Source organism: Nerophis lumbriciformis, linkage group LG34 (assembly GCF_033978685.3).
Source record: "Nerophis lumbriciformis linkage group LG34, RoL_Nlum_v2.1, whole genome shotgun sequence".
NCBI classification, from domain to species: Eukaryota; Metazoa; Chordata; class Actinopteri; order Syngnathiformes; family Syngnathidae; genus Nerophis; species Nerophis lumbriciformis.
In genome coordinates, this window is record NC_084581.2 from 21,648,175 (window position 1) to 21,720,263 (window position 72,089).

The following is a 72,089-nucleotide window of genomic DNA, read 5'->3' on the forward strand; positions in this document are numbered from 1 at the left end:
GGATGTCGAGTGGGTCTGACATAATATTGTGAGAGTCCAGTCCATAGTGGATCCAACATAATAGTAAAAGTCCAGTCCATAGTGGGGCCAGCAGGACACCATCCCGAGCGGAGACGGGTCAGCAGCGCAGAGATGTTCCCTGCCGATGCACAGGCGAGCGGTCCACCCCGGGTCCCGACTCTGGACAGCCAGCACTTCATCCATGGCCACCGGACCTGTGCACCCCCGCCCCTCAAGGAAAAGGGGAGCAGAGGAGAAAAGAAAAGAAACGGCAGATCAACTGGTCTAACAGGGGGGCTATTTAAAGGCTAGAGTATACAAATGAGTTTTAAGATGGGACTTAAATGCTTCTACTGAGGTAGCATCTCTAATTGTTCCCGGGAGGGCATTCCATAGTACTGGAGCCCGAATAGAAAACGCTCTATAGCCCGCAGACTTTTTTTGGGCTCTGGGAATCACTAATAAGCCGGAGTTCTTTGAAAGCAGATTTCTTGCCGGGACATATGGTACAATGCAATCGACAAGATAGGACGGAGCTAGACCGTGCAGTATTTTATACGTAAGTATAAAATGATTAATACAATAATAATTGTATTAATCATTTTTGTAATGGCTGGTCTTTTTTTGGCTTGAACACCAGCCCCGGAAATTGGTGCCTGCTAATGTTGTGGCCATTTAGAACAATATCATACAGGATGTTTAATAAGGATTTCTACTTAAACTTTTTTCAGATATTTCCCCAGGTAGTAGAGGAAATGGAGGGGAGTCCATCTATGGACCAACCTTTGAAGGTAAGGAGAGAAGCAGTTCTGCAGTATTATACTTAACATTTACCGCCTGCTTTCAGATGAGAGCTTTGCTCATTCTCACTCAAAGCGGGCAATTCTCGGAATGGCCAATAAGGGCCCCCACAGCAATGGCTCCCAGTTCTACATCACCCTGCAGTCAACGTTATGGATGGACAGAGCATACGTTCCTTTTGGGTTTGTTTTCATACATAAATGAATAATTATATACGCTTATATACTATGTATACATATTTTTTCCCCAATGCAGTCAAGTGGTTGAGGGTGTGGATGTCCTCAAGAGATTAGAGGAGATCCCGACTGTCAATCAGAGACCCAAGCATGAATGTAGAGTGGTAAACTGTGGTGTGCTTGAGGTATAGCTGCTGTTATATGAAAAACAACAACAATAAAGAACAAATAAAAACAATGTTATAAGGAACACATTTTTCTAAGACAAACCAAACAGTCCAGTTGCAATATGGATTGAATGCCCTAAGACAAGGGTGTCAAACTCATTTTAGCTCGGGGGCCACATGGAGGAAAATCTATTTCCAAGTGGGCCGGACTGGTAAACTCATGTCATGATAACTTAAAAATAAAGACAACTTCATATTGTTTTCTTTGTTTAAAAATAGAACAAGTACAATCTGAAAACATACAAATCATAATGTTGTTGTTTTTTTACACTTACATGTTGCTGTTCATAGTAGTCTATCTTCATTTGTTGTGATTTATAATTTCTGAATAAATGATGTGATAATGTTCATCATTCAAATAGGTGTGAGTCTGGCAGAGTTTTAAAATGCTATCATTGGTGTACAATTTTAATCTATCAGAAGATGTAATAAATAGTAGAATCAAAATCAAATTACAGCATGTTATTAATGTAATTTACTCATTTTCCTCAACTGATGTACTAACATCATGTGGTTTATTCTGTACATATGTAGCATCATCTACAACAAAACCTGTGAATTTGGACTCATTTCATGAATCACACATGAAGTTAGAAGGGGATACATGTTATTTCAGCATATTTATGTGCGCCCAGATGATGTGTCCCCAGTCCTCTATCTTAACCGGGCACATAGCTCCGCCCCCTCTGAAGTCATGCGCACTCCTGTGGTAGGGGATACAAATAATTGTTATTGCGACATCCAGTGGAAACATTTAGAAGAGCAGTTTGTTTCATTCAGAAATTACAGCTAATTTTTGTACTTACCAAAATCATATCGCGGGCCGGATAAAAGCTGTTCGTGGCCCGTGGGCTATAGTCTTGATTTAATACTGATATTGTTCTGGTTACCAGTCACCAGCACAATGTCATATACAGTTTCACTATCAATAAAATACCAGATTCTGGTATATATGATAGTGATACGGTATTGTGATCGGACCGCCCACCTCTACCCATCAATACTAGTGAAGAAGAAGAGTAGAATACACCCTATTTTCTTGAATATAAACAGACTCATGGCCCAAAATTGTGCCAAATTGAGAAAATCAAGAAATAGTTTAAAGATGGTAAGGTTCACATTATATCCTTCTCTGGGACCAAGTTTGATGACTGAATGACTCTGACATAGAAATGGTAAACTACTGAGTCATCAGAAATGACAGAAACCGGCACAGAGGTTGTGAATGCATGTATGTTCATAACGATATACGATATAATACTCGCCCAGATCTCCATCACAGCTCTCAAAACTGTATGGGTAGAAGAAATACTTGAACGCGCTAAAAATGTATGTATGGCACTGTCTATAGACCCCTCGACCAGAATTATTTCTATAATCTGTTTGAGGAGAGCTTAGTGAAAAGGTGACGGTACGGAGAAGAATCTTCTTGGGGATATAAACACCAATATGTCACGAAAAGATAAACCCATTTTTAAAACCTTCACTAAGCTCTGCGATCAACATGGCCTTACTTAGCTCATTAGCTAGGCTGACCATATTCTGAAATCCAAAAAGAGGACATATACTGTATATGCGTGCCAAGGCGGGCAGCACGCCAAGGTGAAAATTTGCCAATGATACTTGAACTTGCTTTATAAATAATATATGTATTTGGATGGGTCCCATGGACCCCATCAAGTCATAAAAATGGGGTCCCACAGTAAATATTTGGGGTCCCACTTTTTTGTAAGCGTTTTGAAAACAAATGATAAACGTATGCATTGTCCTGTTATATCTTACATTCTATATTGTGTTTTGGAAAAAGGTTGTCATAAACGTTACTTAATTCATTAAAAGAAATAATACAAAAAGAAGTCAAATTTGTATGCATATGTAAATTTATTCAGTGATAAACATTCATTCACTTTCTTCTTTCCTTCATGGTTCTAAACTTTACCGCTGCTGGTAGTTTTTTCTATGTTTTTATTTAATAAGTTGTAGGTGTATTTATTTCAGTATAAAAGTGTAAAAAGTGTTTTGCTTGGGTCATGAAATGATGATAATGGTGTGCCAGGGCATACATACATTTTATATTAAACGCTTAAAGCTCTGGAGTCTACATCAACTTCAGATCTATTCCTCATTTCAAAATGTTTTAGTTTTTTTTATGTTGTTTTTTTGTGTGTTTATTTTCCGCCCTTTTCTGTCAAACACAACTTTGTTTTTTTATGGCAAACACACAAAATATGCAAAATCTTCCACCAAAAATATTTTTCAAAGTGGAATATTTGATGTGACGTAATCAGAACCTTGAATAGGTCAACAATTCATAATAACATTGATTTTGATTCAAAATTATGTTTTGATCAATGACAGTTTGAAAGAAAGAAAACCAGCTTTGTTTTATTAGTCAACATTGCAACTTTTTCTAAATTACATTTCACCTTTAAGCTTTTTTATTTCACTTTTGTTATGTTTTTGTTTATTTTAATAGTATTTTTAGAATGTGCCGTGGGCCTTTAAAACATTAGCTGTGGGCCGCAAATGGTAAAAAAAAAAAAATCTGCGTCCTTTCTGATTTCAATGCGTTAAAAAGACACAAAAAGTGCGTTAACGCCAACACTGCTTGACGGTATAACAAAATAAGTTACACTTATATTCTGTAACATTCACAGTTTTGGAAAAAAGTGCAGAGGTAGAAATATTCAAAATAACCTAAATTTTAATTTCCCCTCTGGGATTAATAAAGTATTTCTGATTCTGATTGTATATATATATATATATATATATATATATATATATATATATATATATATATATATATATATGAGGTGGGGGGGTATATTGTAGCGTCCCGGAAGAGTTAGTGCTGCAAGGGGTTCTGGGTATTTGTTCTGTTGTGTTCATGTTGTGTTACGGTGCGGATGTTCTCCCGAAATGTGTTTGTCATTCTTGTTTGGTGTGGGTTCACAGTGTGGTGCATATTTGTAACAGTGTTAAAGTTGTTTATACGGCCACCCTCAGTGTGACCTGTATGGCTGTTGACCAAGTATGCTTGCATTGACTTGTGTGTGTGAAGAGCCATAGATAGTATGTAACTGGGCCGGCACGTAAAGGCAGTGCCTTCAAGGCACGCCCCCAATATTGTTGTCCGATTGGAAATCGGGAGAAATCCGGGAGATTGGTTGCCCCGGGAGATTTCCGAGAGGGGCACTGATATTCGAGAGTCTCCCGGGAAAATCGGGAGGGTTGGCAAGTATGTCAATCAATCACTCCTTCGCTCTCTCACTCTCTCTGTCTCTGCCCCTCCCTCACGAATGCGACTGCGTGCGCACACCTTCACAATTTGTTTTGTTTTTAACCCCTTCTTAACCCTGGACGTACACTGAAAATACACGCAACCCTGACTCAAAATGCCGGACATTTGAGGCATTTAAGAAACCCCGCCCGGACAGCCCCGCAAAAGAGGACATGTCCGGGGAAAAGAGGACGTATGGTCAGTCTAACTTAACAACCAACTAAGCTATGGCTACAAACTCAAAACCATGTATCATAATATTAGGCCCTTTTCCACCAAAAGTTCAGGGGAAAAACAGACATTAGGTGAACTTTTTAGTTAGTTTACTAAAAAGTAATTAATTGAAATACAAAGCAATAATATACAAAACGATATGATTTATAAAATAAAGTGTACTTAATTGTTAATAAAATGTCAGGCTTTTGTCCGCGATGTCCCAAAGTCAGAAAGTCGTCCTCTCTGTAAATTTGAATTCATGAGGGCCGGGCAATTCCTTTTGGTCCATTTCATCTGTAAATAGCAATATGCAAATAATAAATGTCAGTTTTTATCTTACGCCGACAACACAAACACATCGGCGTTAACGTTAGCTTGTTAGCATTAGCTTTCTGTTCACTCGGGATGAGGTTAATAACTACACACATGAAGTGTCACTGACTACTTTTACAACATTTAATAAAGTAAATTGTTATTATTTGATGTTATTTACCTTCATTCCACTCATTTGCTGCCTACTTTAGTTCACATTTATCCAATGAAGTCGGAGTAGCAAGGTCGCCGCTTCAAGTCCGACTTCATACTCCTCAGTAAATACATTTAAAAGAGTCCGTCCACTTCTTGTAACTTCACGTCTTGAAATGAAGTTTGTAAAAATAATAAACAACATTAAACTGCATAGAGTTTAAAGACTATGGCTGAGTAAAAACACTCTAAAATAGTTACACTGACCAGCGTTGTTCAGCACACAGATGCCCCATAAAAGTTCCTACATTTGAAAAACTCCTTTTGTTCTTTTTTCTCTCCGTTGTCAAGTTTGTTGTACAAAACTCAAAACCAGTGAAGTTGGCATGTTGTGTAATTCGTAAATAAAAACAGAATACAGTGATTTGCAAATCCTTTTCAACTTATATTAAATTGAATACACTGCAAAGACAAGATATTTTATGTTTGAACTGAGAATTTTTTTTTTTGTTGCAAATAATCATTAACTAAGAATTTAATGGCAGCAAAACATTGCAAAAAAGTTTGCATAGGGGCATTTTTACCACTGTGTTACATGGCCTTTCCTTTTAACAACACTCAGTAAACGTTTGGGAACTGAGGAGACCAATTTTTGAAGCTTTTCAGGTGGAATTCTTTCCCATTCTTGCTTGATGTACAGCTTAAGTTGTTCAACAGTTGTGGTATTTTAAGCTTCACAACATACAGTTAGGTCCATAAATATTTGGACATTGACACAATTTTCAGTATTCCAGCTCTGTACAACACCACAATGGATTTGAAATGAAACAATCAAGATGTGCTTTAAGTACAGACTTTGAGCTTAAATTTGAGGGTATTTACATCCAACTCAGGTGAACGGTGTAGGAATTACAACACATTTTATATGTGCCTTCCACTTTTTAAGGGACCAAAAGTAATTGGACAATTGGCTCCTCAGCTGTTCCATGGCCAGATGTGTGTTATTCCCTTGTTTTTTTCATTTACTTAATTTACAAAGAACAGATAAAAGGCCTAGATGTCATTTCAAGAGTGGTATATTAGTTTGGAATCTGGGGAGGTCACCTCTCAATATGAAGTCCAAAGAGCTGTCCATATCAGTGAAGCAAGCCATCATTGGGCTGAAAAATCAAAACAAAGCTATCAGAGAGATAGCAAAAACATGAGGTGTGGCCAAATCAACGGTTTGGTACATTCTTAAAAAGAGAGAGCGCACTGCTAAGCTCGGCAACACCCAAAGACCTGGAAGACCACGGAAAACAAGTGTAGTGGATGACAGACAAATACCTTTCCTTGTCAAGAAAAAGCCCTTCACAACAGTTGGCCAGATGAAGAAAACTCCAAGAGGTAGGTGTATCTGTGTCCAAGTCAACAATTATGAGAAGACTTCACCAGAGGAAATACAGAGGCTTCATCACAAAGCGTAAACCATTGGTGAGCCTCAAAAACAGGAAGGCCAGATTAGAGTTTGCCAAGAAACATGTAAAAGAGCCTGTGCAGTTCTGGAACAACAACGTATGGCCAGATGAGACAAAGATCAACTTGTAGCAGAATGATGGAAAGAGAAGAGTATGCAGAAGGCAAGGAACTGCTCAGGATCCAAAGCATACCACCTCATCAATGAAGCATAGTGGTTTTAGTGGCATGCATGGCTGCCAGTGGAACTGGATCTTTTATATTTATTGATGATGTGACAGCTGACAAAAGCAGCAGAATTAATTCTGAAGTGTTTGGGGCAATATTATCTGCTCATATTCAGCCTAATGCTTCAAAACTCATTGGGCGGCGCTTCACAATGCAGATGGTCAATGACCTTAAGCATACTGCGAAAGCAACCAAAGAGTTTTTTAAGGCAAAGAAATGGAATGTTCTGCAATGGCCAAGTCAATCACCTGACCTGAATCCCATCGAGCATGAATTTCACTTGCTGAAGACGAAACTGAAGGGAAAATGCCCAAAGAACAAGCAGGAAGTGAAGACCGCTGCAACAGAGGCCCGGCAGAGCATCACCATGGACCAAACCCAGCGTCTGGTGATGTCTATGTGTTCCACACTTCAGGCTGTCATTGACTTCAAAGGATTTGCAACAAAGTATTAAAAAGTGACAATTTGATTTATGATTATGTTAGTTTGTCCAATTACTTTTGGTCCCTTAAAAAGTGGAAGGCACATATAAAATGTGTTGTAATTCCTACACCGTTCACCTGAGTTGGATGTAAATACCCTCAAATTAAAGCTCAAAGTCTGCACTTAAAGCACATCTTGATTGTTTCATTTCAAATCCATTGTGGTGTTGTACAGAGCTGGAATACTGAAAATTGTGTCAATGTCCAAATATTTATGGACCTAACTGTATGTTGCTCCAAAACCTGTATGTACCTTTCAGCATTAATGGTGCCTTCCCAGATGTGTAAGTTACCCATACCTTGGGCACTAATACACCCCCATACCATCACAGATGCTGGCTTTTGAACTTTGTGCCTATAACAGTCCGGATGGTTCTTTTTCTATTTGGTCCAGAGAACACAACATCCACAGTTTCCAAAAACAATTTGAAATGTGGACTCGTCAGACCACAGAACACTTTTCCACTTTGCATCAATTCATCTTAGATGAGCTCAGGCCCAGCGAAGCTGGCGGCATTTCTGGGTGTTGTTGAAAAATGGTGTTGGCTTTGCATAGTAGAGTTTTAACTTGCACTTACAGATGTAGCGACAAACTGTTGTACTGACAGTGTTTTTCTGAAGTGTTCCTGAGCCCATGTGGTGATATCCATTACACCAGTGGTTCTCAAACTTTTTTTGTCATCCCCCACTTTGGACAAGGGGGAGTTTTCAAGCCCCACCTGCCCCCATCGCCCCAACAGAGCGCTAATGCCAAGCTTTAACATTTTCAAATTTATTGAACATCAAGTTGTATACATTCGAACTCAATAACATAAAATAACATTAAGTTCAATAATAAATAAAATAACTGTGCAGCTGTGGTATAACTTGCATCAAGTTCAATAATAAATAAAACAAAAGTGTTATAACTTGCATCAAGTTCAATAATAAATAAAAAAAAGTGTTATAATTTGCATCACGTTCAATAATACATAAAAAAAACTGTTATAACTTGCATCAAGTTCAATAATAAATCAAAAAAAGTGTTATAACTTGCATCATGTTCAATAATAAATCAAATAAAAGTGTTATAACTTGCATCAAGTTCAATAATAAATCAAAAAAAGTGTTATAACTTGCATCAAGTTCAATAATAAATCAAAAAAGTGTTATAACTTGCATCAAGTTCAATAATAAATAAAAAAAAGTGTTATAACTTGCATCAAGTTCAATAATAAATCAAATAACTTGCATCAAGTTCAATAATAAATCAAAAAAGTGTTATAACTTGCATCAAGTTCAATAATAAATAAAACAAGTGTTATAACTTGCATCAAGTTCAATAATAAAAAAAGTGTTATAACTTGCATCAAGTTCAATAATAAATCAAATAAAAGTGTTATAACTTGCATCGAGTTCAATAATAAATCAAATAACTTGCATCAAGTTCAATAATAAATCAAAAAAAGTGTTATAACTTGCATCAAGTTCAATAATAAATAAAACAAAAGTGTTATAACTTGCATCAAGTTCAATAATAAATAAAAAAAAGTGTTATAACTTGCATCAAGTTCAATAATAAATCAAAAAAAGTGTTATAACTTGCATCAAGTTCAATAATAAATAAAACAAAAGTGTTATAACATGCATCAAGTTCAATAATAAATCAAAAAAAGTGTTAAAACTTGCATCAAGTTCAATAATAAATCAAATAACTTGCATCAAGTTCAATAATAAATACAATAAAAGTGTCACTTTGCAATCTTTGAAGAAAAAAAAAAAGAGGAGCTATGCATTTGGCAAGACAGGGCAAGTGACAGCACTTTCCCCCAGGAGAGCCACCTTGCTTAACTGTGAAACAGCACGGCTGTATGATCAGCTCATATTTCCTCACACAGTGCAGAGAACAGTCACGCTTTGGTCGTGTTTTGATCAAATTTACCGCGCTCACAACATCTGTTAAAACCTCATTGAATTCGGGGCTGAGCTGCCTTGACGCTAGTGCTTCCCGGTGAATGACACAGTGTGTGCCCGTCACATTTTTGTTTCTCTGCAGGCGCTGGCTCTGGCTCGACGACCTTTGAGGTGCGAGTCACAAATGTATATATTTGTGTAATTGTGATCCACACATTAGCCTGCTACCCATCCGCGCGAAAGTTTGTTCCGCTTAGCCCCGCTCCCATTTGTTACTGTTGCTATGTCTGTCAAACTTTCGCTCCTACCGAGAAATATAAAGCCTACAGTAAAAATAAGTACCGGTAATTTCCATTTATTTATATAGCGGATTTCACAGACAGAATCACAAAGTGATTTACAGTGTGTATAGAAAATGAAAGCATAGTAAAAAAAATAATCTAAGAATATAATAATAAAAAAAAAAAATGTAAAGTGAAATTTCCTCCCGTTCCTCGCGCCCCACCTGTCATGTTTCTATTCCCCACCAGTGGGGCGCGCCCCACACTTTGAGAAACGCTGCATTACACACTGATGTCGGTTTTTGATGCAGTACGACCTGAGGGATTGAAGGTCGTGGGCATTCAATGTTGGTTTTCAGCCTTGCTGCTTACGTGCAGTGATTCCTCCAGATTCTCTGAACCTTTTGATGATATTTCGCACTGTAGATAGTGAAATCCCTACATTATTTGCAATAGCTTGTTGGGAAATCTTGTTCTTGAACTGTTTGACAATTTGCTCACGCAAATGTTCACAAAGTGGTGACCCTCGCCCCATCCTTGTTTGTGAATGACTGAGCATTTCATGGAAGCTGCTTTTATACCCAATCATGGCACTCACCTGTTCCCAATTAGCCTGTTCACCTGTGGGATGTTCCAAATAAGTGTTTGAGGAGCATTCCTCAACTTTCTCAGTTATGGTATTTTTTATTTTATTTTATTTTTTTTTTGTCATAAAGAAATACAATATTGTGTGCTTACGGACTGTATCCCTGCAGACTGTATTGATCTATATTGATATACAATGTATATATTATGTTTTTTATGTTGATTTATCTGTGTTGGACCTGCGATGAGCTGGCGATTTGTCCAGGGTGTACACCGCCTTCCGCCCGATTGTAGCTGAGATAGGCTCCAGCGCCCCCCAAGGGAATAAGCGGTAGAAAATGGATGGATGGATGGATGGTAAAACCAATTCCATCCTTTTGGGTCAATTCCTAACCTCAGCAAGATAGATAACTTTACAGTCAAAGTGGGTGACAATGTGATGACAAACACAAACAAGATTACCTATCTAGGCTGCAACCTTGAGGCTAATCTCTCCAGTGGAAAAAATGACTACAAATGTAGTAAAAAAAAAATCAACCAACAAATTTGGTTCATACATAAGATCGCCCTGATAGTGGGTAGATACCCACTGAAGACTCCAGCTAGCACAAGCACTCATTCAACCACACTTTAACTATGGAGTTAATGTTTGGTACCATGGTGCCTCAAAGGCCCTAAAAACCAAGCTCCAGACAGGCGAAAACAAACTGATTAGGCTTCTACTCAACTTTCCGCCAATCATTTCCTTAGTGTGGGGTGGCTTTTGGTAGCCAACAGAGTACAGCCTCTTGCAATTGGCCTGGTGTACAAGATACACTTTACCACAAAAATACCCATGTACCTGTTTGGATACTTACAAAACGTAAAAGATATCCACCACTACAACGTCAGAGGTAGTTCTACAAATTACGGTCAACCCAGATTTGATTCCAAAAAAGGTTTCAATTTGTTTGCCTGATATACCACCTAGTTGTAGAACTCCCTACCGATGTATAGTACAGAGATACTAATGAATCATATTCGGTACTATACCGCCTCTAAAAGTACCGGTCCCCCCCACCCATCGTCGTCACGTCATTTCATTGCTGGTTTATGAGCCGACGAGCATGTTCGGCAACGCACAATCACGGAGTACTTACAAGCAGACAAGGTGTGTCGGCAGAAAAGGTAGAACGGACGCATTTAACGATAAGGTGAAGTTATAACACTGAAACACCCACAGGAAAAGGTGCTTAAGACATGGCTAGCTAGCTAGCGGCTAAAGTCTATCCGCAGTCTATAGTGTTGTAGCTACTTCTAAATCACTAATCCTCACCTTCTGTCAGGCTTGGTAAAAAGGATAGGACTCAGATGCAGAGTAGGGAACTTAGACAGGCTTTTATTTTGACAGCTTCCTTTCACCTCCAAAGTCAAGGAATACAATATCAATTTTAACCAAAAAACTAATCGGCGAAAAAGGTTCCAAAAAATACTGTAGGAACAACCGAAAATCACTCCGAACGGAGGAAAACACAAAAGCAAAGACGAACAAAAATTATGCGCCGTATATGCTATAAAATGTATTAACAAAAAACGCTCCAACAGGAGGAAGAAACAACAGCTATGAAAAATTCTACACTATCTAATCTAATAAAGGTTAACAAAAATTGTCACTCAAAAATTTGAGGAAAGAATGAAAAATAACTGATAACTCACCACTTCGGCTGAATAAACTAAATAACAAAAATTCACTCTGTTGAGGAGGAAGAAAGGAAAACTCAAAATAGCAACAAAGGGATTCAGGATCAAGGAACATAAGCACGAGACGAGGTGAGACGAGGCAAGGCAAGGCAAGGTGAGGCAAGGCATGGACATGGATGCCAGAGAGCACGAATAAACGAGACAATCTGGCACAGAACAAAGGGAGGAGTGGGCTTATAAGACACATGAGGGTAATAGGCAACAGGTGGAAACAATCAGGGAACCGGGATGACGTCAGACTGATGACACAAAAGGAAAGGCAAGTGACCTGAAACGAGAGGAGAGTTACTTTTCAAACTAAAACATGCAAATCACAAGACAGAAAAAACCAAGACAAGACATCCCTCACCGCGGTGTGACACCTTCATGGCGACAAATAAAATATGTTTCTTACAAGTATCATCCCTGCAGGACGAGAAATAGCTAAACATGTTTCACTACATACAATAGCTCACCGACGTCACAATGTAAACAAACGCCACTGGTGGATCTACACCTAACATCCTCTGTAATGATACCAAGTACAGGAGTCGATACTACTATGATTACATCGATATTTTTTAGCATTACAAAATCTTCTTTCGTTTAAAAAAAAATTATATGTTTATAAACTCAGGAAACACGTCCCTAGACACATGATGACTTAAATTATGACTATTGTATGATCCTGCAACTACTTGGTATCGGATTGATACCCAAATTTGTGGTATCATCCAAAACTAATCTAAAGCATCCAAACAACAGAAGAATAAGTGATTATTACATTTTAACAGAAGTGTAGATAGAACATGTTAAAAGAGACAGTAAGCAGATATTAACAGTAAATGAACAAGTAGATTAATAATTCATTTTCTACCACTTGTCCTCAATAATTTTGACAAAATAATACAATGGAAATGACACGATATGTTACTGCATACGTCAGCAGCTAAATTAGGAGCCTTTGTTTGCTTACTTACTACTAAAAGACAAGTTGTCTAGTATGTTCACTATTTTATTTAAGGACAAACTTGCAATAAGAAACATATGTTTAATGTACCGTGAGATTTTTTTGTTAAAATAAAGCCAATAATGCAATTTTTTGTGGTCCCCTTCATCTAGAAAAGTACTGAAAAGTATCTAAATACATTTTGGTCCGGGTACCGGTACCAAAATATTGGTATCGGGACAACACTAATCTCATGCTTCCTTCAAAGCCGCTTAAAAGTCACTTATATACATCCATCCATTTTTCTATTGCTTGTCCCGTTCGGGGTCGCGAGGGGTGCTGGAGTCTATCACAGCTGCTTTGGGCGGAAGGCGGGGTACACCCTGGACAAGTCGCCACCTCATCACAGGGCCAACACAGATAGACAGACAACATTCACACTAGGGCCAATTTTAGTGTTGCCAATCAACCTATCCCCAGGTGCATGTTTCTGGAGGTGAGAGGAAGCCGGAGTACCCGGAGGGAACCCATGCACTTACAAGCGGCGGCAAATCGTAATTGAGAAAAAAAAAATAAAATAAAAAATAAAATATATATATATATATATATATATATATATATACTTTTTTTTTTTTTTTAATTTTCCTGCAGTATTGTTGTCTTTTGAATGTTACCTTCTGCACAGCACTTTGTTCCCTGTATGTTTGCTGTATATTGCTGAATTTCCCCCAGGGATCAATAAAGTACTTTCTATTCTATTCTATTCTATTCTATGTTGTTCCATGTTATGTGGGTTGAAATAAAGGATTTCGATGGAAACAAGCTCAGGCTTTACTGTATAATTTCCTTTCAGTTGACCTTGTACCAGTGAATCTCTACTGTCATGAAACTATACCCTTTCCTATGCAAACTTCTTTTTTTGTTTTCTTTTTTTTTCTTTTTTTAAAGAATGTATTAATCAATCAAACAAAGCAATACACAATACCATAATAATGTAATCCAATTCCAAAACCAACCCCGACCCACCAACATTCAGAATAACAATAAACAGAGCAATTGAGAGGACACACAAACATGACAGAGAACCAGAGGTGTGGACTCGAGTCACATGACTTGGACTCGAGTCAGACTCAAGTCATGAATTTGATGACTTTAGACTCGACTTGACAAAATGTAAATAGACTTGCAACTCGACTTAGACTTTAACATCAATGACTTGTGACTTCACTTGGACTTGAGCCTTTTGAATTGACATGACTTGACATGACTTGCTACTTTCCCCAAAACCCAAAGATGAAAAAGTTATTCGGGAGCGCTCCGTATTTTTCATTGTGTACTTGTCTATCAGCGTTGCGTGTGTCAGTTAAAAGGTCAGTTAAAATGTATAATATATTATGAATATGTGTACCGTTTTAGCTAGCTTTCTGACATACTGTTGGTTGTTTACCTCAGTGGTCCCCAACCACCGGGCCGCGGCCCGGTACTGGTCCGTGGATCGATTGGTATCGGGCCGCACAAGAAATATATATTTTTGTTTTTCTTTTTTTAATTAAATCAACATAAAAAACACAAGATACACTTACAAGTAGTGCACCAACCCAAAACAACTCTCTCCCCCCTTTTGTTCTGGGCATTGAACATGAAGACTCTTCCTTCACTGTTCCGAGTGGCCATGAGAGTCTTGGCAGTGCCTGCCTCCAGTGCTCCAGTGGAGCGAGTTTTCAGCCATGGTGGCATCATACTACGCCCCCATCGTGCACAAATGACTGACAGACTCTTGGCTAATTTGGTCTTTTGCAAATGCAATGCAGCATAGGGCCCTGACATATAAAAAGTACAACTTTTTTGTTATGTTCACGTATATGTCATGTTTTTTCAATGTTAACACTTTTGTACAAATAAGTACATTTGCACTTTATTTTTCAATGTGTTTGTTCTGTAAAGGAATGAGTTAATGTTTAAAATGACTGGTTAATAGTGCTATTATAAAGTGCAATGTCAGCACAATTTTCTTTCCTGCAATTTAAAATGCACTTGTTTTAATAAATAAATACAGCGTTTGAAAAGCATACACAATCTGTGTTAATATATTAGTCTGTGGTTAAAAGGACTTGAAAGGACTCGAAACTCAAAATGCAGGACTTAGGACTTGACTTGAGACTTTCCAGTCTTGACTTTGGACTTGACTCTGGGCTTGCCTGTCTTGACTCGGGACTTGACTCGGACTTGAGGGCAAAGACTTGAGACTTACTTGTGACTTGCAAAACAATGACTTGGTCCCACCTCTGCAGAGAACAATCTAAAAGTAGTGAAACAAAAATGAATATTATCAACAACAGTATCAATATTAGTAACAATTTCAACACAGCAGTGATTAAAAATCCCTCATTGACATTATCATTAGACATTTATAAAAAATAATAAAAAATAAAAAATGAACAATAGTGTCACAGTGGTTTACACACTTGCATCGCATCTCATAAACTTGACAACACATTGTGTCCAATATTTTCCACAAATATATAATAAGTCATATTTTTGGTTCATTTAATGGTTAAAACAAATGCAAACTTCTAATAAATTCTCCACTCAATCAATAAGGCTGCCGCAGTAGAGGTTGCCCAATTACCTCCTTCCCCCGCCCCTCGGGTAAAAAAAAAAAAGGTGTCACATGACCTGTCAAGTAGGAAGTGTCTAGTTAGCCCTCGAGCACACAAGCGCAAGACGAAGCAAGCCCAGAAATCACCGCCGTCTCAGTGTCGTCGTTTCTCCTGGAGATTGATACATTTAACCGGTTCGAATTAAAAGCACTAAATTAGTCGGCCGCAGTTATGGACGCGAAGGTGTTTTTTTTCGCCGCAGCCTTGGCTTTGATTGGCGCATCTGCCTCGTCAGACACAGGTAAGTTTGCTTCGCCAGCTAGTGCGGCTAGCCGCTAGTTGAGTAGCCGTCTTCTTTACGAAGCGAAATGCCTTTTTATGAAAACGTGGCACATTAAATGTTGTTTTGCGTCATTTAGCTTGTGTCACTCATGCATGCTCCCGACTGGCAGCTTCATTTCCAGGCTGGCCAGTGAGGCTGCTTTTGCCCGAAGCAGCTAGCGTTAGCTTTAGCACACTGACTGACACGTTATGACATACTGTTTTGGAAATAGTTCCTTCATAGACCTGAGCTGGAAGCGTTTGACACAATAAATGCTGGTTCTGTGATGGAAAGTGCCCTCAAATGCCCTGATATGTTGCTCATAGAATTGTGGAGTGTAGTTGTTGATTTTTAATTTTTTTTTAAAGAAAACTCTACTACTCTCCATTTTATAATCAGAATAATAACTTTCTTTCTTTAGTTTATTTCGAACATGAACACACTTACAGCATAATACATCACACAATTTCATATCATTTCATTTTACCGTATTTTCCGCACTATAAGGCGCACCGGATTATTAGCCGCACCTTCAATGAATTACATATTTCATAACTTTGTCCACCAATAAGCCGCCCCGGATTATAAGCCGCGCCTACGCTGCGCTAAAGGGAATGTCAAAAAAACAGTCAGATAGTTCAGTCAAACTTTAATAATATATTGAAAACCAGCGTTCTAACAACTCTGTCCCAAAATGTACGCAAATGTGCAATCACAAACATAGTAAAATTCAAAATGGTGTAGAGCAATAGCAACATAATGTTGCTCGAACGTTAATGTCACAACACACAAAATAAACATAGCGCTCACCTTCTGAAGTTATTCTTCATTCGTAAATCCTTCGAATTCTTCGTCTTCGGTGTCCGAATTGAAAAGTTGCGCAAGCGTGGGATCCAAAATGGCCGGTTCCGTCTCGTCGAAGTAATCGGAGTCAGTGTCGCTGTTGTTGTCCAGTAGTTCTGTGAATCCTGCCTTCCGGAAAGCTCGGACCACAGTTGTGACCGAAATATCTGCCCAGGCATTTACGATCCACTGGAAAATGTTGGCGTATGTCGTCCGGCGCTGTCTGCCCGTCTTAGTGAAGGTGTGTTCGCCTTCGGAGATGTGTGAAAAAAGCCACCCGGCCTCTTCGCGTAAACTTCCCTTAACCACTCGCTCATCTTTTCTTCATCCATCCATCCCTTCGAGTTAGCTTTTATGATGACGCCGGCTGGAAAGGTCTCTTTTGGCAAGGTCTTCCTTTTGAATATTACCATGGGTGGAAGTTAGCATGGCAAGCTAGAACCACAGTGAAGGATGACTTCTCATTCCCTGTGGTGCGAATATTCACCGTACGTGCTCCCGTTCCACAGTGCGGTTCACAGGAATATCAGTTGCTGTGAAATACGGTAGTAATCCGTGTGCGGATGGAGAGATTGCGTCTTTTTATGAACCGGATCCTTTTCGCTTAGTAGGAGCCATTTTGTGGTCTTTACAGATGTAAACAGGAAATGAAACGTACGGTGATATCCGCGCGTTTTTTCTTCTTCTTCCGGGGGCGGGCGGTAGCTTACAGTAGAAGAAGAAGCGCTTCCTGTTCTATGGGGGCGGGTGCTTACCTTGGCGGTTGCTTGCGTAGAAGAAGAAGCGCTTCCTGTTCTACCGGGAAAAAAGATGGCGGCTGTTTACCGAAGTTGCGAGATCGAAACTTTATGAAAATGAATCGTAATAAAGCGCACCGGGTTATAAGGCGCACTGTTAGCTTTTGAGAAAATTTGTGGTTTTTAGGTGCGCCTTATAGTGCGGAAAATACGGTACATCATGTCTAAAAAGCAGTAGGATTGATTGATTGAAACTTTTATTAGTAGATTGCACAGTGAAGTACATATTCCGTACAATTGACCACTAAATGGTAACACCCGAATAAGTTTTTCAACTTGTTTAAGTCGGGGTCCACTTAAATTCATTCATGATACAGATATATACTATCAAATATATACTAACATCATAATAATAATTTAATCAAAAAGGTCAACCAACGAACGAGATTTCTCTATAGAATCTCCTCTCTGGTCAACAAAAGCACCATGAGGATTCTAGTGGGAACTCTCGTTCAACCCTTTTTCGATTACGCATGCACCTCCTGGTACCCTAGCACCTCCAAAACCCTCAAATCTAAACTCCAAACATCCCAGAACAAGCTAGTCAGATTACTTCTAGACCTCCACCCCAGATCCCACCTCACTCCTACCCACTTCTCCAAAGTGGGCTGGCTCAGGGTGGAGGACAGAGTAAAACAACTTGCACTGAGCCTAGTCTATAAAATCCGCTACACCTCCCTGATACCGAAGTACATGTCAAACTACTTCCTTAACGTAAATGACCGCCATGACCACAACGCCAGGGGGAGCTCCATTAACCACGTTAAACCCAGATTCCGATCTAACAAAGGGCTTAACTCATTCTCTTTCTATGCCACATCAATGTGGAATGCGCTCCCAACAGGTATAAAAGAAAGGGCATCTCTATCCTCCTTCAAAACCGCAATAAAAGTACACCTCCAGGCAACTTCAACCCTAAACTAACACCCTACCCGGATTGTTAATAATCAAATGTAAACAATCAAATGTAGATACTTTTCTTATGCCTTCTGATCTCTCTCTCTCTCTCTCTCTCTATGTCCACTACTTGTTGTACATATCCTACCAAGTCAGACCTGCACTGTTTCAATATCCATTTCTCTGTTCTCAATTGTTGATGACTGATGATAACAACCAAACCTAACCCCCCCACCCCCTCCACAACCCGAATTGTAAATAATGTAAATAATTCAATGTATACACCCTGATGATTATCTTGTGTGATGACTGTATTATGATGATAGTATATATGATAGTATATATCTGTATCATGAATCAATTTAAGTGGACCCCGACTTAAACAAGTTGAAAAACGTATTCGGGTGTTACCATTTAGTGGTCAATTGTACGGAATATGTACTTCACTGTGCAACCTACTAATAAAAGTGTCAATTAATCAATCAATCAATACAGTCATCACACAAGATAATCATCAGAGTATATACATTGAATTATTTATATTATTTACAATCCGGGGTGTGGGATATGGAGAGGTGTGGGGGGTTTAGGTTTGGTTGGTATCAACACTTCAGTCATCAACAATCCGCATCAACAATTGTACCATCAGAGAAATGGACATTGGAAGAGTGTAGGACTGACCTGGTAGGATATGTACAGCAAGTAGTGGACACAGAGAGAGAGAGAGATCAGAAAGTATAAGAAAAAGTGTCTACATTTGATTATTTACAATCCGAAGAGGTATTATTTGGAAGGTAGGGTGTTAGTTTAGGGTTGTAGTTGCCTGGAGGCGTTCTTTTAGTGCGGTTTTGAAGGAGGATTGAGATGTCCTTTCTTTTACACATGTTGGGAGTGCATTCCACATTGATGTGGCATAGAAAGAGAATGATTTAAGACCTTTTGTTAGTTCGGAATCTGGGTTTAACGTGGTTAGTGGAGCTCCCCCTGGTGTTGTGGTTATGGCGGTCAAAACGCCACTACAATAGTTTAAAACAAATAAAGTGCACTTTTGTGCATGATGTCACACAAGATATTTCAATAACTGTCAAATAAAAATGAGCTGCATAATAGGAAATCAAATAGTGTATGTCCTTCGCTATGTGGTAGGTTACTGCGGACGTTATTTCCTTCTGTTGTTGACTATTTTTTTTCATACAATGTTGATGTGGAAATGGTTGCCTCGGCATTTTGTTACCGAACGGAGATGTTGACATGCGGAGTTTCAAGGACTCTTCATTCTCTAGCGGGTGACTTTTCAAATGATGCTACATATTAGCAATAATGTTACTTTTTGTAGCAACGCTTTTGCCCCACATTTGACAAATTACGATTGTCTGTTCGACATATTCCCGCCAGACGATGGACCCCCTGCTGTTTTTCTTGGGAATGAATTCTTCCTTCATTTGTTACCAGATTCGCACCTTCTTTCTCTCGTATTACAACTCGCACCGCAGCTAACGTTACCAATGACGCTACCTTTCTGCTCCGCGAGGGCGTATACATACAGTATGTGACGTATGTAAGAAGGTGCGCTTGTTTTATGTCTCTGTGAGAAGCAGACAACATTGAGTGATAAAAGCCTGTAGTGTAATGCCCGCAGCTAAAAGCAACTGCGTGAGAACGTATACTCGAATATCACGATATAGTCATTTTTTATATCGCACAGAGACAAACCCGCGATATATCGAGTATATTCGATATATCGAGTATATTCGATATTTCGCCCAGCCCTAGGAAGAAGCATCCATCCAACCATTTTCTACCGCTTGTCCCTTTTGGGGTCGCAGGGGGTGCTGGAGCCTATCTCAGCTGCATTCGGGCGGAAGGCGGGGTACACCCTGGACAAGTCGCCACCTCATCACAGGGCCAGCAAAGCTTATTTAATCCTACTCCTTTCCCACTTCAGAGCGTTTTGATTGATTGATTGAAACTTTTATTAGTAAATGGTAAATGGGTTATACTTGTATAGCGCTTTTCTACTCAAAGTGCTTTGACATTATTTCCACATTCACCCATTCACACACTGATGGCAAGGCCCTAACCACGACCCATAAGGAGCAAGGGTGAAGTGTCTTGCTCAAGGACACAACGGATGTGACGATGTTGGTCGCAGTACAGTACATATTCTGTACAATTGACCACTAAATGGTAACACCCGAATAAGTTTTTCAACTTGTTTAAGTCGGGGTCCACGTGAATGAATTCATACATTCATTTACTGACTTCTTTTTGTAGCACAATGACATCCGTGAATGATTAATACAGCAGTTTTGTAATAGATAAGTCAGTCATGGTACACATACTGAGAGGAAGAATATCAATCAATCAATCAATGTTTATTTATATAGCCCTAAATCACAAGTGTCTCAAAGGGCTGCACAAGCCACAACGACATCCTCGGTACAAAGCCCACATAAGGGCAAGGAAAAACTCACCCCAGTGGGACGTCGATGTGAATGACTATGAGAAACCTTGGAGAGGACCGCATATGTGGGTAACCCCCCCCCCCCTCTAGGGGAGACCGAAAGCAATGGATGTCGAGTGGGTCTGACATAATATTGTGAGAGTCCAGTCCATAGTGGATGCAACATAATAGTAAGAGTCCAGTCCATAGTGGGGCCAGCAGGACACCATCCCGAGCGGAGACGGGTCAGCAGCGCAGAGATGTTCCCAGTCGATGCACAGGCGAGCGATCCACCCCGGGTCCCGACTCTGGACAGCCAGCACTTCATCCATGGCCACCGGACCTGTGCCCCCCCCCCCCCCCCCCCCCCCCCCCCTCCACAAGGAATAGGGGAGCAGAGGAGAAAAGAAAAGAAACGGCAGATCAACTGGTCTAACAGGGGGGCTATTTAAAGGCTAGAGTATACAAATGAGTTTTAAGATGGGACTTAAATGCTTCTACTGAGGTAGCATCTCTAATTGTTACCGGGAGGGCATTCCATAGTACTGGAGCCCGAATAGAAAACGCTCTATAGCCCGCAGACTTTTTTTGGGCTCTGGGAATCACTAATAAGCCGGAGTTCTTTGAACGCAGATTTCTTGCCGGGACATATGGTACAATGCAATCGACAAGATAGGACGGAGCTAGACCGTGTAGTATTTTATACGTAAGTAGTAAAACCTTAAAGTCACATCTTAAGTGCACAGGAAGCCAGTGCAGGTGAGCCAGTATAGGCGTAATATGATCAAACTTTCTTGTTCTTGTCAAAAGTCTAGCAGCCGCATTTTGTACCAATTGTAGTCTTTTAATGCTAGACATAGGGAGACCCGAAAATAATACGTTACAGTAGTCGAGACGAGACGTAACGAACGCATGAATAATGATCTCAGCGTCGCTAGTGGATAAAATAGAACGAATTTTAGCGATATTACGGAGATGAAAGAAGGCCGTTTTAGTGACACTCTTAATGTGTGACTCAAAGGAGAGAGTTGGGTCGAAAATAATACCCAGATTCTTTACTGATTCGCCTTGTGTAATTGTTTGGTTGTCAAATGTTAAGGTGGTATTATTAAATAAATGTCGGTGTTTAGCAGGACCGATAATCAGCATTTCCGTTTTCTTGGCGTTGAGTTGCAAGAAGTTAGCGGACATCCATTGTTTAATTTCATTAAGACACGCCTCCAGCTGACTACAATCCGGCGTGTTGGTCAGCTTTAGGGGCATGTAGATTTGGGTGTCATCAGCATAACAATGAAAGCTAACACCGTATTTGCGTATGATGTCGCCTAGCGGCAGCATGTAAATTCTGAAGAGTGCAGGGCCAAGAACCGAACCCTGAGGAACTCCGCACGTTACCTTAACATAGTCCGAGGTCACATTATTATGGGAGACGCACTGCATCCTGTCAGTAAGATAAGAGTTAAACCACGACAAAGCTAAGTCTGACATACCAATACGTGTTTTGATACGCTCTAATAAAATATTATGATCGACGGTATCGAAAGCAGCGCTAAGATCAAGAAGCAGCAACATAGATGACGCATCAGAATCCATCGTTAGCAGTAGATCATTAATCATTTTTGCAAGGGCTGTCTCCGTAGAGTGATTTGCCCTGAAACCGGATTGAAAAGGTTCACAGAGATTGTTAGACACTAAGTGTTCATTTAGCTGCTGTGCGACAATTTTTTTGAGGATTTTCGAAATAAAAGTTAAAGTTAAAAGTTAAAGTACCAATGATTGTCACACACACACTAGGTGTGGCGAAATTATTCTCTGCATTTGACCCATCACCCTTGATCACCCCCTGGGAGGTGAGGGGAGCAGTGGGCAGCAGCGGTGGCTGCGCCCGGGAATCATTTTGGTGATTTAACCCCCAATTCCAACCCTTGATGCTGAGTGCCAAGCAGGGAGGTAATGGGTCCCATTTTTATAGTCTTTGGTATGACTCGGCCGGGATTTGAACTCCCAACCTACCGATCTCAGGACGGACACTCTAACCACTAGGCCACTGAGTAGGTGGGACACCGGTCGGTAGTTTACCATGAGGTCAGGATCAAGGTTAGGTCTTTTGAGCAGAGGATGAATAACCGCTTTCTTGAATGCTCGGGGAACAGTGCCAGAGGAAAGTGATAAGTTTATAATATTTAGCACTGATGGACCTAATAATACAAAAAGCTCCTTGATAAGTTTCCCAGGAAGCGGGTCAAGTAAACATGTTGTTTGTTTTATCCCACTTACACGCCGTAATAGTTCCTCTAATGTTATTTCATCAAAAAGAGAGAGACTATTTTGTATTGCAGTATCCGTCGTAGATACAGTTGTATCTGTGTTAATAGAACCCAGTTGTAGCTGGAATATCTTATTTTCAATAAGGTTGAAAGTGTTCCTCATAATTCTTCTTCTTTGTACTTTGTAAGCACTATTAATTTGAACAATCTCTTAAACTGGATCATATCAGTACATTGTTTAACTTCTTTACTTAATCCATTCCATAATTTTAATTCCACATACTGATATGCTAAAGGTTCTAAGTGTTGTACGTGCATACAAATGTTTTAAATTAGATTATCATCTAAGGTTATATTTCTCCTCTTTAGTAGAGAAGAATTGTTGTATATTCTTTGGTAGCAGGTTATAGTTTGCTTTGTACATAATTTGAGATGTTTGCAATTTTACCAAATCATCGAACTTCAATATTTTTGACTCAATAAATAAAGGGTTTGTATGTTCTCTATCTCCAACAATATGTATCAATCTAACTGATCTTTTTTGTAACACGGTTAACGAATGAAGCGCACATTTGTAGTTATTCCCCCATATTTCTGCACAATAACTCAGATATGGTAACACTAGCGAGCAGTAGAGAATATGAAGTGATTTTTGGCCCAGGACGTATTTTGCTTTATTCATTATTGTTTAATGTTTCTTGCCACTTTCATTTGATAACAAATCCAAAAGTGCAACACATTAAAATACATAAAAACTAATAAAAGAGAGAGACATTGCAGAATTTACAGATAAGTCTTTCAACTTAGACAAACTTTAATGATCCACAAGGAAAATTGTTCCTCACAGTAGCTCAGTTACAAAGGATGGAAAGGATAATGCAGGTATAAAGTAAACTAAAAATGTACCGTAGTAGCAATATAACATATGTAATATTTACATATTATATAAACAGTATATCAGTGGTCCCCAACCTTTTTTGCACCACGGACCGGTTTAATGTAGGCATTATTTTCAGGGACCGGCTTCCCACTTGTGAAAAATACAACTCACTATAACGCTGAACTAGTGGGGGCCCTGGGCTTGTTTCTTTGTAATGATATGCTGATGGAAATCAGCCTTTGGCTACAATCTGTCACATTTATATTTGATATGTTCATTAATGTGCATTGTATCATGTCACGAAGTTATAACAAATGGCAACTTTCTGTGAAGTTTTATTGTACATCTATAAACAAGCTCATTGGTGTGTCTAGTGCACAGGTGTCAAACTCTAGGCCAGCGGGCCAGATCTGGCCTTCCACGTCATTTTATATGGCTCGCAAAAGCCTGGAAATGTCAATAAAATACCTTATTTTCTTTCTTTACTTTCTTGTTTTCTTACTAAAGGGACTATGTTTTTTTCTAGTTTGACAGGGAAAAAAATTGTCCAATATTGCAACAAATATTATATTATCTAACTTTGTTGGTCAAAATCCAAATAAATACTCAAATACTTATGGTTTCAAAGCAAGTTATCCATCAAACTGTACACTATAAAAATGACCAATAGATTTTACTGTAAAATTTATGGAGTTTTTTTACAGCATATTACTGTAAGTTGAAAAAAAAAAAACGACCAATGTTAGTTTTTTTACAGTAAAATTCTGTCGACTGTGCTGTCAGTTTTTTTTTTTTTTTAAATCCACGGTTGATGATTTTATGTAGCACATTTTATTATGGTGAAAAACTGGCAGCTGAGTTGACAAAATAAAATTAAACAGCAGTAGTATTTCTATCTACAATAACATGTTGTAAAAATAATAATAAAATAACACCATATATTTTACAGTAAAAGTCTGGCAAAGAAGCTGCCAGTTTTTTTCTGTAAAAAACAGTGTTCAAATCCAGTTTAAAAAAAAAATTCTTGATGTAAAATGTTTTCAAATATTTAAATTCCTAGGCAAATTCATTAATTATTTACTGTTACAAGTGTCCCTCTATTGGCAGCCATGTGGCCCTCAATAAAAACAAGTTTGACACCCCTAGTCTAGTGGGACAGGCCAAAGTTAAGTCGGAGAAAATGCAGTCCTTTATAAATTATTTAATGTTTCTCTCCAGCCCGGTCGCAAATGCTTCACGGACCGGTACCGGTCCCCGGACTGGTGGTTGGGGATCACTGCACTATATGATATATACTGATATATTATATTTTTATATAATATATACAATATGTAACAATTACCATGTACAATATTACAGTATATGTAACAGTTGCAGCATAAAATAGAGTGTAGATCCAGCAGAAAATAGACATTATAAACAAAGAGAGGTAGCTAACATAGAAGCGGTCAGGTTGTAGTATGAGCGCCGCTGTCCCTCTATTGTCTGGTGGAGTGGGTGGGCAGGATTGTCCATGATAGCGAGTAGTTTGTCCCTCACTGACACAAACGCCTTCAACTGCATGCCAATACTTTGGCCGGCTTTCCGGATCAGTTTATCAATCCGGTTTAAGTCCCTTTTGCTGGTGCTGCTCCCCCAACAAACCACTGCAAAGTACAGGGCACTGGCCACAACAGACTGATAAAAGATCTCCAACAGCTTGCTGCACACGTTGAAGGATCTAAGCTTCAGGAAAAAGAGTCTGCTCATGCCCTTCTTGTAAACAGCTTTGCTGTTGTCCTTCCAGTCCAGTCTGCTGTTCAAGTGGACTCCCAGGTACTTGTACTGCCCCAGTAGTGCCACCTCCCGGACCTGGATCTTGATGGGCTCCACAGGGGTTATTCTCTTCTTGAAGTCGATGACCAGCTCCTTGGTCTTGTCCACATTAATCAAATTAGCTGTTGGCTTTTCTAAAAAGATGTGTCTTACTGCTTGTCTTCACCAGGGCAAGCTGGAGCCTATCCCAGCTCACTTTGTTGACCGATTGCATACATCTTATTCTGGTCGCAGGTTAATCACAGGACATATTGACACACTCAGGTCAAATAAGAGTTTTCAATTAACCTTTAATACACACTTTTTTTTTTAGACATACCCATAGAGCAGGGGTCTGGAACCTTTTTGGCTGAAAGCCATGAAAGCCAAATATTTTGAAATGCATTTCTGTGAGAGCCATATAATATTTTTTAACACTGAATACAACTAAATGCGTGCATTTTTAAGTAAGGCCAACATATAGAGTATAATAAGTATCTTATTCTTTTTAGTAACATTGTTATTCTAAAGCTAACCAATAATAAATAACATACTTTTTACCATTAATGTGACTTCTTGAACAGATGCGGTAGAAAACAGATGAATGGATTAAAATGCATGAGAATGTTTTATATTTTGAATGTTATTTTTAACACTGTGATTACCAGCGGAATTATTCATTACTTACCGTCTTAAGCAATGTCAGGTAAGATTTATCGGAGAGCCAGGTGCAGTCATCAAAAGAGCCACATCTGGCTCGAGAGCCATAGGTTCCCTACCCCTGCCACAGAGGATTGGGCACAACACACAAAGATGTTCCAGTCGAGGTTTGATCAATAAATACTTACAATTTATAATATGATGTGTTTGCAGATGGATGTCTCAACGTCACATGTGCTTCTTGTGAAAGCACGATCGACTGCCGGTGGGTCATCTGCAATTCATGTGAGTATCTGTCCCTAAATATGTGTGAGGAATGTGCAGCGACAGGCACAGGTTGGTCTTTGTGAGGACTAAATTGTGCGACATTGACTCATAATTCCTGGGGAATGGAGGGAATGTATGTAAGGGGCCGCTGACTCCGATCTGGCGTCATCTTGCATCGCTAAAAGTGGAGCGATGTTCACATAGCGAAAAAAGGCAGGATGTGCAAGGATGGATGCAATTGCAGCCTACATTTTAACTTTTTATTATAGGTGACAAAGTAATTGGCTATTTGTATAAGTAGGTTTTATTATTAATGTCACCAAACAAGGTCACATGTTTAATGGATGAAGCAGGAACTGCCTGACATGATTTCTTATCTATAATCGCAATCCCACTCAGCAGATATGACATGCGAGTTGGATAAAACTACGCTATTGTTGTCAGTGGAGGTCGGACTCCAGCGTGACGAGTTCTTGTGAATTCGACAGAATGTGTCCACCAGTGCAAGTGAGGCCATCTGTGGCAGGAAGCTTTCCTTATCTTCATACTGTGGGCCGGAGAAGAAGGAAATGGAAACGGCATTAGCGAGAGAAAAAGGGCACACTGCTACGATCCTGTCATCCTGCTCGAATTGAAATCTTAACACTGTTTACGCGCTGAAGTTCACAGGCTTTTTTGAATAAGACAAGGGTGGGTGGTGATCTCTTAGGGTAGTTGAACAGTTCAACAACTGCTAAAAAAACAGCAAGCAAACAGCCAAAGGAGGAGAGCTAATGCAAGTTTAACCACCTTAAAATGCAGTAAAAAAAAAAAAAATGTTATGTTCTATTTTGTGGGTTATCAGGACAGAAAAAGTGGAATGCAAATAAAGGCAAAACAACTTCTAAAATTGAACCTAATCCACAGTTGCCAACCCTCCCGGATTTTCCGGGAGACTCCCGAAATTCAGCGCCTCTCCCGAAAACCTCCCGGGACAAATTTTCTCCCGAAAATCTCCCGAAATTCAGGCGGACTCAGGTCCATGAGGACCTGAGTCCGCTAACCCACAATATAAACAGCATACCTGCCCAATCACGTTATAACTGTAGAATGATGGAGGGCAAGTTCTTGGTTTCTTATGTGGGTTTATTGTTAGGCAGTTTCATTAACGTCCTCCCAGCGCGGCAACAACACACAACAGCAGTCACGTTTTTGTATACCGTAAAGCAGTTCGTCTGCCGTAAACAGCAATGTTGTGACACTCTTAAACAGGACAATACTGCCATCTAGTGCATTTGATGAAAGCACTTTTGTGCGTGCCACACATCAATGCATCATCAGAGAGGGTGTTCAGCATGGTTCGAAAAATAGTGACAGAGAATAGAACAAGGATGGACAATTCAACCCTTAACTCAACAATGAGTAGATGAGTGTTATGTGTGTGTGTATATGTGTAAATAAATGAACACTGAAATTCAAGTATTTATTTTATATATATATATAATAAAATAAATAAATATATATATATATATATATATATATGTATATATGTGTATATATATATGTATATATGTGTATATATATATATATATATATATATATATATATATATATATATATATAAAATACTTGACTTGGTGAATTCTAGCTGTAAATATACTCCTCCCCTTTTAGCCCCGTCCCACCCCCGCCCCCCTCCACCCCACCTCCCGAAATCGGAGGTCTCAAGGTTGGCAAGTATGACCTAATCCTTTACTTTGGATTTTTTTAAACCATTGATCCCAATTGGAAATGATGCACATTCTAATAATTGCCATCATATAACCTTTATAAACTGTAAAGGCATTTCAAAAGCAATATTTAATGCTTGGAAGTGTAAAAGTAAAAATGTAAATATGAAAAACTTGCCTAACTTTAATAAAACAATGCAATGGCTACTCTGAGTCATGTCGCTGATGCCAATTAGACATGCTGAATATTCATGTGGAAAAAAGTTCTACATTAACAACACTAAATGTATGTTGTTTTTTTTTAATTCAAGCTTTGTATTTAAAAACAACAGCTAAATTGTACATTTTAGCGCCTCTGATAAATGTCCGGGCTGCTCAGTACAACATGGCTAAAGCACTTCATTTAAGAATTATTGCACATTTTGTTTTCATCAGTGTTATCCTTTTTACTTTTAAATGACAGATAAGAATGTTAAAATGGTCCTAATCATGCCCTGCACTGTTTTATGAGGTAAAATGTTCACCACCATGCACACCTAGTGTTTTCCCTTGTACCAAAACATCTTTGCTGTTCTAGAATAAATTACTTGTTTGTTTTTTGAGCGCAGCAAAAAGTGCCATGTCATTTGGGGCCAGAAGAAATGGATTTGTATAAAATTACACATTAAGCTAATGGCCTGCTGCAATGTCATGACTTCATTTATCGTTTCATGCAGTGATTTTATGTAAACATTCCTTTGGCATCAGAAGCGACTATACCTGCAGGCCAAGCTCAGCTGCTGTGCTTGGTAGTACAGGATATATATATATATATATATATATATATATATATATATATATATATATATATATATATTAGTGTCTGTGACAAAGCATCACTGCTCTGATTGATCATATTGTTTCCAGACCAGAGACACATAAGTCCTCATATACCGGTATGTACTTTATGTAAACTAATGCCCCCCACCCCCAAACATCATTGAAATGTATGAGGGCTAGCACTACCTTTTACAGCTGCCTGTTACATAGAAGTCCCATCATCCCCTGAAAGGTGAGGGAAAAATAGTTCAACCAGCATGTTAAAATCCTTTAGAAAAGAATTGTGTAACTAACCCACTGTCTCCAATTTCAAAGGGTGTCCCTCTAAAAGACCAAATACAAGCTTCTTTATATAAAATGAGCATTAAACAAGCTGCATGTCGTCACCTTTGTGCATACATCTTAAGGTGTGGCTCCAAAGCCCAACTCTACTCCATGGCTGCTCATGCCGTGCTTCAAAATGGGGCGTGATTTTGACTTCAAATGTGTACAAATTGAGTAGTGCTGCTGTTACGAGGTGAAACCATGGAAAGATGAATACAAAACCATGCATACAGTATAATACAATGCAGCAAGGCTATTCAGTTACAAATTCAGTTGTTTGTTTTCAAAACATTACCCGGGCTCTCTGGTCAGGAATCAGCAGGTAATGACAACAAACAAACACAAAGTAATGTCATGAAAAAGCAAACAAAGTTTCAAAGTGTTTCAAACCCATGGAGCAAGAATTTTAAGGTAGGTAACGTTGGGTGTCTGACGGGGTTCGTAGTGGTGTCACACGCAATTTTTTTACATGTTCAGGCAGTGAAGGGCCTTTTCCTCTTTGATAACATCAAGAAACTCAAAGAGGAGCAGTTGTTGCTCTGTTCAGCTATGTATGTCCGCACCATCCTGTTACAATTGCGGTTGGAAGATCCAAACTGCACTTTTCTGAAAGTAATGATATTTCTTCAGTCTTGACATTGTAGTCTTGTTGTACCACAACGCACTCATTGCAAATTTGTTTGGAGTTAGGTATCAAATATTTGTCAGTCCATGCAGGATTCAACCAACAATTCCTAAAGACATGGTTTTAAATTACTCTCAAGGGAAGTCATGCATTGTGGGTTGACTGTTGCCAGGCTACATGGAGTGTTGCATTCACAGTCTATACTAAGATAGGAATTTTTGCTGACATGACGGCTGAATGTTATTTTTTCGGGAGTTGTTTTGACCACCGCCTGGGTCACTTGGTGATGGACTGCGGGCCACTAATTGAATACGCTTGCAATACTGCGGTTTGTTGTTCAAAGTGGAACTGCGCTTTTTGGGGAATTTTGCCTATCATTCATGCCTATCCTTCATATTCCTTATGTGAGACAAGTACACATAAGTTTTTCTTTTTTATGCACTTTAACTCGTAAATAAACACTAACACAAGTCAGCCAATCATGGAGCCGATGGAAGTCACTCTATTCCCCATATAAAGCGCTTTAAAAAGCCTCCATAAACCTCCGTTATAGTTTTATATTTACGCTGTAGATATATTTGTACCGTATTTTTCGGACCTTCGACTGCACCGTATTATAAAGCGCACTGCCGATAAGCGGGTCTATTCAGGTCTAATTTCATACAAAAGGCGGATTATAAGATGTGTTAAAGGGGTCATATTAGGATTTTTGTTCTATATTTAAAACATTTCCTTGTGGTCTACATAACATGTAATGATGGTTATTTGGTCAAAATGTTGCAAAGATTGTTTTACAGACCATCTTCAAGCTGCTTTCTGAACATACTTTCATGATGGACCGTTTTGTGGGTGGGTTTTATTTACATGGTTCCATTTTGACAGTGTCTTTTCCCCGTCATCTTTGTTCTACTGGTAGTTTTTAGCGCTTCCATAGCGAGTCTACTGACAGATATGTTAGAACTGTACGCTACTTTGTATTAGAAATAGCAAAAGCGAGGATGAATGCCCCATAACAAGAGGATTGAGAAAAAGAATGCACTTGACTACAATGGCGAATGCGTGCAAATTTTCGGGAATTATGCAGATCCCATATACACATCAGCAGGTACCAATAGGTAAGAAAAGTTGGTTTTGCATAATATTGCAAAGCAAAAAGCCTGATAATGTTTCCTAATATGTGCCATTTTGGGGTCCTAATACACACAACCATAATACCTGTATGTTGAAGCGCAGTTGACTACGTTAGCCGTAATGCGCAGACAATCCATCAAGCGGTGCGGCTTCATAACCTACAAAATCGTATTAAAACGTTTTGACAGCTTTTTGAGCGCCGTGTGTAATGTTTTGTATTCTCAATGAAACATCAACATTTTGGGCTTTCTCGCTAGCTTCATTTATTGAAAAGGCATCAACTTGCAGTCCACACATACAGTATTTTCCGCACCGGTTTATAAGTCGCACCTTCAATGAATGGCATATTTCAAAACTTTGTTCATATATAAGGCGCACCTATGCATTCATTAGATGGAGCTGCGCTAAAGGGAATGTCAACAAAACAGTCAGGTCAGTCAAACTTTATTAATAGATTACAAACCAGCGTACTGACAACTCTGTTCACTCCCAAAATGAATAAACAGCTGTTTTATTATTTTCCCCGAGGTAAAGTCAGTGACGTGGTGTTTTGTTTATCTTTTAACAGCAAGGTATAACATGTAGTGCAACATTTATATCACATAGTGGAGGGGAACTTTTCCCTGATTCAATAAACGCGTAAAAAACAGTGACACTGTTTCGGTAAATCAAACGTTTGTGCAATCACAATATAGTATCACTCGAAATAATGCAGAGCAATAACAATATCAATAACTCAACGTTGCTCAAACGTTAATGTCACACAACACAGCACACACAATAAACATGTAAAGCTCACTTTATAAAGTTATTCGTCATCCACGAATCCCTCGCATTCTTCTTATTCAGTGTCCGAATTAAACACCATTTATTCGTTTGTTAAATTCTCTCGCTGCTGCTCTATTCCCGTGTTCTACTGCGTGACTGATCGTCTTAAGTTTAAACTCTGCGTTGTAAGCGTGTCTCTTAATAGAAGCCATTTTTGGGTTAGAAGTGCTTCTTCTTCTACGGGGGAAAATGAAGTCGGCGGCTGCTTACCGTAGAAGAAGAAGCGCTTCTTATTCTACGGGGGAAAATGAAGTCGGTGGCTGCTTACCATAGAAGAAAAACTTCTTCTTCTACGGGGGAAAATGAAGTTGGCGGCTGCTTATCGTAGTTGCGAGATCTAATCTTAATGAAAATGAAGTTTACGTTTGTTGTGGCTCAATATTGGTCCATATACAGTATAAGGCGCACCGGATTATAAGGCGCACTGTCAGCTTTTGAGAAAATTGGAGGTTTTTAGGTGCGCCTTATAGTGCGGAAAATACGGTATCTTGTGTCACTGCCATCTATTACACCATGTACCAAATAAAATTGCTTCGAGGTCTAAGCACAATGAGAATGAATCTGTACATTAAGGCGCTCTGTCGATTTTTGAGAAAATGAAAGGATTTTGAGTGTGCCTTTTATAGTTTCAAAAATATGATAATGTAACAGGAGCATTTGTAATAAACATGTATTTCCTTATTTTGATCATTTTAAGCATATGGCAGCGTATTAATTTCCAACGCATCACGACGTTCGCTTTTCCCTTCAACAACATCACAAGTGTGCATCAAGCATCAGTATGCTAATGTTGCTGGAGTTGCAACTGGCTGTCTGGTGAAAGCAATTAAGTATGCTTGTTGAGAGTGTGACAGGCAAAGGAGGTACACAATAGTACACACTATGATTATTATAAAATACATCTGAAAATCTATTTGGGTTCACGTTTAGTGGATCTTTACTGGGGGTTTTTTACGAGTAAATATATATGTATAATGAAAAAAACATGACATGAAAAGGAGACGCAATCACGAGGTGTCCTCAGTTGTGACTCACTGGGTGTCAAACAATCAAGGGCTTGGTTTGTACCAGTATGATAATCACGGTTCAACTCGAACATGGGGAATTCACCTGTTGTCCTTTCAAATACATAACACAGACAACACCAATCAGTTTTGTGTCACTGCTTTGACTTCCTGTTATTTAGGACAGGGAGCTTTTATGATGGGGCAAAGTCCCATGTCATGGTTAAATAGTAATTTGATTGAACAAGTAGAATAGTATTCACTGCAGTTGTCAACACTAGGAAAACAATTTGTTTCTCTAGCTGTAGTGTGGTAAGCAGCAGTTTTGAAATCCGCAACATACACTAACAACAAGATATCTGTGCATTTTTCCAGGATGCTTTGTAATAAACAAAAAACAAAAACTTGAAGCATGAACACAAATTGAAGTGATGTTCTTCTGCATTTCAGCAATACCTGCTTGCCGCAATATTACTCTTGTGGAAGCATCAAATGACACCTGTAGCAATACCAGCTGCTCCGGTAGGTATCCTGTTCTTATACTACATTGATACACTCTGTTTGGACTTTCTTAGACTCCAAAGCAACATTTGTTTATACTATGCATCGACTTTGCTGCTTCATGTAAACAACATCCATTATCAGCTGTGAGCCATTTCTCAATGAGAAAAGCACAAAACACCGCCTCTCCTGGGTGTGGTATAGTATATTGGATTGTGTAACAATTTTTTCTTGGTCGAGAGGCTGTTGACTCTGGAGTCACATGCATACTGCTACGCTTTAAATGTGTCAGCTCTTTGGGCTCTCTGTTTTCTGTCTTCTCTAACGGACTTGAAGCTGACAAGCGTGGGAGTTTTTTTTTGTTTTTTGCAATTTGTGGGCGTAACCTTGTGGTTTCCATGGCTTTGTCCTTGTTAAAACCTTGTCTTGGTAATGGTTCCCTGTCCAGCTTTTTTGACATCAACTGTCCAGACTTCCAATACTCCGTCTGTTGCCCCTACCACCGCAATCCCCCCCACCCCTGTCGTCACCGTCTCTATCAGCAGCAGCCCTCTGCCCACCACAGGTAAACCCTTCGCTACCCGCTTTCTGCTATATCATCTGCATTCTGCACTCTTAGTAGTTAAATATTTTTTTTCATCAGGAAGTATCACTTCACTTTTTTATGTACAATGAAACCTTTTGCACAGGATGACCATTTTTACTTTACACTTTCAAAATACGGTGGGAACTCTATAGTTGAACAATACCAATTTGTTGTTCAATTTTTTTATGTATCCCTTCGAAAGTTGCACAAAAACCTTAACCTTTAACTCTCCAATTTTTCATTTTTTATTGGCTTTACCGTACTATACACTAGTGATGGCAAATTGGACAATGCTATTTTTGTCCACAATACATCAACAATAAAAAGAAAAGCAACACAATTGACTGTACACTAAAAATATCTCCTTGTGACCAACACATTTTTGATGAGCAATCCCCAAGTGAGCTTAGTTTCTTATGCAAACTAGCGGTTTCTTTCCAGGCTGCTCAATACAATGTCTAAGCTGACACTGATTAAAAGGAAAAACGTAATGAACACCGCACATATATTTGTTTGACGTACTGTATGGATTAATCTGTCACGCTCTGGAACAGATTGTGTTCCACTACACAGTTTATAAGAAGCTTTATCTTCTTCATAAGGAGTTGCCTGGTTTCCACATTTCTGCTAAGCTTTGCTGGTTGTTGGTATTTATGATTAACACATTTATTTAGTTTCTTGAACTGTATCAAATGGTGTAAAGGCTGACTGTCACTGTGACCCTGCTGCAGAGATCACAGCCAATATCACCACTGCTGCTCCAACACCCAGTGTTAACACCTCTACCACCATCGCCACTACCACTACCACTACCACTATCAACGCGACCACTGCATTTATTAATTCCAGTGAGTGGCTCATGCTCGTTTTATTTACCCAAACTGCACTACACGGCGCCTGACTTCTTTTTTTCTTTTTGCAGGCACGATACAAACTAGCGTCGCCCCGGTGACATCTTCTCCCGCTCCCCACAAGAACTCAACCTTCGACGCCGCCAGCTTCATCGGGGGCATCGTGCTGGTGCTGGGCCTCCAGGCGGTCATCTTCTTCCTGTACAAGTTCTGCAAATCCAAGGACCGCAACTACCACACCCTCTGAAAGCACACCGCTCATTCAATGTCTACAATCTCTCAGCTAATATTACCCCACAAAGCAAATCATTCCCATACCATTCACCCTTGCCGTGATGGACTCAAACAGTGTTTCCAAACGCCCACATCTTTGTGCAGCTTCTGCTTTCAGACCTGAGTGAGTATCAGAACATCCATGCACGCTTTGTTTGGGTGATTGCACAATCTATTCAGGATTCATCTGGCAGATATAGCTTTAATTTGGAACCAGTGTTTGACTTCTGAATGTAACGGCAACGGTTGAGTTCAGCCAGTTCAATCATGGCTTCGTTCCCTCTCCCTTACAGTTCTATCTTGTATATGTTGGTTATAGATGATATAAAAGAGTTTATCATATGCGCGAGGGGTTACAATCAACACAAATAAAAAGCCATTTATGAGGCGAGGGGTTTTCTCTCTAGGAGGGCTGTAGAGTTACACATTTTGTGGTTGACTTTCTGGGCAAAGATCAGCCAAACCAGTTGTCAAGATAACACTGCGTAAAAGAGCAGTTAGTTGCAATAAAACATCAATTCCATTTTCTGTCTATCATCACCCGGTTTGGTCGTTGAGGTGATCTTTAAAGATTGTACAGTATTTTTAGGATTATAGCTAATGTGTTAAATGTATGGAAGAAGACTAATGGGGACGGCGTGCACTTTCCGTGATGTGGACCGTAATTGGTGTTAAGTGCCTTTTTAATGTCCAGTGTAGTTGAAGAGGGAAAGGATGATTGTATTTGATTGAGGCCTGAGTGTCATTAATAGTTTCCCAGCTGGACTGAAAAGCCTTAGTTATTGAAGACCATAGAACATAAGAAGCCTTAGCATTCAAGGCGTTAGTCCTATTTACCATCTAGCTGAAGCCCCTCTCCCCAGTGTATGGAAGACCATACCTATGCATGCATGGTCTTCTCATTCACTTCTCACCACATCATGCTTTCAGTTTGGGAGGCTCTAATGCTAAAATACTTGACTATCGAAGGGGTTTGAGTTATACTAAAACAAATATTTGTAAATGAGAAGTGTAGTTTGGCTGCTATTGCTGTGTGATTTTCATTTTGTCTCCACCCTGTGCCGATTTGTGTCTCACTTTGAAGCTGTGAAGTTCAGGGCAGGCCTAATGGAGTGTTGATCTGTGTTTTTGCTTGAGAGCTTGTCGTTTAATTGCTTTTTCAGGATTTTGTTTGAAAAAAATCAACAGCTTTTCTCCTAATACTTGCATTTAAGACTGACATTATTCATACACAGGGCTGATTTGGATTTTTTAGGACAGACGAAAGTTTCAAAAGACTGTAAGAAGTTATTTACGAATGTGAAATATTTCCTATTTTCACTTTTTAATTTACTTGTTGACAAAAAGTCAATGTCTAAAATTATTCTTAACAATTCATATCTAATATTTGTAATTTGTAGAATGGGCCCATGTACCTAAAATGACTCAAGTACTGGTCTTGTTTTTTTCCCCCCATAACATTGACATTTAATTACATTAAATGTTTAAAAACAAACATCAGTGAAAAGGCCATTTGTGCTTGCTTAACTATACATAGAACGTAAATATATCAAATAAACCCTAGTTTTTATTGTTAAAACGTACTATACATGTTCTCTAACACAACTTCTTACTCTCGTTTGTTACATTCTTGTAACATTTCCAGCTGAAACGAAAGTCACTCCACTCCACGTCTTCAGTTTATGAATATTTAGGCTTAATTGTATAGCATATAGATGCTCCTTTTAGATTTCCTCCCTGAAAAACCACTTGATAAGAATGCCTTGAAACTGCAAACTACACCAAAATCCCTCAGTTTTGGCATAAAACTTAAGCACTGCACTGACCAGCTTCCTTTGCGTTTGTACGCTTCCTCTTAAAAGCTTGTATATTACGAGCAGTTTAGAATTGGATTCCATCTGAATGATTTCTTATACCCCGGTGGAATTAAGCTACAACCCAAAGACGCACGCCTTATAGCTGTGCCTCTTTTTTTCTTTCTCATCCTCTGGCTAAATTTGCAGAAAAATATTTGTTGACCGGCCACCAAGCAGTTGCTGCATTCCTTACGGAAAACAGCATCACATGTTGCTGTCTGGTATCCAATGCATGTCCACTGTGTGCTGCTTCTTACTCAGTCCCTTGCACATCTTCAAGAAAAGTGCCTTATTATTCAGTTCCAACTTTGTCCTCGAAATGATAGTCATTACTTTCACACCTGTTTAGGTAGTGTTCTCGGTTTTGTTTGCGCCACGTCACGCCCAGCCTTAACTTTAAATCTTCTTTTGCCATCTTGTTTGAATGATGCCAAAATGGTGGACACATTTGTTAAATGAAGTGGTCTCTCCCCGAATCAGTAGCCGTTTCCCATCTCAAGTCACATTTCCACCAATCAGTACGGCTCAGATCAGGTTGCTTTTCCAGGTTTTCCTCCGATTAAATTCACTCTGAAGGCGGGCCTTTCTGTCAACCAATCAACGCATGTGTGTCTAACTCCGTCCACCACAAGCATGCCAACACAGGATGGTTTATGTTGGCTTGCTGCATTTCAAGCCCTGTTTCCACAAAGCGGTACGATTCGGGTCGGGTTTGTGTTGCTATGGCGTGGTGTGCACTAGATGGCTACGTAGTGTGTGTTAATGAAATGTAAAAATGAAGAGAAAACAGTATTTTGTTGCCAGTCAATTAATGCTGAGGCTAGGAGGGGCATTCTCTAGCAGCCAATTAAAACAGCAGTGTGTCTAGCTCTGCTTTCTAGCAGCATTCTAAAGTGTAGCACTCCAGCGCCATGGAAATGAAACCCAATCGTATTGCTTGGCAAAAACCTGGAAAAACAAGTATGTGTTTTAAATATCCAAAATCTTACACTCCCGACACTTTACGTCCAAAAGCTTTCTTTGTGTCCACTGGAGTGCCATCTATTTGTTTTGCCTTTTTAAAGCCACAAGTGAGTGTTTTGGCTTCTCCATGCTATGTGGAAATATATATATTAAAAAAAAAAAGTTATCTATCTCTCTCCGTGTATCTCCTTTGTTTTCCAGTGTTGCCCTAAGTTTGAGCCTGTTCACCCAATAAAGTTTGTTCAATGAACGAATTTGCCTCTAACTTTCACATCGCATGTTTTACGATGCTAGCAGGGAGGTTAGTGACCAAGCATGGTTACAGTTGAAGAAACCTTACCTGGATGCAGTTTTGGGTTAGTTACTGAAAAACAGTAACTAGTTACTAGTTACTTTATTTCAAAAGTAACTCAGTTACTGACACCAAAAAGTAATGCGTTACTGTGAAAAGTAACTATTTAGTTACTTGTTTTTTTTTAAGGCTACCATTAATGACCTTTTAGCCTTCATTTCAGTACTGTTATTGCACTGGAGAATAATACAATCTGTTGATCAACTTGACATGCATTTGCATTACTGAACTCTGCTAACCAATGTGGTCTACATACAACACACAAAGACAAAGATATGTTTCAAAGGGCCAATTTGTTTCAGGCCAGAACAAATTGACAAAACTATTTTAAATAGCTGCAACATAATGGCACTTTAACTTTAAGTAGATAGGATCTTTGATCCGAGACACAACTTACATTTAACTAAAATGTTATTTTCTTTGTGCTCGACAAAAGAAAAGTATTGAGAATGTCTCCATGTTAAGAAACTCGACTTCTGACTTCGCCATGATGTCTTGTTAGTTGTTATGAGAGTAGGATATGTGTGTGGACCTTTAAGATATGACAGCATGTGAAGTGAATTATACAAACCCCGTTTCCATATGAGTTGGGAAATTGTGTTAGATGTAAATATAAACGGAATACAATGATTTGCAAATCATTTTCAACCCATATTCAGTTGAATACGCTACAAAGACAACATATTTGATGTTCAAACTGATAAACATATTTTTTTTGCAAATCATTAACTTTAGAATTTGATGCCAGCAACATGTGACAAAGAAGTTGGGAAAGGTGGCAATAAATACTGATAAAGTTGAGGAATGCTCATCAAACACTTATTTGGAACATCCCACAAGTGAACAGGCTAATTGGGAACAGGTGGGTGCCATGATTGGGTATAAAAACAGCTTCCCAAAAAATGCTCAGTATTTCACAAGAAAGGATGGGGCGAGGTACACCCCTTTGTCCACAACTGGGTGAGCAAATAGTCAAACAGTTTAAGAACAATGTTTCTCAAAGTGCAATTGCATGAAATTTAGGGATTTCAACATCTACTGTCCATAATATCATCAAAAGGTTCAGAGAATCTGGAGAAATAACTCCACGTAAGCGGCATGGCCGGAAACCAACATTGAATGACCGTGACCTTCGATCCCTCAGACGGCACTGTATCAAAAAACGACATCAATCTCTAAAGGATATCACCACATGGGCTCAGGAACACTTCAGAAAACCACTGTCACTAAATAGAGTTTGTCGCTACATCTGTAAGTGCAAGTTAAAGCTCTACTATGCAAAGCGAAAGCCATTTATCAACAACATCCAGAAACGCCGCCGGCTTTTCTGGGCCCGAGATCATCTAAGATGGACTCATGAAAAGTGTTCTGTGGTCTGACGAGTCCACATTTCAAATTGTTTTTGGAAATATTCGACATTGTGTCATCCGGACCAAAGGGGAAGCGAACCATCCAGATTGTTATCGACGCAAAGTTCAAAAGCCAGCATCTGTGATGGTATGGGGGTGCATTAGTGCCCAAGGCATGGACAACTTACACATCTGTGAAGGCACCATTAATGCTGAAAGGTACATACAGGTTTTGGAACAACATATGCTGCCATCTAAGCGACGTCTTTTTCATGGACGCCCCTGCTTATTTCAGCAAGACAATGCCAAGCCACATTCAGCACGTGTTACAACAGCGTGGCTTCGTAAAAAAAGAGTGCGGGTACTTTCCTGGCTCACCTGCAGTCCAGACCTGTCTCCCATTGAAAATGTGTGGCACATTATGAAGCGTAAAATACGACAGCGGAGACCCCGGACTGTTGAACGACTGAAGCTCTACATAAAACAAGAATAGGAAAGAATTCCACTTTCAAAGCTTCAACAATTAGTTTCCTCAGTCCCCAATCTTTTATTGAGTGTTGTTAAAAGAAAAGGTGATGTAACACAGTGGTGAACATGCCCTTTACCAACTACCGGTACTTTGGCACATGTTGCAGCCATGAAATTCTAAGTTAATTATTATTTGCAAAAAAAAAATTAAGTTTGAGTTTGAACATCAAATATCTTGTCTTTGTAGTGCATTCAATTGAATATGGGTTGAAAAGGATTTGCAAATCATTGTATTCCGTTTATATTTACATCTAACACAATTTCCCAACTCATATGGAAACTGTTTTTACATCTTATAATGAAGGCAAAACATGATATACATGTCTATATTAGCTATAATAGCCTACAATCAAAATGACTGTGTTGCAGGCTGAAGCAAATCTTCGTTGACAGAAATGTTGAAAGTGTATATTTATTCTACACATTTTTACAACAATAGAAACCATTAGTAAGTCAGAGGCTACTCAGAAGGTGAGATAACTCCTGGAAATTACTGGCTTTTAATGTGGCTTTTAGATGTGTGTGTCCAAGTTAAAGGAAACGGCAGGCTGTCTTATTTTAATAGATTTATTACAATCTTTGGCAAGCTAGGTAACGTTTGCTGTGGTCTGGAACAACATGGCTTACAAACAACTATCTGAAATGCAGCCAATATTACATACAGATAATGTGTCATGAGTAGAGATGTCCGATAATGGCTTTTTTGCCGATATCCGATATTCCGATATTGTCCAACTCTTAATTACAGATACCGATATATACAGTCGTGGAATTAACACATTATTATGCCTAATTTTGTTGTGATGCCCCGCTGGATGCATTAAACAATGTAACAAGGTTTTCCCAAAATAAATCAACTCAAGTTATGGAAAAAAAATGCCAATATGGCACTGCCATATTTATTATTAAAGTCACAAAGTGCATTATTTTTTTTAACATGCCTCAAAACAGCATCTTGGAATTTGGGACATGCTCTCCCTGAGAGAGCATGAGGAGGTTGAGGTGGTGGTGGTGGTGGTGGTGGGGGGGGGTGTATTTTGTAGCGTCCCGGAAGAGTTAGTGCTGCAAGGGGTTCTGGGTATTTGTTCTGTTGTGTGTTTATGTTGTGTTATGGTGCGGATGTTCTCCCGAAATGTGTTTGTCATTCTTGTTTGGTGTGGGTTCACAGTGTGGCGCATATTTGCAACAGTGTTAAAGTTGTTCATAGAGCCACCCTCAGTGTGACCTGTATGGCTGTTGACCAAGTATGATATGCATTCACTTGTGTGTGTGAAAAGCCATAGATATTATGTGACTGGGCCAGCACGCAAAGGCGGTGCATTTAAGGTTTATTGGCGCTCTGCACTTCTCCCTACGTCCGTGTACACAGCGGCGTTTTAAAAAGTCATAAATTTTACTTATTGAAACCGATACCGATAATTTTGAAACCGATAATTTCCGATATTACATTTTAAAGCATTTATCGGCCGATTAAAATCGGCAGCCCGATATTATCGGACATCTCTAGTCATGAGACATGCAAAACTAAATTATATACAAATAGGATACAAGTAAAGAATATTAAATGAGCTCAAATATACCTACAAATGAGGCATAATGATGCAATATGTACATACAGCTAGCCTAAATAGCATGTTTGCATGGATTAGCACTGACCAAATATGCCTGATTAGCACTCCCAACAGGTCAATAACATCAACAAAGCGCACCTTAGTGCGTTCATGCGCAGCATAAAACTTTTGGTGGACAAAATGAGACAAAGGAGTGGAAGATTTTACATGTAAAACTGTTGCGTCACAGTCCACACTATGGTGAGTTCAAGAACCGCCGAAGTTAGTAGGACAAAATGAAGTTCACCAAATACTCTCATTAGTGAAGCATACACACGCAAACATATTAAACAGTAAGCTTTCTAACAATTGGGAAGGTTTGCGTCATGTTTGTCCTCAAACAAAAAACGTACTAAAACAAAAAAAATAATTTCCCCCCATCTTTTTCCATTTTCCATCCTTTTTTGAAAATGCTCCGGGAAGCCACTAGGGTGGCACTAAAGAGCCGCATGCGGCTCGAGAGCCGCAGGTTGCTGACCCCCGCTTTATACTGACAGATTTAATGGATAACTTGCTTTGAAATTGTAAGACAAGGTCAAAGTCATTTATTTTTGACAACCCCCAAAAAAGGTTTTGAACTTTTTGTTGTGTGATCACATCATAGTAAAGTGTAAGAAGTACGTTGTTCTGGCAACATTGAAGGAAATACATTTAGCCATAAATTTAGCCATAAAGTGATTTATTTCTAGCCCACATGATCTGGCCCCTGACTTTTGAGTTTGACACCTGTGCTGAAAATGTTTAGTTCAGTGATTCTCAAACTGTGGTACGGTATGCAGGCTTCATCAAGAATCACTAAAATATTCATACACAGTGTTACTGTTCAAACTGTGCAATGTCACAGTGGCCAAAAAGATTAAAAATGCTTGTTAAAGAACACCCCTGCCTTGTTTTTAATGAATATGTAGGTCTACTACGCTACTGTAATGTTGGACATTATGGTGGTACTTGACAGGCGTGTCAAACTCATTTTAAGGGGCCGCATGGAGGAAAATCTGTGCACACGCGGGGCGGACTATTAAAATCACGGCATTAAAAATAAAAAATAAAGACAACTTCAGGTTGTTTTCTTTGTCTTACTTTGGCCAAAATGACAACAAACACATTCTGAAAATATTACAATACAAATATAGGAAAAAAATACCGGCAGCGGTAAAGTTTAGATCCATGAAGGAAAGAAGAAAGTGAATGAATGTTTATAACTGAATACATTTACATATGCATAAAAATGTGTTCTTTTTAGAGATGCGCGGTTTGCGGACACAACCGCGGAGTCCGCGGATTATCCGCGGATCGGGCGGATGAAATTTAAAAAAATAAGATTTTATCCGCTCGCGGGTCGGGTCGGGCGGATTAATTAGATTTTTTTTTTTTTTTATTTTTTTTTTTTTGCGGGTGGCAGTTAAACCAATTGGGAAATATATATACATAGTTAAATGTTGTTACCCACATACGAAAAACGAGCAGGCACCTGCAGCATATGCCACAACAGAAGAAAAAAAAAGAAAAGAGATGGACACTTTTACGGAGCGGAGAAGGGACGCCTCGCCGGGGTCCGGGACCGAGGCCCCTTCCCCCGAGAGGGCCCCACCGGGAGCCGTAGCTGAGGCGATCCGCGAGAAGGGTCCGACGCACGTCCAGGCTCACTACCGCGCCCACCGCACCGACACCCCGCCTCGTCCGCTTTCGCCGCGGCCGGCGTCACGCGCAGCAGGTAAGCAGCTTACCTGCCCGCCACCCCCGTGGCCGGGGGCTCGTAACAGGGGTCCAAGGGCCGCTGGCCCCGGTAGGTCCAGGACAAAGTCCTGGTGGAGGGTTCAGGGCTTCGCCCCCCGACGCAAAATGATTATTAGCATTCAGACAGGTTAAAATGTTGCTAAAACCATCACTTTTCTATCAGTCACAGTGACTTTTCAAAACAAAAATATTACAGCAAAAATCATATGGGTTGATTGACATGTTTATTCTGTAAGCTAACTTCAATAGTTTGAAATTATTTTGACAGTTAATGCCAGTTATCCTGTCAACCTTTCACAAGACTTCAATTTGTTAATTGAAAGTATAAATAGTATAAACACTTTTTACAGTATGTCGTGCTGTGAAATACAGCCGACAGGATTGCGCATGCATGGTGCAGGAGAACAAAGGACTTCTTTAATTTAAGGTTTGTGATAAACCATCAAACTCATTCGTTAAAAGGACTCTATAGTAATATAAAGCGAATTTTTCTTGACATTATCATGCAAGAAAAGTTTATTTTTGGGACCGCGATCACCGCGTAATGATTTTTAAAGGTTGCATTACATTATTAACTGTCCCATGTGATCAGCCAGTGCGATTGGAAGTCCATGCTCAATTATTGCCTCCGTAAATAAAACTTCAGCACTTATCACATCCAAAGAATCTGTTTGGGCGACGAAAAACGTTGAAAGTTTTCCACTTGTATCGCTAGCAACGGCATTAGACTTGTGTTTTTTTGTCCCAACGTGGTCTTTTACATCGCTAATTCCTCCGTGTCCGATCGAAAAATCTTGTCTGCACAAGGTGCAATTCGCATAGTTTTCACCCTTTTTTTTTTTTTTTTAATTAATATTAGATATATAACAACGGGCGGATTGCGGGCGGGTGCAGTCCTGATCAAACGTTACATCGGGTTGATTGCGGATGGTTGACGACTTTCTGACGCGGTTGCGGATGAAATAATTGCCTATCCGCGCATCTCTAGTTCTTTTGTATTATTTTTTTTAATGAATTAAGTAACGTTTATGACAACATTTTTCCAAAACACAATATAGAATGTGAGATATAACAGGATAATGCATACATTTATCAATTGTTTTCAAAACGGTTACAAAAAAGTGGGACCCCTTTTTTATGACTTAATGGGCTCCCTGAGACCCTGTTTTGAGCCAACACTGATGGAGTATTGGTGCGTGCAAAACAGCAGCAGATCTATGGCCTGCGGGCCGGTTCTAATACTAATCAAATATCTGGACCCCTGGGCCTTGACTTTGACACATAGGGTATACAACGTTTGAGAACCACTGGTTTAAGTCACTCAGACATGGCTGACATGTTCCTATGACATTGTTTCTCACATGTGATGTTTCCCAAAAAAAGAAGCACTCAGTTTCCAGAATCACACAAATAGCAAAACCAAAAAGTGAACTTGTGTTTAAAAACCTTAAGTGATTGCATTCTCGTGTTATTAGTCCAGTTGGCCAATAACCCAATAACCAGAGTAGTTTATTTTTTAATTTTAATTTTTTTTAATAGCTACATTGCAATCCCCAAGAACGAGACACAAATGTTTTATCACTGAACTGCATCATCCTAAAAGATGCTGTGATTTTTCTTTAGGTACATTGTATTTTTTACTCAAAGCAGGGGTGCCCATTACGTCGACTGCCAGCCAGGCATTGCAAAAATAGACCTAAAAATGTAGCGATCATAAATCTTCACTATGACGTCACTTGATTGACATTTTTAGGCACCCGAGGACATTGTGAAATGTTGCTGGCTGCTGCCAGCTCGGTGTGAAGGGAAAAAAAAGACCGTCAGGAAGGCGAGAAACACTTTTTATTTTTAAAAGCCTAAAGACTGACCGCACAGTTCCTGTCTTCACAATAAAAGTGCTGCTCTATCCTGTCTGCACTAACAAAATAAGAGTCTCCGAAAGCTAGCACAAACAAGCTAGCGAGCCACGGAGTTCGCCGTCAATGTATTTCTTGTAAAGTGTATAAAAACGAACATGGAAGCTGGACAAATAAGATGCCAAAAACCAACCACTTCAACTTGCTATTGGACAGAAATGACTTTTTTTTTTCTCCTCCACTATGTAAAATCGAAAATGTGGAAGTTGTCAGCACTTATGTAAATCCTGTCTGGTTCCAATCAATGCAAGTCATCAGAATCAGGTAAGACAACTTCTATTCTTGTCTTCATGAAAGAAGGGAATTTATATGTTAAACATGTATTTTGTACACCTTTAACATGTGAACAAAAACGGCAAAATAGATACATGTAAATTATATATGAGGTAGTTCACTTCGACTTGGTCATTTAAAAAGTAGCTCGCCTGCTGAAAAAGTGTGGCTCAAGAGGATAAAGTAAGACCGCTGTCAGCAGAATGTGTTCATGCTGGGGACGTCCAGCTAACCCGATTTGTGCAATCTAATCTAGGAGAGAAACAATGCATCCGACTTGGTCGACTTTTTTTTCATTTTTTTTGAGAAAGCTAAATATTTTATTTTTTATTTTTTTATTTTATAAACCTTTATTTATAATATGCAACATGTACATACAATCAATAAATAATAATGAACAAAACAAGTACAGAAACAGTACAAAACAGCGCCAAGGGTTGTAAACTCAATAAAGTAACTAAAATAGAATGTAAAAAATATATATATATATATGTAACAAAATGTAAAGCCATAGGCTCACATAAGTTCTGTAAAAAAAATAAATCCAAATTTGGAGTACAGCATCATAGTTTTCACAGCTTTTTAGTTGTTAGAGGTAGAAAGCGTTAAGTGCTTACAAAGTACAAAGAAGAATTATGAGAATTACTTTCAACCTTATTGAAAATAAGATATTCTTCATCTCAGTATGTTAATAATGACTGAATTAATTACATATTACAAAACTGTTGTATATACTAATTCACAGATGTCATTCTATTATAAAAAGGTCAGTAAATTATGTATATATTTGTAAACGTTCTGAAGTGGGATGGGGTAGGATTAAATAAGCTTTGCTTCTTCCTACTCCTTTTCGGACATGATGTAAAGTGAATGATATGAAATTGTGTGATGTATTTATGCTGTAAGTGTGTTCATGTTCGAAATAAACTAAAGAAAGAAAGTAGTTTTGAGAAAGCTGAAGTCTTTTTTTTGTTGTTGGTCGAAGCGGTTTATTTTATTCTCTTTAACAATCTTGTCAGTGCAGCCTTTTTTTGTTGTTGAATTTTATAAACCTTTATTGACTTGGCCGACTTCTTTATCCTCGCCATAGAAACATGTCAGAAGAGCTGAGAATTGTTGGTTAAGGGAGGGAGGACCTTTCTCGTTGGTACACTGAAACAGCACTGCCATTTAGCAGAGGTGGGACCAAGTCATTGTTTTGCAAGTCACAAGTAAGTCTCAAGTCTTTGCCCTCAAGTCCGAGTCAAGTCCCGAGTCAAGACAGGCAAGCCCCGAGTCAAGTCCAAAGTCAAGACTGGAAAGTCTCAAGTCAAGTCCTAAGTCCTGCATTTTGAGTTTCGAGTCCTTTCAAGTCCTTTTAACCACAGACTAATATATTAACACAGATTGTGTATGCTTTTCAAACGCTGTATTTATTTATTAAAACAAGTGCATTTTAAATTGCAGGAAAGAAAATTGTGCTGACATTGCACTTTATAATAGCACTATTAACCAGTCATTTTAAACATTAACTCATTCCTTTACAGAACAAACACATTGAAAAATAAAGTGCAAATGTACTTATTTGTACAAAAGTGTTAACATTGAAAAAACATGACATATACGTGAACATAACAAAAAAGTTGTACTTTTTATATGTCAGGGCCCTATGCTGCATTGCATTTGCAAAAGACCAAATTAGCCAAGAGTCTGTCAGTCATTTGTGCACGATGGGGGCGTAGTATGATGCCACCATGGCTGAAAACTCGCTCCACTGGAGCACTGGAGGCAGGCACTGCCAAGACTCTCATGGCCACTCGGAACAGTGAAGGAAGAGTCTTCATGTTCAATGCCCAGAACAAAAGGGGGGAGAGAGTTGTTTTGGGTTGGTGCACTACTTGTAAGTGTATCTTGTGTTTTTTATGTTGATTTAATTAAAAAAAGAAAAAAAAAAAAATTATTTCTTGTGCGGCCCGATACCAATCGATCCACGGACCAGTACCGGGCCGCGGCCCGGTGGTTGGGGACCACTGAGGTAAACAACCAACAGTATGTCAGAAAGCTAGCTAAAACGGTACACATATTCATAATATAGTATACATTTTAACTGACCTTTATTTTACTATTTTTGTCTTTTTTTAGGCGGCTAAAATACGCGGTGCTGCTGACCGCCGTCTAACATTACGTGTGATATATTGACTAACGTAACCCTGCTTAAAAAAAATCACTGAACAAAAAGTATGAATAAGGTAGTGAACTGCAACAGATTCCCGTGTTTGCAATAACGTTATAACGTTAGCAGTGAGTTTGCAGCCTCACTGATTTAACTACACAGCAAATAAAAGTCACGTTACTTAGCCAATAAACGTTATCTCACATTCAAAACTTACCGTTCTTTGTGCAACTTCAAATGCCGGACGAAGTTGGAAGTTGTTGCCTCTCCATCAGTAATTTTCGAACCGCATGTGTTGCATACTGCAAACCGTTTTGTGTTGACCACCTCGTAATTTTTATACCCAAACAAAATTATTTTAGGTATCATTTTTTGTTCACTGGCGTGTGGTTTGGACATGTCTTCTTCGTTGGTTGTCCTGCAATTTGATTGGATGAATGCTGTGTGATGAAAACAAAGTAGATCTAATTTAATTGGCTGTTGTACTGAGAGCACACCAGCTGACACACGCAACGCTGATAGACAAGTACACAATGAAAAATACGGAGCGCTCCCGAATAACTTTTTCATCTTTGGGTTTTGGGGAAAGTAGCAAGTCATGTCAAGTCATGTCAATTCAAAAGGCTCAAGTCCAAGTGAAGTCACAAGTCATTGATGTTAAAGTCTAAGTCGAGTTGCAAGTCTTTTTACATTTTGTCAAGTCGAGTCTAAAGTCATCAAATTCATGACTCGAGTCTGACTCGAGTCCAAGTCATGTGACTCGAGTCCACACCTCTGCCATTTAGTGGTCTGGCTTCATAACGACACTAACTGGCAACAATGTGAAGGATCAGCACTGCCATCTAGTGGTCTGGCCTCATAACGACACTAATAACTGGCAACAATGTGTAGAAAATAAGCTTTATTAAAATTGTAAAATATTTCACAGTAAGTATTTCAACAACCTCACACAAGATAAAACGACTTTATCAACATGTATTACACCATGTTGTTATCCTTATCAAACCTCCCAGGAGATGTCGTCTTGTTTAAGGCTGTTGCGGAACTTCTGGGTCTCCCTGAGAATTTGCAGGCTTTTTGGAGCACATTGCATGTCCTGCTGCTTATTCAGAACCGGAGGAGCGGTCGACGGCCTGATCCCTTTCGGCTTTTTAGCTGCGTTGTTGTTGTTGCACGAGTGCTGGGTGAGTGTGTGGACCTGTGGAGAGCAAAGAGGATGGAGATTTATTTTGATTTGTTACTTAATAGCATGTTTCTGATGGAATATGTTGCACTCAACGTTCCCTCTAAGGTGCGCACCTGCGCAATTGCTCACGCGTCCTCTGCGCACAGCAAATCTATGCCGCGCAAAAAATCAAATCCCACTCTAAACAAAATAAACAAATTGTTTGTTTTGTATGATTTTGCAATGCAACTGTGGGTAACAGGTGACGAAAGGCGGCCACAACAGATAGAACAATGTTTGTCAACACTTACATTATTGTAACGTCTGTGGAGAAACTTTAAGGAGGACAGGAATTCCATCGGTCCCTTTATTTAGCGAAATTGTTTGTCGGCCATAACCACACCAAAACAATGTGTAAAGATTTTTATCTAGCAAAACTGGAAGTTGTCTCCCGTACAAACCAAGCCAAAAGCAACTCTTTGTCATCTGTTATATCAACAGCAGCCGCTTGCTCTCTCTCTCACCTGCACCAACATATACACTATGGCAATTAGCCACTGGTGCGTTTATGGCCACACAAAAAGTTGGACAACTCCAACATCCATCCATCCATCCATCCATCCATCCATCCATCCATCTTCTTCCGCTTATCCGAGGTCGGGTCGCGGGGGCAGCAGCCTAAGCAGGGAAGCCCAGACTTCCCTCTCCCCAGCCACTTCGTCCAGCTCCTCCCGGGGGATCCCGAGGCGTTCCCAGGCCAGCCGGGAGACATAGTCTTCCCAACGTGTCCTGGGTCTTCCCCGTGGCCTCCTACCGGTCGGACATGCCCTAAACACCTCCTTAGGGAGGCGCTCAGGTGGCATCCTGACCAGATGACCGAACCACCTCATCTGGCTCCTCTCGATGCGGAGGAGCAGCGGCTTTACTTTGAGCTCCCCCCGGATGACAGAGCTTCTCACCCTATCTCTAAGGGAGAGCCCCGCCACCCGGCGGAGGAAACTCATTTCGGCCGCTTGTACCCGTGATCTTGTCCTTTCGGTCATAACCCAAAGCTCATGACCATAGGTGAGGATGGGAATGTAGATCGACCGGTAAATTGAGAGCTTTGCCTTCCGGCTCAGCTCCTTCTTCACCACAACGGATCGATACAGCGTCCGCATTACTGAAGACGCCGCACCGATCCGCCTGTCGATCTCACGATCCACTCTTCCCTCACTCGTGAACAAGACTCCGAGGTACTTGAACTCCTCCACTTGGGGCAAGATCTCCTCCCCAACCCGGAGATGGCACTCCACCCTTTTCCGGGCGAGAACCATGGACTCGGACTTGGAGGTGCTGATTCTCATCCCAGTCGCTTCACACTCAGCTGCGAACCGATCCAGTGAGAGCTGAAGATCCTGGCCAGATGAAGCCATCAGGACCAAATCATCTGCAAAAAGCAGAGACCTAATCCTGCAGCCACCAAACCGGATCCCCTCAACGCCTTGACTGCGCCTAGAAATTCTGTCCATAAAAGTTATGAACAGAATCGGTGACAAAGGGCAGCCTTGGCGGAGTCCAACCCTCACCGGAAACGTGTCCGACTTACTGCCGGCAATGCGAACCAAGCTCTGACACTGATCATACAGGGAGCGGACCGCCACAATCAGACAGTCCGAAACCCCATACTCTCTGAGCACTCCCCACAGGACTTCCCGAGGGACACGGTCGAATGCCTTCTCCAAGTCCACAAAGCACATGTAGACTGGTTGGGCAAACTCCCATGCACCCTCAAGGACCCTGCCGAGAGTATAGAGCTGGTCCACAGTTCCACGACCAGGACGAAAACCACACTGTTCCTCCTGAATCCGAGGTTCGACTATCCGGCGTAGCCTCCTCTCCAGTACACCTGAATAGACCTTACCGGGAAGGCTGAGGAGTGTGATCCCACGATAGTTGGAACACACCCTCCGGTTCCCCTTTTTAAAGAGAGTAAATTGTAAATTTCAGGTCGTTTTACTATGACTCCTCAATCAGTGTGCTTATTCTACTGTCATTTGTTAAGAATGTTATTTTTTGGATATTAATCATGAAATTATGTTACAGGACTACATAAATGCTAATAAAAATATTTATTATACGGACAGAAAGTTAATAAACACTTTATCTCATGCAACATGTGAATGTTTTAAATTAAATGTGATCTCTGAAAGGGGTACACAATCTTTCCAAAGCAGGACCCCCACCCAGGCATAAAATACTATAGTGCATAGCTGATTAAAAAACAAAACAATATCTAAGTGGGCCAAATCACATATATTAGAAAATAATCTCTTGAAATTGACTAGTCACTTGATTATAATAATAAGACATTTAAATTGTTATGTCAGGTTTGAGACAAATGTGCTGCTGGTCTGACCACAGTGTGCACGTCTGTATTCCACTGAATGCTCAGGGTGTTTGTGCGTTTGCTCACACACATGAAAAATTAGAGGGAACATTGAATGAGCACACCAACCATAAAAAATGGTAACATTTGTAAGTGACAATCTAGCCTTTATCCCGCTTATCCTCACCAGGGTCTCAGGTAAGCTGGAGCCTATCCTAGCTGACTTCGGGCAAGAGGTATGGTCCAAAAATATCCCACCTTTCCCTGGGTCCACAGATAAAATATCAAGTTTTGTAATCCACTACAACTTGATATCAATTTATTGTGTTTTAAAAATCTGATCAAACTCAATACCTAACTTTTCCCCCTTTTTTTTTTTTAGAATTTTCAAGTAAACCCTACGCCTTTATAAAGGGAATTGTTTCTAGAGCACTTGGCCCTTTTTGGATTTTTTTTCCTACACTGCTATTTTCCCCAAAATGTTTGTGTTCTTCGTTATTTCAATGTTGCAATTATATTATTTATGAGATATGATTCATTCATTCATCCATTTTCTATACGACTTATCTTCATTACCTGACTTTGGGAGAGGGGCAGGAATAATGAAATATCAGTATAATATATTTTTTCAATTTTTTTTTACTTACCTAATAATTTTATTAATAGGATATATTTGATGTTCTAATAACTAGGAGTGCTAAATTCACATCCAAATCGCGATTCCTATTGTCCCGATTCTAAATGAATTCAAGAATTTTTAAGAATTGAAAGATCAAAATGTAAAAAAACATTTTTAAGAATCAATTTCTAAAAATACATCCTTTAGGGCAGGAGTGTCAAACTAATTTTAGCTGAGGGGCCGCATGGAGGAAAATCTGTGCACATGCGGGCCAGACTATTAAAATCATGGCATTAAAACAAACAAACAAACAAAAGACAACTTCAGATTGTTTTCTTTGTCTTAATTTGGCCAAAAATAGAACAAACACATTCTGAAAATATTACAATAAAAATATAGAAAAAAATATTGGCAGCGGTAAAGTTTAAATCCATGAAGGAAAGAACAAAGTGAATGAATGTTTATAACTGAATTAATTTACATATGCATAACATTCGTTTTCTTTTGTATTTTTTTTTTAATGAATTAAGTAACGTTCATGACAACCTTTTTCCAAAACACAATATAGAATGTGAGATATAACAGGATAATGCATACATTTATCATTTGTTTTCAAAATGGTTACAAAAAAGTGGGACCCCAAAAATGTACTGTGGGACCCCATTTAGAAAATTCCTAGCACCAACACTGATGGAGTATTGGTGCGTGCAAAACAGCAGCAGGCGGCTGTGGCCTGCGGGCCGGTTCTAATACTAATCAAATACCATCCCGTGGGCCATAGATAATTCATTCGCGGGCCTGATGTGGCCCGTGGGCCTTGACTTTGACATGGCTGCTATAGGCCATCTCTGCGCATACTCGCTGCACGTATACGTCACAGATCAGCAGCTCGGAGGACATTTGTAACCTGTTTGGTAAAGCCCATCCATCCATCCATTTTCTACCGCTTATTCCCTTTTGGGGTCGCGGGGGGCGCTGGAGCCTATCTCAGCTACAATCGGGCGGAAGGCGGGGTACACCCTGGACAAGTCGCCACTTCATCGCAGGGCCAACACAGATAGACAGACAACATTCACACTCACATCCACACACTAGGGCCAATTTAGTGTTGCCAATCAACTTATCCCCAGGTGCATGTCTTTGGAGGTGGGAGGAAGCCGGAGTACCCGGAGGGAACCCACGCAGTCACGGGGAGAACATGCAAACTCCACACAGAAAGATTGAACCCAGGACTACTCAGGACCTTCGTATTGTGAGGCAGACGCACTAACCGCTCTTCCACTGTGCTGCCCTTGTTTGGTAAAGCGTTTAGTACAATTTGTATACCAAATAATATATTGCAGACAAGTCGAATCAAGAATCCATTTTAAATCAAATTGTAAGATTCACATCCTTAATAATTACATTAATTAATTTTATTGTTAACTTTCTCTGCTGACAGGCCGAGAAGAATCATGTTGTTCTGCTGCCTACATACAGACAGTTATTTATCTTGTGGTACACGTAATGCAACTGGAAAATCTTTATGAAATAAATCATAAAACAATTACCGTGTGACATTTTACATACCGTCTGCTGGTGTTTCCGTAGTTTGCTAATCTGCGCTCCCTTTTTGTCCATTCTGGCCACCAAACCTTCCAGTTCTCTCTGCAGGTCCTGCCTCTGCTCGTGATGCTGAGTGGCATCAATCTGATGCACCAGCTCCTGATGTTCACTGACGCACACACACATGAATCATGACTAAATCTGACAGACATGTTCCAATAGAATCCTGCCAACTCACAAGCCCATCTGGCCCAGCTCGTCCTGCAGGGCCAGAAGCAGGTCCGACAGCGAGCCCAGCGACTGATCTTGGTGTTCGATCTCTCTGTCGCCGCTGGGGGCGGAGACAGAAGTCGTGCGATTGTCCATTTGGAGGCTCTTCTTGGCTGCGCAGCCCGAGCGGTGCAGGGCGCCCACTCTATGACACAGTTGGGGCTGGTGGTGCTTCATCATGTGGAGGATACTTTGCACATTGGCGTGGACCGAGTGGCTCGGGCTTGTCGACTGGAAGGAAAATCCAAAATGATCGTTCACACTCAATGAATGAATAACGTGAGTGAGAAAGTGAGCACCTTACCGTTCCTGCCACAAAAGGGATTTTTTTATGCCTTGGCGATGTCCTCTCATTTAGTCGGGGGGGCTTCTGAGATACAAAACAACTTCTCAACAAAATCTTACATACATTACAAAAACAAATGAAGGTCATGTCAGACTTTTGAAAAATTACCACTGTGACTTTCTTTGCAGCCTTCTTGGGTTTCTTCTGCTGGGAAGCTAGTGAGGAAAATCGCATGTTGAGGTCCTGCTCTCTCTGCATCTGAGGATGCACAGTTTCAAGCGTTTTTTACTGACAGACTACGTCACAACACACATTTGTTTTAAAAACTTAAATACTAATGTTAGAGGCATATACAGTACAGGCCAAAAGTTTGGACACACGTTCTCATTCAATGGGTTTTCTTTATTTTCATGACTATTTACATTGTAGATTGTCACTGAAGGCATAGAAACTATGAATGAACGCATGTGGAGTTTTGTACTTAACAAAAAAAGGTGAAATCCCTGAAAACATGTTCTATATTCTAGTTTCTTCAAAATAGTTAGCATTTGCTCTGATTACTGCTTTGCACACTCTTGGCATTCTCTTGATGAGCTTCAAGAGGTCGTCACCTGAAATGGTTTTCACTTCACAGGTGTGCTTGAAGCTCATCGAGAGAATGCCAAGAGTGTGCAAAGCAGTAATCAGAGCAAAAGGTGGCTATTTTGAAGAAACTAGAATATTAAACATGTTTTCAGTTATTTCAACTTTTTTTGTTAAGTACATAACTCTACATGTGTTCATTCATAGTTTTGATGCCTTCAGTGACAATCTACAATGTAAATACCGGTAGTCATGAAAACGCATCGAATGAAGAGAAGGTGTGTCCAAACTTTTGGCCTGTACTGTATACATTCAAAAAAGAACAGTGGTCTATAGCCTCCCAATACATCAAAACAAACAATACAGTGCTTATAAATATGCTCATAAATAACAATAGTGAACTATTTTACATTGTAAAATAACAGTAGTGGCATGGTGCTTTCAAGTACATAAAACAAACAATATTCTTAATATGGTGGTAGCATGATGCTGTGTAATTTATAATAAAATAGGCCAATAAAAAGGCTAAAGCATTCTTCTAAAGACACTTTTTTGTGTTTTTATTCGTCAGTAGTATCAACATTTCAGCTTTTTCTCTTTAAATGATGTCTTTTCGCCGTTTATCTTATTTCTACAATGTGCCACGGGCCCATAACAAAATAGGTGTGTTAAGCCAATAGCCCACAGGCTACACTTTACCTTCCCGGTAAAATAAGTAAGGCAACGGTGTTCAAAGCGTTGGCAAATGACTAAAGCGTGTCTCTACGCTGTGTTTTCTCAGCACTTCTCGACGTGCTCAAGGTCGGGTTGCATGCTTCTTGCAGTTTTCTGCATGCTGTGGTAAAGCCCACTTCCTGGGCTTGTGGTGGCATATCTCCGCTCTCACTTGCGCTGCGAATACTTTCATGACCACTTTTATTCAGTTACCAAATGAATGCATGACGTAACATACACCTCTCTTTCACTTTTAAAAGAGGCTGTTTGCTACTTGCTCGCAGTTAAATTTTTCAAAGCAAAAAAAATAAAACCAAAACACCATTGGCTAGCTTAAGTTACCATTGGTGGTTTAACAGGACAGATTTGTGTTAAAACGATAAATATTTTTTTAAGTTTACTAAGTTTATGTAATAACATTTTTGACCAACCCGAATAAAATAATTGGTGTATAGGGCTGTCATCCACACGTGAACTCATACAATAAAGTCTAAGAGAAGCAACGAACAATTTGCAGTCATGTTGTTATGATAGAAAGAATATACATTCAATGCTAGCCAACGCTAACTATCCAAATCGCTATCATTAGCTAACAACGCCTAAAGCTAAAGCGTGGGATATTATGCCTAAAATACATTGGAAAGTTAGCGCCCCCTAGACATCTGTTTAAATGTTGCAAACCGCCTTTTTAATACATGCCTCTACTCGCTAAATATAGCGGCAAAGTACAAAACCCAAAACCAGTGAAGTTGGCACGTTGTGTGAATGCTAGATGAAAACAGAATACAATGATTTGCAAGTCCTTTTCAACTTATATTCAATTGAATAGACTGCAAAGACAAGATATTTAATGTTCGAACTGAGATTTTTTTTTTTTTTTTGCAAATAATCATTAACTTAGAATTTAATGGCAGCAACACATTGCAAAAAAGTTGTCACAGGGGCATTTTTACCACTGTGTTACATGGCCTTTCCTTTTAACAACACTCAGTAAACGTTTGGGAACTGAGGAGACCAATTTTTGAAGCTTTTCAGGTGGAATTCTTGCCCATTCTTGCTTGATGTACAGCTTAAGTTGTTCAACAGCTCCATTGTCGTATTTTATGCTTCATAATGCGCCACACATTTTCAATGGGACACAGGTCTGGACTACAGGCAGACAAGTCTAGTACCCGCACTCTTTTACTATGAAGCCATGCTCTCGTAACACGCTCTTGTAACATTTGTCAGATCTCATAAAAGTCTGTGCTATTTCGCTGCACAATAGAGCTGCAAGTTGAGCATTGCAGGACTGCAGGTGGCGGCACCTTTCAGCTGTCGTTCTGCATCCAGTGGAAATATGGGGTAAGTCATATTCTTTGAGAAGCCAGGCACCTATGAACTGTGTTGTGAATCAGAGATACACCACACTTTCATTAGCATTTTTTTTTTTTTTTTAAACAAGTGAGGGCAACCCGGAAGCACTAAATAGGCATTAGTTACAGGCTTACACAAATAAATCAAAAGGTGGAAAACAAGCTAGTTTTTAAAACAGGCGCTGACACAGCGGTCACAGGAAAAAGTGGTCTGTACTGAATGAAAAAAGCAGGTATTGATGTATTTGTATCAATCTGGTATTAAAGTATTGATACTTTTGACAAGCCCACAATATACAGGACTGTGACAATAGCAGCCCAACACACAGAGTAAGCAGATAATAGATCAATAATAATAAAGTATGAATACAAATGTATGTGTATTAATAAAGCTTCTCTGTACTGACCTGGCCTCTCTCCTGCACCACTTTGCGCTCGTGCTGCTCCTTGAGGAACTTTTGCTCCAGATCGGCCAGCTTCATCTGTCGAGATGATCACAACAAACATAATGAAATGAAATGAGTTTATTTCGGTCATATAATCAACCATTTTGTGTGATCAGTTTAACAGCACAGATTATACATATTAACAATCATACACATACACACACAAAAAGAAAAAGAATGACAGAAAAAGGTATAGGCTGAAGCCAAGGGTTATATTTGCCTATTCTATACAATTACTGAAAGTTAGATTGCCTGCAACATCAACGTTAAAAAAAAATCAATGGGATGAAAGTAATCGTTTCTATATTTTATAATTTTCCATTATTCCACCTTTCAAGGCTTTCTTAAACCTTAACAAAGAACTACATGTCTTCAACTCATCACTGAGCTTGTCCCACCATTTAATTCCTAAAACTGAAATACATTTGTATTTTATATCCATTCTTACTTTACATATTTCAAAAATCAATATCCCCCATAAATTATAGTTTTCTCCTCTTAATTTAAATAACCCAAGAATACAAGATGGAAGGCTGTTGTTCTTTACTCGAAACAACATTTCCATTGTTTTTAAAAACACAATATCTGAAAATTTTAACATAGAACTTATGAATAATGGATTGGTATGCTCATAGTAGCACGCTTTGTGTATTATTCTAATTACCCTTTTTTGAAGTTAAATTATTGGGTCTATGTTTGTTTTATAAACATGTCCCCAAACTTCAACACAATATGTTAAATATGGAAAAATAAAAGACTAATATAACATTTCTTATTCAGCATGTGTCTTACTTTATGAAGAGTAGCAATGGATTTGGATATATTTCCTTTTATATAATCAATCTGCGGTTTCCAACATAACTTATGATCAATTATTATTCCCAAGAACTTAGTTTCATATACTCTATCAATTTCCACTTAATTTATTATTTATTTTGCTTCACAATTTGTCCTTGCACCACTAAACACCAAAAAATGTTTCGTTTTCATATAATTTAATGATAACTTATTAATATCAAACCATTTTTTTAGCTGAAGCAACTCAACCTCTATTATCCTCAACACTTCCTTCAAGTCTTCTCCTGAACAATATACACTTGTATCATCTGCAAACATAAGCTAATGAATAAGGACTAAAAAGCGACGTAAGTAGACTTACGTCCGACATGTTTTGAGTTTTGCTCAATTTGAGACACTCGGATTCCAGTTTCTCTAGCTTCTCCCGCTGAATTTGGTCGCCTGAGCCGCTCAGACGTTCTTGTTGCTGCTGCTGCTGCTGCTGCTGTTGTTGTTTGTGGTGGTGGTGTTGTTGTTGTTGTTGCTGATGGGAAGCCAAAGAGAAGAAAACATCACTGGATACTTCTTTAGGAACACTTTGAAGGCAAGGTTTTTTTTGTTACACTGTTTTGTGCACTGTTTTTCATGTCAAAATTGTGATATTTTATGGTGCTAAACTGTGTGGTTTGTTTTTGAATGACAATAAAGCTTAATGTGTTAAGCAAGCCATCAAAACAAAGCATTGTTATATTTGTATGACAGCTATTGAATTTTGGATTGTGCACGTTTAAAACAATATGCTTGGATACAAGACAGTTCTTTCTACCTCATTCTCCACGGCTGGAGTGTCCTTCCTCGCATTATCCACCATCCTCAATATGTGGTCCACCTGCTTCTGGAGCGCCTTACAGCCAAATTCTGCAGACTGCAGCTTGGAGTCCATCTCTTTAATTGACACCATAATATCAGCATCAATTTTGGGGAGGACGGGGTACGACTGATCGTTTAATTACCACGCCTGTTGGCACAATCTTGGCCAGCTGAAGCTTGGATGTTGTACGATGTTGCCGCCACAGGCTGATGCTTCTCAGCATCCTGCAAGAATTGCGGTTGGTTCTTCTCCGCTTGCGCCCGTTCCTTTTCACGGCGCCTGATTTTCTCCTGAAGGGTCCTCAGTGCACTCTCGACAGCTGGAGTGAGCAAGAAGGGAGATAAATGTCTGGTAATACATTTTAAAGTGGGAAAAAACTACTTGCATCCCATCATACCCTTTCTGTCAGTATTCAATTTGCTTTGTGAATGTGCAGGACTGTCCATCGGTAGCCCTGCACCTTTGGAGTAGAGCTCGGGTTCTCTGGGAATTGGTAGGCCCTTTTCTGGAGGCTGGTAATAGCTCCCAATGTAACTGTTTTTGGAGGGTGAATCTAAAAGCTTAAAAAGAGAAGGGTACATTGCGATTGTAACTACAAATGACATTCATTTAGACGAGTGTTCAATAATTGTGTATTTATTGGATATACAATTGTGTACTTCTGTTTGTGGGTGATCCATTAAACGCCAATGGCTAAAAGTAGGAAATATCGAATTTAGATAGGTACATTTTTGTATGTAACGAAACAGAACTTACAGAGCAGAACAAAACAAGATGAAACATACAAATATAAACTAAAACAGACACAAAACGTAATGCAGCAAGTAGGACTTTAAAGCAGCGGTCTGGTGGTAGCAGCTGGAATGAGGAGGGCAGTGGGTGTGTGGCTTAATCCCAATTCCGAGTGCCCTTTTCCTATTTAGAAATTGGAAGTGTCCAAATTCCCAGTCGTCCTAAATGCAACAATACCCAGGAAGTTAATGTATTTGAGTTAGCCTGAAAGATAATTGAAGCAAAACCCAGAGCTAACAGCTAGCAACACTCCTAACCAAACGGCTAACACTTGAAACGTTACCTGGTCGTGGTAAAACTCCATTCTGCAGCAATACGAGTTGTTTATTTGTTGCTCTTGAGCGGTCCCAATCGACATTGACCTCTTTTTTATTGAATCCACAAATGTCCAAGCGGTCCAACAGAAGTGTCCGGCCGGTTTAAATTTCCCTCTCTTTTTGAGACTCTGAATTCTAGTTCCGCCTGCACGCTGGTTCCGCCCTCGCCGATACTTTGTGTGTGCGGTGGATTACAGTACTCTCTTTAAAGGATGTCACGTCACTGTCTCGTAAATATTCCTTCATTGAAACGCTGACGTCACCTCACTAATGTCTCTTGGCAAATTATTGTATTGTGGATTGACAAGTCAAACGTTGGACCCTGATCCGTGACTGAAAATCGATGCCTTGCAATTTGATTTAACAAAAAAACGTACAATTTTACGTATTTTTCTAAATAATTCAATCCCCAAAGCGTTTATAGTGCATAAGGCCCATGGTCAGCACTGTATTTATATGTATCAAAGGGATATAAAAGTATAATGGGAACATTTTATTTGTGTCAGCACATCATAATAATAGTCGAACTTAATTCCCATGTTGTCATCATTATTGTTCTTTCAGCGTGACGTTTGGCAGCTCACATAAATAGCAATGATGTTATTTCAACAAAACAACCCGGAGGGAGAGGGGGGTGCACAAAACCTCCCCCTTTCTCTCCTGTATTTTTCCTCTTATTTTTAATAAACAAGACTCGGAGGGGCGTGGTGCATGATGGGATTGTAGTCCACAATATGCCATTTTCATGGCATACAAGCGTCAGGCCACATTTTAGGACTCAACTCCCCACAAAGCACTCCCCCAAACACATGGTACCAGCCCATTATCCAATCACCTATCAGATTCTCTATTGACCCGCCCTTAAATGCAAACCTACTCATCTTATTGGCAGATTACTGCTATCAATCATCTGTTTACCATGTATTTGCAGCCTCTTTCTGATATTACCGTGAGCGAAGGGAGCTGGTCACTGTGGTCTGTGGAAAAGTGTCCAGTTGCTGAGACGAGCACCGAAGAATGTGAATAAAGTAAGTATTCTTTTCACGTTTTCTGTCTCACTTTGAAAGCTTAAAACGTCTTGACAGCGCTACTGCTTTACTTGTACTGTGGCAAGGAAGGGGATTGAATGGAGCTGAGTGACAAGCGTCCTGTTAGTGCACGTTTAAAATAACAATTTTAGCCTTTCAACTTAAAATGTGTTAGGGCGACAAGTGATAGTAACGTTTTATATTATGTGGGAGATCATTGTCATTAAAAACAAATGCTTATTTACTTGTAATGTAGCGGCAGGCAAGTATCAAGATGGTGCAGAAAGACTGATAAACAACATCTCGCATGATGCTGGTTACAATCCCTCGCAAGTAGCGTTTATGCCTGCATCCAATTTGTTCAAGGTTGAAATTATATAGTCAAGAGATGTCTTTTGGATACATTCAAGTGCTAATAAATTACACTCCCAAGGTTTTCCATTCTAAAAACTGGAAGACAAAATTGGTGGAGGCTATTTTATTTGGTCATCAATTGTGACCAAATATCTAATATAGTCAAGTCATGAATAAACTAAGACAGAAGTGATATTCTCATGTCATTGAAAGATCCTCCAGGAGCTCTCTGCTGTTTTTAAGGACACAAAAATGCTACTCAAAGATCCACCAAATGACATGATTGCTATTGTTTTTTAAGGACATACCTGCATAAAATAGCAGTCAAAGATGCTCTAGTTGACAGGAGCCCTGTTATTTTTAAGGTCAACAGGACTGCAAATATTTTCTATGACTGTTTTCATTGAATTACTTCAAAAATGCTTGTCAAAGATCAACCCTATGACAGGAGTGCTCTGCTCTGTTTAAGGATTGACCCAGAAATGCTAGTCAAATATCCTCTATAACACACTTGTCAAACTCAAGGCCAGATCTGGTCAACACGTCATTTTATGTGGACTGCCATGTCATTTAATGCTGCACGCCTCGCCATTGTATTGCACGCCATTTGATGTGGCCAGCTACGTCGTTTAAAGTGGCAACCCACGTCATTTAACGTATTTGTTTTTTTTTAGTTTTGCCAGGAAAGTGTACTGCATGCATAGTACCCATATGTTCTAAACATTTTGTGGGGGGTTATCAAAAATAAATACGTACAGTACATATTCGCTTGTCACCTTAACTTATGATTTCAAATCAAGTTATCCGTCAATCTGTTAAAAAAACATATAATAATCAAAAACAATTGCCTCTGCAAATTATTTAACGAGGTTATCATTTATCATATATGTATGTGTATGTATGTATGTGTGTGTATATATACAGTATGTATGTGTGTGTAGATTTTTACATATTTATATATATGTGTGCGTGTGTGTATATATATTAGGGATGTCCGCCGATATTTGCAAAAAAATGCGTATCGGCAAGGCATGGGAAAATGCCGATCCAGATCCAGTTAAAAAAACAACAACTCCGCTTCGTGTTTTCCAACGCACCTATTTAAATAGTACATTCCACTTTTCTGCTGCTCCCTAATTTACGTTCCACATTTTCCAGCACACCTTCAACACATCCACAGGTCTGTGGATTCTCACGCAGTTGCTTTTAGCTGCTGGCATTACACGACAGGCTCTTCTCACTCTTTTCTGTGTCTCCCTCTCACAGACAGCAAGTGCACCTTCTTACACACGTCACATACGTCACATACTGTCACGTCATACGTCACATACGTATACGTCCTCCCCGAGCAGAGAGGTAGCAGCATGGCTAACGTTAGCTGTGATGCTAGCGCAGCCGTGTGACCAACGTTCTCTCTAAGGTGCGCGCTTGTGCAATTGCGCACTGTTTAAACGTCCTCTGCGCATAGCAATTATATGCCACGCACAAAATCAAATAAAAAAATAAGCGCATAGCAATTTTCGACACACGGACACGACAGAGAAAACAGTTTTCGTCATCATTGTTCAAATATTGTGACGTCTGTCGAGACGCTTATCTCCGTTCGGTGCCACACGCCCACACCATCAAAATGCCGAGGCAAAAATGTCCAGATCAACACCGTATGAAAAAATTAGTGATTTTTTTAGTTGTGATTTCCTTCTCTGCATGAAAGTTTAAAAGTAGCATATATTAATGCAGTATGAAGAAGAATGTTTTAATGTAGACATGCAAGCCTTGAAAGAAAATGTTGAAAATCAAGACTACATTTCCTGCAAATGGATGCATTTCTACCCTATATTTTAACTTTAGATTTATTCTCATATCAAACTCTTTTGGCTGTCTTTTTGACACTTACATCCGGCGCCCCCCTCCACACCCTGGATTATAAATAATGTAAATAATTCAATGTGATTATCTTGTGTGATGACTGTATTATGATGATAGTATATATCTGATAGAATATATCTGTATCATGAATCAATTTAAGTGGACCCCGACTTAAACAAGTTGAAAAACTTATTCGGGTGTTACCATTTAGTGGTCAATTTTACGGAATATGTACTTCACTGTGCAACCTACTAATAAAAGTCTCAATCAATCAATCAAAACACACAGAATCATCATACTGCTGTGATTATATGCATCAAGTGTTCATTCAAGGCTAAGGCAAAATATTGAGATATATATCGTGTATCGCAATATGGCCTTAAAATATCGCAATATTAAAAAAAGGCCATATCGCCCAGCCCTAGTTTCAATGATGCCATTTCTGTTTGTCATGTATAATTTTGTCTATTTTGTGTTTATCCTTGAATAAACAGGTCAGTTTCTTGTTACCAACCATTGTGTATTATTCAAACTCACCTAATTCAGCTGGCTAGTTGTTATCAAGAGTACTAAAACCCTTTTCAACATGATTTTGACAACTAAGTAGGCTAAATAACTTTAAATTTTAATACATGCTCGGATAGACCAGTATCGGTCAGTATCGGTATCGGTCAGTATCGGTATCGAATTGGAAGTGCAAAAACTATCGGTATCGGATCGGAAGTGCAAAAACCTGAATCGGGACATCCCTAATATATATATATATATATATATATATATATATGTATGTGTAAGTTTATATATATAGTGTGTGTGTATACACACATACACTTATGTATGTATGTATGTATATATATATATGTATGTATGTATATATATATATATATATATATATATAATGTATGTATATATGTGTATATATATATATATATATATATATATATATATATATACATACATACATAATATACTGTATATTATTTGTATATGTGTGTATATGTACGTGTGTGTATAGGCTTTCATAACTGCGATGTGGCCTTTAATGATAGTCCAAGATCCTCAATGAGAAGAGCATTTTAAGGACCTATTGAAATAAATACAAATATCTTCTATATTTGAGTAGCAATACTGTAAGTTATGTGGAGCCATTGTAGGCTTTGTTATTCATTGCAATAATAATACTTTTCCATCTATGCTAATAAATGTGCAATTTAAATGGTCACTTTTTTCTCTTGTGCTAATGTTTACCTAGTTTCCTTGTACATCAACAACACAACATCATATCAGAAGATGGACGCGCAGGACCAGGAGTCTCTGACCAGGTGGGACAGGCTGGGCAGCCGTGACACTAGCTCCAGGATGGCCGCCATGGAGCACATTCGCCAGGAGGTAATGAGGAAAGTGGAAGCTATCGGACCTATAGCACCATGTTCGCCATCACCTGCACCGTCTGGGTGCCCCGCTGGCAGCGACCTGAACGTCACCCTGGCTCACCTGCTCATGCTCACCAAACGTTGTCCTTTTGACGATGTAAAGGAGAGATGCCTTCGACTCTTACAGGCTGTACAGGTAGGCGTTTACCTATTCATTACAATAAGATCCTTATTTTGACAACACACTTTTCTTGTAGTGCTTCAAGTATTGATCTGTTGCCATCTGCCTCCTCCTCATAAGCATTGAGTCAAGTGGATTATCATCAATGTCAGTATTAGTGTGAACTCCGTAACACTTGAACATGTCAATAGATGACTTGTGCCTCTCCCCTGTGCTCCTTATCCACTCTTTTCCTCAGGCAAAACCAGGTCCTTTCTAGTACCTGGTCAGCAGAGGTTCCAAGCGTGCTAAACTGATTCAATACAATCGCTTTTGGAGTGGGATGTAATTTTTTAATTGGTCTTTGTATTGCCGTTTTATGTGCCTGTAGCTTTAATGCTGATTAGCTGTCTGTACAGAGTGTTTCCCCAAGAAAATCCTCTTTTTACATATAGTGTGTTACTCTCCAATGCAACCGATGCCTTAAATCACATACAGAAACTTAACCTATAAAAGTGGGACAGGAGGACACAGATGATGGCAATTGATTGATTGATTGATTGAGACTCTTATTAGTAGGTTGCACAGTGAAGTACATATTCCGTACAATTGACCACTAAATGGTAACACCCGAATAAGTTTTTCAACTTGTTTAAGTCGGGGTCCACTTAAATTGATTCATACTACAACACTAGCATAGCTGCTTGAGCTAACCTTAAACAGTTTAATAGAAAAAAATAATGTGAGTTGTAGGCCTGCAACAATCAACAAATCAATTAATTTGATTAGAAAAATGCTTTGATTTATATTTTATAGTTTCTTTAATTTGTTGTTTAATGAGTGTAACTAATAAAACATGATAAAATGCGCTGGTATGTGGGTGCCGTGATCTGTGTAGCTTTCAAATTTTGTTTTCATTAATGCACACATGATAAAAGTGCATTTTCAATGTTGATGATGTGCATTTATTAGAAAAAAGAATGAAGATTATGATGAGCAGAAATGTCTTTATTTCAACTATTTTCTCTAAAATACACAATAAGCCTATAAAGTGTCTTTTATCCAGTGCTTCTCAAATATTTTCTATTACGCCCCTCCCCCTAGGAAGAAGAAAATATTTCGCCCCACTCTCCACCATGACTACAAATAGTATATTTTGCCGATAAACTTGTTATAACTATACCTCTGCACCAGTCTTTCCTTGTCTCCCACCGTGGGGTACACTGAAGCCAAGTGCTACATACGCTCATCATATTCTGGTACAGCAAAAAAAAAGGCATGTTCTCTGAGGTCTTAGTGCCCCCCCAGGGGGACTCGCCCCACTATTTGAGAAAGACTGCATTAATCGATGAATTGAATCAATAGATTACTAAAATAAAAAAAATAACAGGTTAGCCTAATAGGTTATGTAAAAAACAAAAAAATGATCAAACTTGCAGCTCCCACGTTGGTAGCTGACTGGCCAGTAGTTGGCAGAGCTCTCTGGTGCAAGCATGAAGAATAAGGTTCAAACTTAAAAACCAATCATTTTCTCTCAAAAGTTGAGCAAACAGACGATTGGAGAGATTTTAGTCCTTGTTGCTCATAAACAGGCTCTAGAGATACACATTACTGTTAGGACATCATTAAAAAGTCACTATTGCACAACACATGACTTTTTAAGTGCTACGACTATTAATAAATGATAAATGGGTTGTACTTGTATAGCGCTTTTCTACCTTCAAGGTACTCAAAGCGCTTTGACACTACTTCCACATTTACCCATTCACACACACATTCACACACTGATGGAGGGAGCTGTCATGCAAGGCGCTAACCAGCACCCATCAGGAGCAAGGGTGAAGTGTCTTGCTCAGGACACAACGGACATGACGAGGTTGGTACTAGGTTGGGATTGAACCAGGGACCCTCGGGTCGCGCACGGCCATTCTCCCACTGCGCCACGCCGTTTATTATTATACAAAACTTTTTCCATAACGAGCATTTACGAGGTGATTTGGTGGATGTTTAACTTTGCTGGAAGCCGAGTGCAGTTGGTTTGTTCATTTCGTCGTCATCTTAAAAAAATGAGTCTCAATACCTACGGTATTTGTTCTACAAAACCCAAAACCAGTGAAGTTGGCACATTGTGTAAATCGTAAATAAAAACAGAATACAATGATTTGCAAATCTTTTTCAACTTGTATTCAAATGAATAGACTGCAAAGACAAGATGTTTATTGTTTGAAATGAGAAACATATTTTTTTTGCAAATAACCATTAACTTAGAATTTAATGGCAGTAACACATTGCAAAAAAGTTGTGACAGGGGCAATTTTACCACTGTGTTACATGGTCTTTCCTTTTAACAACATTCAGTAAACGTACAGCTTAAGTTGTTCCAACAGTCCGGGGTGTCCGTTGTGGTATTTTACGCTTCATAATGCGGCACACATTTTCAATGGGAGACAGGTCTGGACTACAGGCAAGCCAGCCCACACTCTTTTACTATGAAGCCATGCTGTTGTAACACGTCACTCGGCATTGTCTTGCTGAAATAGGCAGGGGCGTCCATGATAAAATTTGTTTGGATGGCAACATATGTTGCTCCAAAACCTGTATGTACCTTTCGGCATTAATGGTGCTTTCACAGATGTGTAAGTTACCCATGTCTTGGGCACTAATACACCCCCATACCATCACAGATGCTGGCTTTTGAACTTTTCGTCTATAACAGTCCGGACAGTTATTTTCCTCTTTGGTCTGAAAGACACGACGTCCACAGTTTCCAAAAACAATTTTAAATGTGGACTCGTCAGACCACAGAACACTTTTCCACTTTACATCAGTCCATCTTAGATGAGCTCGGGCCCAGCGAAGCCGGCGGCGTTTCTGGGTGTTGTTGATAAATGGCTTTGGCTTTGCATAGTAGAGTTTAACTTACCGAAGGTGGTTTTCTGAAGTGTTCCTGAGCCCATGTTGTGATATCCTTTACATACCGATGCAGTACCGCTTGAGGAATCGAAGGTCACAGGCATTGAATGTTGGTTTTCGGCCTTGCCGCTTACGTGCAGTGATTTCTCTAGATTCTCTGAACCTTTTGATGATATTACGGACCGTAGATGGTGAAATTCCTAAATTCTTTGCAATAGCTCGTTGAGAAATGTTGTTCTTACAGTGTTCGGCAATTTGCTCACGCATTTGTTCACAAAGCGGTGACCCTCGCCCCATCCTTGTTTGTGAATAACTGAGCATTTCATGGAAACTGCTTTTACACCCAATCATGGGACCCACCTGTTCCGAATTAGCCTGTTCACCTGTGGGATGTTCCAAATAAGTGTTTGATGAGCATTCCTCAACTTTCTCAGTCTGTTTTGCCACTTGTGCCAGCTTTTTTGAAACATGTTGCAGGCATCAAATTCCAAATGAGCTAATATTTGCAAAAAGCAACACAGTTTTCCCGTTCGAAAGTTAAGTATCTTGTCTTTGCAGTCTATTCAACTGAATATAAGTTGAAAAGGATTTTCAAATCATTGTATTCTGTTTTTATTTACTATTTACACAATGTGCCAACTTCACTGGTTTAGGGTTTTCTATAAGATGCATGGATAATATTATTAGTTGTAACCTGTTCAACCTTCTAAGTACACAATGCACCCGGTGATGCCCTGATGTGTTGTTGTTGCGACACTACAAACAGTTTGATGCTGGTATTAATTCTGTTTTTTTGCGGAAGTGCTTTTGGAAGGTGGAGGATCGGGGCAGAGAGGCAGTGAGAGATGAAAGAGGTAGAAAGCTGCTTTGCTGGGTTTTAGCCGTGCACCATAGCACACACCGTCTGGTATTTTTGAATTATGCTAAGCTGCATTTGCTCAGGGCTTGCCAGAGGCTGCTTTTATGATGTTGCATTTCATGGCGATACGGTTGAACCCCTCCTATCTCTCCACACACGCACCTTTTTCACTATTGTCAGAAATAGAAGGGGGACTTTTAGGGAGGATGGATGGAGGTTTTCTTTGGCTTAGATTTTTAATTCATTCAGATTTTCTGAAGACAAAACCTCACACACAGCACTGCGATGCCTCTTACTTTGTAACAAGTATTTTGATAGATCTGTTAAAGGGGTACTTTGCTCCTGTCATATAGACGATCTTTGGCTTGCATTCATTTCAATAGGTCCCTAAAAACAGCAGAGTGCTCATGTCGTATATAACAATGTAATAATAATATAATAGTATATATTGTATATATTAGGGGTGTAACAGTACATAAAAATTCCGGTTCGGTACGTACCTCGGTTTAGAGGTCACTGTTCGGTTCATTTTCGGTACAGTAAGAAAACAACAGAATATACATTTTTTGGTTATTTATTTACCAAATTTGTAAACAATGGCTTTATCCTTTTAACATTGGGAACACTATAATAATTCTGCCCAAAAATAGAAATAGCTGTGTGTGTGTGATGGATGTGAACCACCACTAGGCTGATCAGTGCAACAGCAGACAGTCATGAATGCTAAGGTTAATAACATGCATATACACACAGGGTCCATTGCCAGGGTTAATGTGGTCAAAATATATCAAATAAAAACTAAATAAGATAAGGCTCAGAATGGTTTCTTAACAAAACCTTTCTACATATAAAGTGCTTTTTTTGATTGATTGATTGAGACTTTTATTAGTAGATTGCACAGTACAGTACATATTCCGTACAATTGACCACTAAATGGTAACACCCGAATACGTTTTTCAACTTGTTTAAGTCGGTCCACGTTAATCAACATTAAACTGCCCAAGTTGTTGCTCGGATTAAATAAAATGACAAAACTTTTCTTCTACATATAAAAGTGCAACATTAAACAGTTTCAAGTCAACTCAGCCTCAGATTGACTTTTCTCCCCCCCCCCCAGCTTTTAACCCTGGTGACTTTCACTCAATCTTCATTTTTTTTGCCAGAAAAATCAGTTTATCCACATTGTGGAGGTAGCAGGTATGGCGAGGTAGTGCCTGGCTAACTTGGCAGTAAGAGGATATATGGGCTCATTGTTCTTCCACCGTAGAAGTGGGTCAAAATCTAGTTTTTAATGCAATATGGTCTTAAATCTGCTGCTATAAAAACATTTGTTATTGCTTTAGCCCTGCCTGACTCGCCGAGGAGAGGCTGCTTGAATGCGGTGGGAGCTGTTTGTTCGTCTTTATCTTCGTTGAAGCATTGTTCACTTGGGGGTGGTGCCGCGTCAAAATAGGTTAGCATGTTTGACGTGTTGGCAAAAGCATACCCTACTGCTGCTGAACAATGTCGGCCAACCGCTTTTGCTTTGTCCGCCACTCGTCGTCCATTGTTGTATCGCACCGCGAAGCCGAAATGTTCCCAAACGGGAGATCTTAACGAGGCAGGAGGGTCTTCCAGCTCTGTCTTTTACATGTTGTCGTAGCCCGGTCGCTGCTAGCGTGCCGTGTGTTGTGCCTCGGTGTGCATTGTTTACACAACGTGCGGTACGCTACTTAATATGTCCGTGTGGAAACTCGTTCGGTACACCTCCGAACCGAACCGAAACCCCCGTACCGAAACGGTTCAATACAAATACACGTACCGGTACACCCTTAGTATATATAATATGTAAATATTACATATATTATATTTTATATTGCTAATATATATACGGCTTCCTCCCACTTCCAAAGACATGCACCTGGGGATAAGTTGATTGGCAACACTAAATTGGCCCTAGTGTGTGGATGTGAGTGTGAATGTTGTCTGTCTATCTGTGTTGGCCCTGCGATGAGGTGGCGACTTGTCCAGGGTGTACCCCGCCTTCCGCCCGATTGTAGCTGAGATAGGCTCCAGCGCCCCCCGCGACCCCAAAGGGAATAAGCGGTAGAAAATGGATGGATTGATTGCTACTATGATACATTTTTAGTCTACTTTATACCTGAATTATCCTTTGTAACTGAGCTACTGTGTGGAACAATTTCTTGTGGATCAATAAAGTTTGTCTAAATCTAAGTCTATTTACTGTAGAGGCTCTTTGACTAATTGCGTTTTTTCAGTCGATCCTTAAAAACATCAGAGCGCTCCGTCATATGAAAGATTTTTGACATGCGTTTTTCCAAGTAGGTTTTCAAAAATGATAGTCCTTCTGTCACATAAAAAATCTAACATTTATGCAGTAGGTTTTTAAAAACAGCACTGGGCTCTTTTACATATAGAGGATATTTGATTAGTGTTTGTCAGTAGATCCTTAAAAATAGCAGAATCCTCCTGTCACATAAAACATCTTTAAGTAATATTTCTGCAGCAGGTCCCTAAAATCATCAACGGGCTCCAGTCATAAAGTGGATCTTTGACTTGCATTTTTGCAGCAGGTTCCTAAAAACAACAGTGGGCTCTTTAACGCACTTTGTAAACGATCAATGAGTCCATACAAAGCTAAGTGCCGGAGATTCAAGAATTACACGGCTGACTTACCCGTGTAAAAATTTGTCCGAGGAAGGGGATCTTAAACGCTGATTTAGTGTGGCTGAAACGGGGCTTAGGCTAAATAATTATTCGTTTAACGGGTTAAACGTCTTAGTGTATGTAGACATGGCCTTTCAACTAATGATTTTGCAGTAGCCCTTAAAAACAGCAGCGTGATGTTGTCATATAAAGGATATTTGACTTGCAATTTTTATTATATAGATAGATCCTTAGGACACATAGTAGTCCCAGTGTACCTTGTTACTGCAGCTATGGCACTGTAAAAGCTGTTACAAGTGATGTTTGTGGTGCTGTGTTGCCCCAACATTGCTGTGTCTTTTGGGTTAAGGGTTATAAGGTCAGGGCTTAAAATAGGGTTCTGTGTGCACAGGGAGGGGTCAGATTCCCATAGGCTGTTCGTGTGTGTGGGTGACTCGCAGGGTGAACACACTCAGGTCAAAAAAATGACGTATGCATGCATTTCTGCAAGTTTTGTCAAACGGGGTCACAGTGTCATAGAACAAATGAGCAAATGAACAGCGGGATTAATAGTGGGCATGGAAAACACACACACACACACACACACACACACACACACACACAGAAATGAATAGAGACAATAGCTGGGATTTGTGTGAGTCTATGATGGGGGCAAACAGACTCCATCACCCGGTCACCATATTCCCTGGCTGGATGAAAGGAATACAGTCTTGGGCTACTTGACAGGGACAGAGAGAGGGTCCTTTGTGTTATGTAACTGCGCCATTGTGTTAGTCCTTTTGCGCTAACTTAATTTAGCTTTCAAATGGCTTATTTTGTATCTGGAGACTTGCAAATGCAGCATT

At 39.5% G+C, this 72,089-nt stretch overlaps 4 protein-coding genes across 7 annotated transcripts in view; 3 read left to right on the plus strand and 1 right to left on the minus strand.

Annotated features, from left to right (window-relative positions):
- The window catches only part of ppil6 (peptidylprolyl isomerase (cyclophilin)-like 6), an 11,870-nt gene extending 10,151 nt beyond the window's left edge, over positions 1–1,719 (plus strand). Inside the window, exons 7-9 of one of the 3 annotated variants that reach the window (XM_061929637.2) lie at positions 732–791; positions 848–983; positions 1,057–1,719. In XM_061929637.2, coding sequence (XP_061785621.1) covers positions 732–791; positions 848–983; positions 1,057–1,168 — 308 coding nt within the window. In that variant the 3' untranslated portion in view covers positions 1,169–1,719. The remainder of the gene's footprint in view (positions 1–731; positions 792–847; positions 984–1,056) is intronic. The other 2 variants (XM_061929635.2, XM_061929636.2) reach the window with 2 other exon arrangements.
- A 13,704-nt stretch (positions 1,720–15,423) lies between these two features.
- Positions 15,424–35,566, plus strand: cd164 (CD164 molecule, sialomucin). 2 transcript variants are annotated; one of them, XM_061929987.2, is made up of 6 exons: positions 15,424–15,658; positions 26,474–26,545; positions 33,418–33,489; positions 33,917–34,033; positions 34,786–34,902; positions 34,977–35,566. In XM_061929987.2, exons 1-6 carry the CDS (start codon positions 15,589–15,591, stop codon positions 35,150–35,152), a joined length of 624 nt encoding a protein of 207 aa, XP_061785971.2. In that variant the 5' UTR covers positions 15,424–15,588; the 3' UTR covers positions 35,153–35,566. The 2 variants fall into 2 exon arrangements, with proteins under 2 accessions (XP_061785971.2, XP_061785972.2); XM_061929988.2 differs by lacking the exon at positions 33,917–34,033.
- A 13,234-nt stretch (positions 35,567–48,800) lies between these two features.
- cep57l1 (centrosomal protein 57, like 1) lies at positions 48,801–60,220 on the minus strand. The gene is made up of 11 exons (XM_061929723.2): positions 59,988–60,220; positions 59,310–59,472; positions 59,055–59,231; positions 58,868–58,986; positions 58,424–58,585; positions 57,226–57,300; positions 54,336–54,425; positions 54,186–54,251; positions 53,850–54,112; positions 53,636–53,780; positions 48,801–49,112 (listed from the first exon to the last, which is right to left on the minus strand). The coding sequence occupies exons 1-11, from the start codon at positions 60,060–60,062 to the stop codon at positions 48,915–48,917; spliced, it is 1,533 nt and encodes a 510-aa protein (XP_061785707.2). The 5' UTR covers positions 60,063–60,220; the 3' UTR covers positions 48,801–48,914.
- Positions 60,221–60,924: 704 nt separating this feature from the next.
- sesn1 (sestrin 1) overlaps positions 60,925–72,089 on the plus strand; it is a 143,800-nt gene continuing 132,635 nt past the window's right edge. The window contains exons 1-2 of the mRNA XM_061929746.2: positions 60,925–61,049; positions 64,525–64,841. Coding sequence (XP_061785730.1) covers positions 64,563–64,841 — 279 coding nt within the window. The 5' untranslated portion in view covers positions 60,925–61,049; positions 64,525–64,562. The remainder of the gene's footprint in view (positions 61,050–64,524; positions 64,842–72,089) is intronic.

Excerpts from the sequence above, each read along its gene's own strand:
- cd164 (XM_061929987.2), top strand. The coding sequence starts at position 15,589 with ATGGACGCGAAGGTGTTTTTTTTCGCCGCAGCCTTGGCTTTGATTGGC. Across the intron at positions 15,659-26,473 it reads ATCTGCCTCGTCAGACACAG|ATGGATGTCTCAACGTCACA; the intron begins GTAAGTTTGCTT and ends ATGTGTTTGCAG. Across the intron at positions 34,034-34,785 it reads CAGCCCTCTGCCCACCACAG|AGATCACAGCCAATATCACC; the intron begins GTAAACCCTTCG and ends ACCCTGCTGCAG.
- cep57l1 (XM_061929723.2), bottom strand. The coding sequence starts at position 60,062 with ATGTCGATTGGGACCGCTCAAGAGCAACAAATAAACAACTCGTATTGC. Across the intron at positions 58,987-59,054 it reads AGATTGTGCCAACAGGCGTG|AGATGGACTCCAAGCTGCAG; the intron begins GTAATTAAACGA and ends TGTCAATTAAAG. Across the intron at positions 53,781-53,849 it reads GAGCTGGGCCAGATGGGCTT|TGAACATCAGGAGCTGGTGC; the intron begins GTGAGTTGGCAG and ends TGTGTGCGTCAG.